Below are 72,089 nucleotides of genomic sequence, written 5' to 3'. Positions count from 1 at the left end.
AGGCCAAAATTTCAAATCAAATCATTTTTAGGACAAAAATCACTTGACCATTTGCTTAGACTAAGCTATAATTTCATAACAAACCATTCTGAGGTTACATATCATTGAATTTGTCAAACCTTTAGTCAAAATCAATTAAAATGTTATTACAAGACATTCTGAGGTTAGAAATATGTATTACAATTATAGTCGTTGGAAAGCTTGTTTCAAGCATAACATTTTGACATTTTTTATTTTATAGTAAGAGATCATTCTTCTGCAATTATAGGTATCAAAAGAGCAAAAAAAAAAAATGAAAAAAAGGTTAAAATGTTCTTAATTGTGGGCGTTTGTTGTGAACATGTTTCATATGTTCGGGTGAACACATGTTCATAGCAAACATGGTGGTTAAAATTTCTCTACTGCCACAAACTTAACTAGCCATGTTCGCTTGAACATGTGTTTTTTTATCATGTTCACCTGAACATGCAAAAAACCAAAAAAGCACATGTGATGCAGGAGCATCCAGAGGTATAAGGGCAATCCTATGTCACGATAAAAAATGTACTTAGACTTAGTTTCTGTTTCATGTGTTTTCATTTTTGGATACCCATTTGGGTCAAATAAATGTTCCAACTCTCACAGTTCCACTATCAGTGTTCAAGGATAGAGTATTTGAACACCTTGGGATACATGCCAAAAAAAATAGGAGTATGTAATTGAGCCATCATTTTGGTGAACTAGGAGGTGTAAATTGGCCAGTTGAATATAATTGTAATTTCGAGCATTCCAAAAAAAAAATCAGGTCAAAAGGCCAAACGATTTGAAAGCTATTGCAATTTTTTGAGTTTTGGAGACCTCTTAAGAATGCTTCAAAGTTAGGTTAGGCACATTAAATGTCCTTGAAAAGGGCCAAAAAATTGGGGATGAGTGAAGCTCGTCCATTGGGCTATAGAGCGTTTTGAGAGCTTTTCAGAAATGTAAACAGTTTGTCAAGCGGAGCTACGGTTCAAAAGTTATGCCTCTCGAAAGTTTGATTACCATTTTTGGATTCTTCTAGATTTGCACCAACTTCTAATGCAGCTTTTGGAGCCTTCTACTTGGTCGGTGGATGCCTACTAGCACTTTCTAGAATGTATTCCTAGTTCTTAACCCTCCAAGGTCTATTTAAGGACATTTCTGGCATTGTAAAAGGCAGTTCGGAGTGAAGTTTGAGAGGAGGTACTGAAAGGAGAAATTATCTCCATATTTATATTATTGTAAGTCCTTAGGGCATGTTTTGAAGTCTATTTTCTCTGTACTGAATGTACTAGCTTATTTTCACAATTAATACAATTTCCCTTTTTTTGTTGTGTCCATTCTATGCGTCAGTTGTGTCCCCACCAAGTGGTATCAGAGCAAGTTTTCCTAAGTGTGTAGACAAAGTACTGACTGTGAGTTTGCACCAGGACTGTGTGGTTATGGGTTTGAGTTAAAAAGATGCCTCCACGAACAGAGTGTGATGGAAGGGCCAGAGCTATTAATCTTGAGGAGGTTAGAGCCCTCCAAAGGCAGGTACAAACATTGCAGGAGGAGCTCCATAGAGGAACAAATGTTGTCGCAGGTAACGACAGTGAGGATGACAATGAAGAAGAAGAAATTGGATCAGAAGGGGAATTTGATGGAGAAGTTCTGAATCAGGCAAAGGAAATGCTTTTCAGGGCCATTACTAAAATTGGTAAAAGACCTACAATTGATGTGGGTGTATTTTCAGGAAATCTGAAACCAGATGAGTTGATCGACTGGATCAATGAACTGGAAGAATACTTTGAGTATGAGGATATCAGGGACCCAGATAGGGTTAAGTTTGCAAAGGCTAAACTAAAAGGCCATGCCAAAATTTGGTGGCAAGAGGTTCAATTGAAAAGAAATAGAAAAGGAAAGGAGAAGATCATAAGGTGGGATCACATGGTAGACAAATTGAAGAAGCAATTCATTCTTGTGGACTATGAGCTTGATTTGTTTAAGAAGATGCATGGGCTAAAGCAAGCAGGAAGATTAGTCCAAGAATATACAGAGGATTTTTATCAACTTTTGATTAGAGCAGGGCATGCAAAAGCAAATAAGGAGAAGGTTTCTCGTTATATCAGTGGGTTGCGACCTAGCATCTAGGAGGAATTAAGTCTGGTAAGAATGACCAGCGTTAAAGAGGCATACCAGTTTGCCCTACAAGTTGAAGAGAAGCTGAATAAGAGGTTTGAAGGGAGACAAAGAGGGTGTGGTCAAGGAGGAAGGGGAAGCGGTAGGTCATTTGGAGGTCGAAATGAAACCCAAAAGAAAAATGAAGATGTGGGTACTAGCAGGAACCAGAGGAATGAGGGTTTCAACCACTCTCGTGATCAAGACTTTGGAAATCAGAGAGGAAGAGGTAGAGGACATGGACAAGGAAGAGGAGGCTTCTGTGTTACCTATTTTCATTGCAATGAAGAAGGTCATCATGCCTTTGAATGCCCTCAACAACAAGGATAGATAGGAGAGCTGAAGGTCAAGCTAGGGTTGCTCATGTGGATGAGGATGCACAGTCATCACATTCAAAGGATGCAGAAAGAGGAGAGACCTTGGTAAATGAGATGGTCTTATTAAGTGGTGAGATTGAACTAGGACAAAGGAGGAGTTTGTTTCATACCAGGTGCAAATGTGAGGAAATATGTTGTGATGTGATCATTGGTGGTGGTAGCACTGACAACTTGGTGTTAGAGGAGATGGTCTCTAAGCTAAAGCTCAAGATGGAGAAACATCCCCAGCCCTATCGGATTGCTTGGGTAAAAGATGAAGTTCAATGAACCAGGTTCTTATTAAGTGGTGAGATTGAATCAGGACAAAGGAGGAGTTTGTTTCATACCAAGTGCAAATGTGAGGAAAAATGTTGTTATGTGATCATTGATGGTGGTAGCACTGACAACTTGGTGTCAGAGGAGATGGTCTCTAAGCTGGAGCTCAAGAGGGAGAAACATCCCCAGCCCTATCGGGTTGCTTGGGTAAAAGATTGATTGATCTTATAAGGTCCTGGTAAGTGAACAAAGTTTAGTGAAATTCAAAATTAGGAGTTACCATGATGAATTTCTTTGTGATGTTATTTCGATGGATGTTCGCCATCTATTGTTGGGTAGACCATGGGATTTTGATAGACATGCAGTACATGATGGTCATGCAAACACATACTCTCTAACAAAGGATGGAGTTCGTCACAAACTAAAGCCCATGAAAAAGGAAGGTGAAAAGGTATGTATCAATGCTAGGATTTTGTCTTATTGATGGAAGGAAGTTTTTAGATAGAATGAAACATCAGTGTATGTGCTATGCTTTGATTCTTAGAAAGATAAAGAAGGTAGTAGTGAAATACCACTGAAAGTTTTAGATTTACTAGGTGAATTTAGAGATATTATCTCTGATAATGTTCCAGAAGGATTGCCAGTAAGGCAAATCAGTCACCAAATAGATCTAATTCTAGGAGCAAGTTTTCCTAACAAGGTTGCTCACAGGATGACTCCTACTGAAATAGAGGAGCTAAACAGACAGGTTCAAGAGCTATTAAGTTGATTCAGGAGAGCCTAAGTCCATGTGCAGTACCGGCAGTACTCGCACCAAAGAAGGATGGAGAGTGGAGGATGTGTACAAATTCTCCAGCTATAAATAGGATAATCATCAAGTACCAATTTCATTTGCCAAGAATGGATGATCTTATGCACTGCTTGAGTGGAGCTCAGTACTTCATAAAGATAGATCTCAAGAGTGGTTATCACCAAATACGGATACGCGCAGGAGATGAGTGGAAAACAAACTTCAAGACCAAGGAGGGTCTTTATGAGTGGTTAGTCATGCCCTTTGGATTGACAAATGCCCCAAGCACCTTAATGGGGCTTATGAATGAGGTACTTAAGAAGTTCTTGGAAAAATTTGTTATTGTCTATTTGGATGATATTTTAACTTTCAGCAAGACTTTGGAAGAACATTTATTGCATATTCATAGCGTCCTTGAAAGGTTAAGGGAAGAGAAACTGTTAATTAATTTGAAGAAGTGTATCTTTGCAAAAAGGGAGTTAGTCTATTTGGGGTTTGTTATATCACCTGAAGGTCTCAAAATGGATCCAGAGAAGGTAAAAGCCATCTTGGAATGGCCTACTCCAAGGTCTGCTATTGAGGTAAGATCATTTCATGGTTTGGTTAGTTTTTACATAAAAATTATTAAGAATTTTAGTGGCATATGTGCACCCCTAACTGACACAATAAGAGGGGATAGAAAAGAGTTCAAATGGACTACAACAGCTGCGAGAAGTTTTGAATTGCTGAAAAAGAAGGTGACAAAACAACCTGTGTTAGCACTTCCAGATTTTAGAAAGGTGTTCCAGGTGGATTGTAATGCTAATGACAGTGCTATTGGCGCTATATTAAGTCAAGAAGGTAAGCCTATTATATATTTTAGTGAAAAATTGAATGATGCAAAGAAGAAGTATTCTGTTTATGATCAAGAGTTTTATGCAATAGTTCAGGGCTTAAAGAAATGGAGGCATTATTTGTTGCCAAAGGAATTTGTTTTGTATACTGATCATCAGGCATTATAGTACCTAAATAGGCAAGGTAAATTGAATCAGAGGCATATTAAGTGGGTAGAGTTCTTGCAGAGCTATACATTTGTGTTGAAGCATAGAAGTGGAAAATCTAATAGGGTTGCAAATGCACTAAGTAGGAGATAGTTGTTGCTTACAGTAATGCAGGTTGAAGTAGTCGGGTTGATGAACTCAAGAATTTGTACCCTAAGGATCGAAATTTTGCTAAAGCACGGAAAGCTTGTAAAGAGCCCATTGTTGTAGATAGAACCAAGTGGTTAGACTATTTGATTCAGGATGGCATGTTGTTCAAGGGTAGTCAATTGTGCATTCCAAGGAGTTCCATGAGAAAAAATCTGATTAAGGAGAAACACAGCGAAGGGATGGCAGGACATTTTGGTCGAGATAAGACCATTGCCATTCTTAGAGAACATTATTTTTGGCCTCAAATTTCATAGGATGTGAAGAAGTTTGTACAGAGTTGCCAGGTTTATCAAGTTGCCAAAGGATTTAGTCACAATACTGGACTATATCAGCCATTGCCTGTTCCATCAAGGCCATGGGAGGACATAAGTATAGATTTTTTTCTTGGATTGCCAAGGACACAACGTGGTAATGACTCAGTATTTGTGGTGGTTGATAGGTTCTCCAAAATGGCACATTTCATTCCATGCCACAAGACTCATGATGCTATCCATATTGCGGACTTGTTTTTCAGAGAGGTGGTAAGACTACATGGTCTTCCAAAGAGTATAGTTTCTGACAAAGATGCTAAATTTGTGGGGTATTTCTGGAGGACATTGTGGAAGAAGTTGAGAACAGACTTGAAATTCAGTTCCACGCATCACCCAAAGATTGACGGCCAAACAGAAGTGGTAAACAGAAGTCTGGGCAATTTGTTGAGGTATTTAGCTGGGGATAAGCCCAAGGGACAGGATTTGATTCTACCAGAAGTAGAGTTTGCTTACAATAACTCTATAAATAGGAGTACTAGAAAATCACCATTCCAAATTGTATATGGAAGTAGCCCAAGGACTGCGCCAGAATTGAGGAAGATAGAGCCAGGAGAAAGGACAAGTGCTGAAGCTGAAGAATTTGCTGAACATATCAAGCATCTACATGAGGAGGTTCAAGCACACATTACCAAGATGAATCAAGAGTATAAAGCTAGGGGTGATCAATGGAGAAGACATAAGGAATTCCAAGTAGGGGATCTAGTCATGGTGCACTTACGAAAGAAAGATTTCCAGCCGGTACTTACAACAAGCTGAAAATGAAGAAATTTGGCCCCTGCAAAATTTTGAAAAAATATGACTCAAGAAATGCATACGAGGTGGAGCTGCCAAATGGTGTTCACATTTCTCCTATTTTCAACATTGCAGACTTAACAAAGTATCATGATGATGGTGCAGATGAGGAGCTGGTGTTAGAGCAATGTCCAATTCTTGCTTCTAAGAAGGAGGAGAAGACATTCTAGATCATTGTGTGGGTAGAAGTACTAGAAACAGGTAGTATGAAGAGTACTTGGTCAAGTGGAAAGGATGGTCGATCGAAGACTCAACTTGGATTTTAGCAGCTGAGGTTTCCCATTTGGAATATCCTCTACCATTCATAAAGTGACAAAGTCACTTTTCAATCTACCGTGGGTGTCTGATGCAGGAGCATCCAGAGGTATAAGGGCAATCCTGTGTCACCCAAAAAAATGTACTTAGACTTAGTTTCTATTTCATGTGTTTTCATTTCTGGATACCTATTTCAGGTAGAGTATTTGAACACCTTGGGATATGTGTAAATGCCAAAAAATAGGAGTATGTAATTGAGCCATCATTTTGGTGAACTAGGAGGTGTAAATTGGCTAGATGAATGTAATTGTAATTTAGAGCATTCTAAGAAAAGAATCAGGTCAAAAGGCCCCACGGTTTGAAAGTTATCACAGTTTTTAATGTTTTAGAGACCTCCTAAGAATGCTTCAAAGTCAGGTTAGGGGCATTAAATGACTTCAAAAAAGGCCAAAAAATGGGAGACGATCAAAGCTCATCCTTAGGGCTATAGAGCACTTCGAGAGCTTTTTAGAAATGTAAATGGTTCATCAATCAGAGCTACAGTTTAAAAGTTATGCCTCCCGAAAGTTTGGTTACCGTGTTTGAATTCTTCTAGATTTGCACCAACTTCTAACGCGGCTTTTGGAGCCTTCTACTTGGTTGGTGGATGCCTACTAACACTTTCTATAATGTATTCCTAGTTCTTAACCCTTAGGGGTCTATTTAAGGACATTTTTGGCATTGTAAAAGGCAGTTCGGAGTGGGGTTTGAGAGGAGGTACTGAAAGGAGAAATTATCTCCAGAGTTATGTTATTGTAAGTCCTTAGGGCATGTTTTGAAGTCTATTTTCTCTGTACTGAATGTACTAGCTTATTTTAACAGTTAATACAATTTCCCTTTTCCTGTTGTGTCAATTATGTGCATCGGTTGTGTCCCCATCATCACGTCAGCTTCAGACCAACAGTTTAAAAATACTAACAGTGACAAACAAATCCATACAATGATTCTTTTATATGATAATTGTGTAAAATTTATTTTAAGGCAAGGGATAATTTTTTTTATTTTTTATTTTTTTATAATGGGAAGGCAAAAGAAATATGCAAGGAAGAGATTTGATGAAGCAGAAAAAAGAAATATTTGGAAGACTGTGGCATGTTATCATCAAATTAAACAAGGTGAAGGAAATGTTGAAGAAGGCTCAACAAAAGTAGAAGCAGTGCATATGGGAGAGAGGTCTAGAAAACTCCCTACGGAATCTAAGACAATGAATGTTGAAGAAGGTTGAAGATCACTGCCTACAAAGGTCCAAATAACAGAAGTCAGAGAAGGGTCAAAATCTTTTCCTACAGATTTTCAAACAATGGATGTTGGAGAAGGCTCAAGATCGATCTCTGTAGAAATTCTAGTACTAGAAGTCAGAGAAGGGCAGAGATCAGGTGCAAGAACTGGTATGGATGAACTCTTTTAAATATTGCCCAATCTATAAAAAATGGTATTTCTCATAAGAGAAAGATTATTTACTTAAAATGGATGTGGATAAATTGAGAAAACTTGCAGCTAATGCTCAACCTTGTCTAAGAAAAGGTCAATGAATAAGAAGATAAGAGAAATTATGACTCAATTTGACAACACTGAAACACTTGAACAAGCTCAGTTACTTTCACTTTTGCTTACACAAAAGAAATTGCAAGAGGCATTGAAATTGTTAGGTGTAGACACAACATCAAAGAAGAGAAGATTTTCTAGCATGCAAACTGATCTGATTGAAAATGTTAAACAAGGTTTGAGACACATAAGAAAACACTCTCGAACTAAAGATAAGTTTGCAACAAGAAAAGTGATGTTGATATCTTTTGTAAATAAGAATATGACCCAAAATAGACAAATATCTTCAATTTCGTCTGAAATGGGTTTTAGTAGGAAAACAATGAGAGAATATGTTAAGAGAAGATTAATTGTGGATGACAATACTATGGAGGGCAATTGGGTAATCATGTGTAGAGCACCTCATTCTGATAGGATTGAAGAGTTATTAAAATATTTAGTCATATCATTTTGGATTTATAACACTCATAATTAATCAAATAGTAGAGATGTTATCAAGCATAGGATTGCACCCGGTCAATATGAACATCATACAAAATATTGGTTGGATACAACACATCATGAGTTATATGTGTCATTTTGTAGTGAAAATCCTAATGTAAAAGTTGGGCAAACATTGTTTGAAAAATTGAAGCCACACTTTGTGAGGAAATGTGTTGTTGTCATCATCATATTGAGTTTGATATCCATGATCAGGTATTTCAAAATTTTGTAGAAGGACACCATATGGTTTTCATGCTGCTCCTCCTAGTAGAAAAAGTGAGTTTATATCATCCATTTTGTCTAACAACATAGATGATCCAGCTGGTCAAATAAATTGCATCAAAGGATTATGTATGTGGTGAATTGGCTCTATTTCTTTTGAAAATTGAAAATATTGATGTAACAAAAAAATTGAATTGCAAAAGTTACAAGTATGTCAAGAATGAAACAAAGTTGGGGAAAGAAACAAAAAGTTTGGAATATGTTGAAGAGGAGTTGCATATTCTAAAATTTATGGACAAATTTAAAAAATTGATTCAACCTTATGTTTGTCATGCATTTTTTGCAAAGTGGCAAGCACAATAGTTTCAAACTTTGAGAGATAATTTCCCACTTGAAACAATTGTATCAGTTGTTGATTTTGCAGAGAACTATCCTTTGTTCATCAGAAAGCAATTCAATCAGATTATTACTTTAATAAGCAGGTCACTATTATGGTACATGTTTGTTATAGACATGCACAATTAGATTTGGATGGTGTTTAGAGTACAGTTCAAGCATGAGTAAATATAAAGGAATATCATTTTTATATAAGTGATGATAAAGAACATGACATTCACTATGTAGAACATTGCTTCAATATGTTCTTTTCTTATTTGAAAGAAAGAAACATAAATGTTGATAAACATTATGTTTGGTCTGATGGATGTGTCACACAGTTTAAATCATCTAGACCATTTTATGCATTGTGTAGATATCATTGCAATGAGAATATAAAACACATATGGAATTTCTTCAAGAGTGGCCATGGAAAAGGTGAACATGACGGTGTTGGAGCTTGCATCAAACATGCTTTGCAAAAGTGTCAAATGAATTATCAGGGAGTTTGTGTAAATGATGCACATGATGTTGTTGAATGGTGTAAGACTCATTTTGCATTAGATGAGGTTGGGACATCATCAACAACAAGTTGATAGGTACCATATAGAGTCTTCTGGGAGATAAAAGGTATGGATGTGTACATCTGTTTAACTTTTATGCAATTAAGTTATAAAAATTTTATTGTTAAGTTTTATTTTTCAATTTGTTGAAGTTTAAATTTAATTTGTCTATATTTTCAATTTAATGAACTTTCAGGTGTTAATAGAAAAAACATGCATGGTTGCAAGAGGATAGAAAAGACACATTCCTTACATTCAGTCATGAGTACAGATAATTGCAATTGGACATTGAAGACAAGAGAATACTCATGTTTTTGTGACAGTTGCATTGATGAAGACTATGAAGAATGCATCAATCAAACATGTGGATATACAAGTGCATGGATTTTGGTACCACTTGGTGTTACCGATACATTTGATAAAGATGATGAAAATTTTGATGATATTCCATTGATTTCTGATGATTATAATCATATCTCTAGATTGGTAAAAGTGGGTGAGTATCATAAAAATTAATCTCAACTTGTTATTTAATTATCAATTTCAACTGTCTTAGATATATTGTACACATACATAAATGTATACTTGTTATGTAGGAGATGTCTTTGTAGTGATTATTGAGCCTGAAAATCATGAAGGTGTCAGTTATTATTTATTGCGATGTACTACAGAGAGGACAAAGTTATATGACCCTAAAGAAAGTGATGGAATGTTATTCCCCATAGGTAAATTATACATATACATGTATGCACATACATATTTGAATAAATATATATATCTAGGTAACTTTATATCTATCAAATTTTAAAATACTTAAATTTGTGGTGTAGGTTCTATTGTGATAGAGGGAACATATTTGAAGCAAGAAAAAATAGTCCAACATGGAATACACTTCGTTCATTATCTACTTGACAACAAGGTTTTACAATACAACCACTTGGTCATTGCTATTGGGCTTTGTCTACATCCAATCAAACTTAAGCATGTACGTCGCAAGTGGAGACTAGACAGTGAAGATCATGAAAAGATATTACATGTTATAAGTGTACATTATGGTTGATTAGACCTTTGAAATTTATTTTATAATAATCTGAATATCAACTTTGATGAAATGTGTTTTTAATTGTATGATCATAGTCTTAGTTATCATTAGTTTATTAAAAAACTATATCAATTAAAAATATTAATTGTATGGATGAATTTAATAATTTAACAACTTGATATGAATATGCTTTAAGTTAGTTCAAACTTACACAATCTCATTATCTATAGATATGTATCAAAAATAATTTAATATGTTACAATTCTTAAATATCAACTTCTTTTCAAACTATTGAATTTCATCTTGAATTAAATATGTTTTTAATTGTATGATCATATGTTCTTAGTTATCATTAGTTTATTAATAATAGTTAGGGTTAGGGTTTGGATAATTATTTTAGTTAAGGTTTATAGTTAGAGTTAGGATTATGGTTAGGGCTATGATTTAGGATTGAGACCACAATTAGGGTTAGGATCATGGTCGAAGGTTAGGAGTACAAATTATAGTCTATCAATTAGGGTTAGTATTAGGCTAATTTAGCATTTAAAGGAATTAGGGTTATAATTATGATTAGGGTTAAGGTATGGGTTTACATTTCTATTAGTATTATTTATAGGGATAGGATATATATATCCAAATCGACATTGCTATTAATATTATTTTTAGGGTTATGACTTGTATCGGGGTTTAAATTTATGGATAGGAAATTTATGATTAGGGCTTATAATGTAGGATAAGAGTTGGGGGTTATCATCTAGTATAAGGGTTTACCATTTATGATTAGTGTTGGACTTATGCTTTTTAACTTGTAACTTAAAATTAGTTAAATAGCTCTTTTAGAATTAGAATTTAGCATTTAAATCTAACATTTTAGGATCTTAGTGTACAAAGACTAGGGTTTAGTATTTAGGGTCATGGTTTAACATTTATGGTTTATGATTATGATTAGGGTTAGATCTAGGTTATGGGTTTACATCATTGTTAGAAGTATGGTTTAAAGAGGGTTAGGGTATGGGTTTACATCATTGTTAGTTCAGTATGGTTAGAGGGTTAGGATTTGTATTAGGGATAAGATTTTGGATTATGGTTTTAACACACAGTTTTAATATTTATAATTAACGTTAGGATCAAGTATTATGATTAAATACTATTTAATGTCGGGGTTTATCATTTAGGTCTACGGGTCAAATTGAGATTTAGGAGTTATGGTTGAGCATCTAAGATTAGGGGTTATAATTTATGATTAGGGTTTTGTAGTTAGGATTATGACCAGGTTTAGTATTTAGGACTATTGTTTAGCATTAAGGTTTAAGAGTTAAAATTTAAGTTATATATAAGATCTTATATATAATTTAGGATCTCCCCTTAAGATGTATGCCATTAAATATAATTAAAATTACACAGTTTAGATTAAGGTGCATAAAGATGAATAACATACACATAAAAAAACATGAATACTTGTACATGGAACTCATAACTTTTAAATCTAAACTTGGTTGTTAAATCTGACTGTCAATTTTAAGCATATTTTGAGCCCCAACAACATATCCAAAACATAAGAAAATCCAATGGTGGAATCAAAAGTTATGGTCTCTACTACATTGAGACCCATTTTTCTTTAACTCCATAATAGATCACTGAACTAATCAATCACTCAATCAAAGCCGACCAAAATTTCATAGCAAATCATTCTAAGGTGATCACTAAATCGATCAATCCTTTGCTCAAAATGAGCTACAATTTCATAACAAGCCATTTTGAGATTACATATCATTGCATTAGTGTTACCCTTCACGTAGAATCAACAAAAATGTTCTTGCTATTTTTAAGTTAGAAGTATTCAAATTGGTCAAACTTTGGCTATGAATCAATTACAATCTCATCACAAGTCAGACATTTTTAAGTTACTAATCACTGAACAGTCAAGCATTCAACTAGAATTAGGTATGATCTCATGACAAACTATTATGAGGTTACAAATTACTGAACAACTCAACCCTTCACTCATAAGTCATTCCAATCTCATAACAAGTCCTTCAACTCTACACACATAACCAACTAGAATCTCATAACAGGCCATTCTAAAGTTAGAAAAGAAATACGATCTTGAACTAAGCCATATTTTATAGACTTGTGACTCCATTATAGATTGCTAAACTGATCAACTATTCTCAATTAGAACTTGTTAAAATTTTATAACAAGTCATTCTAAGGTTATAGATCCTTGAATTATTCAATCCTTTACTCAAAATGAGCTACAATCTCGTAAAAAACCATTCTAAGGTTACATATCATCAAATCGGTCAACCCTTCAATCTGAATCAACTAAAATGTTATTACAAGCCATTCTAAGGTTAGAAGTATCCAAATCAATCAAAGTTTGACTATGAATCTGTTACAATCTCATTACAAGTCTTTTTTCAACTATAGTTCACTGAACCAGTCAAGCCTTCAATTAGAAAATGGGTACGGTTTCATAACAAACCATTCTTAAGTTACAAATCACAAAATAACTCAATCCTTCATTCATAATTTCACCCCAAACAACATTTCTGAAAATTAGAAAAATCCAATGGTAGAATTAAAAGTTATCATCAAATTCATCAACCCTTCACTCAGAATCAACTAAAATGTTATTACAAATGTTCAATCAAAATTAGGTACAATCTCATAAAAACCATTTTGAGGTTACTAATCACCGAACAACTCAACTCTTCACTCACAATTCACCCAAATCTCCATAACAAGTCATTCTCAGTTACAAATAACTGAATTAATCACCTTTAAAATCATGTTCATAGGCACTCATAACTTTTGAATTAGAACTTGGTTCTTAAATTCAATCATGAAATTTGGGCATATTTTGCCCCCAACAACATATCTGAAACTTAGGAAAACTAAATGGTTGAATCAAAAGTTATGGTCTCTACAAAAGGACTCATTTTTTTGAGACTACATTATAGATCATTGAACTGATCAACTGCTCAATTAGAGCTGACCAAAATTTTATAGCAAGTCATTCTGAGCTTACAGATCACTGAATTAGTCAATCCTTCATTTAGAATGAGCTACAATCTCATAACAAGCCAATCTAAAGTTACATATCATCAAATCTATGAACCCTCTACTCAAAGTCAACTAAAATATTATTACAAGCCATTATGAAGTTAGACGTATCAAAATCAATTAAGCTTTGACTATGAATTGGTTAAAATCTCATCGCAAGTCATTTTTGAGCTACAGATCATCAAACTAATCAAGTGTTCAATCTGAATTAGGTATGATCTCATAACAAAAACCATTTTGAGGTTATAGATCACTAAACAAGTCCTTCACTCACAATTTTCTCAAATCTCATAATAAGTCATTCTACAATTACGAACCACTACTACAATCATAACAAACTAGAATCCATAACTAGCTAATCAAAGATTAGAAGGAAATCACAATCGCAACCTATACAATTTTTGTACTTAGAGAATCATAACTTTTTAATCAAACTTAGGTTCTTAAATCTTACCATTGATTTTGGGCAAAGTTTGCACTCCAACAACATATCTGAATCTAAGGAAAATTAAATGGTGGAATCAATCACTCAAATCAAAGATGACCAAAGTTTGATAGCAAGTCATTCTAAGGTTACCAATCACCAAATCGGTCAACCTTTCACTCAAAATGAGCTACAATTTCATAACAAGCCATTTTGAGGTTACATATCATTGAATTGGTCAACCCTTCACTTGAAATCAATTAAAATGTTATTACAAGCCATTTTGAGGTTAGAAGTTTCTAAATTAGTCAAACATTGACTATGAATTGGCTACAATAACATCACAAGTCATTTTTAATCTCTAGATCACAGAACTCTATCTTTTTTGTATAGAATTCTACATGAACACTCATAATTTTTGAATTAGAGATTGGTTCTTATATTTGACCATTGATTTTGTGCACATTTTGCTCTCCAACGACATATCCAAAACTTAGAAAAATGCAATGTTGTAATCAAAAGTTACGGCCTCTACATCGAAACCCATTATTTTGTGACTCCATTATAGATCGTTGAAAGGATCAATTGACTATTCAATTAGAGCTAGCCAAAATTTCATATCAAGTATTTTTAAGGTTACAGATCGCTAAATTGGTTAACCCTTCCTTCAGAATGAGCTATAATTTCACAATAAGTCATTTTTAGGCTACATACATATCATTGAATCAATTAACTCTTTATTATGAATCAACTTATATGTTATTACAATCCATTTTAAGGTTAGAAGTATCCAAATCGATCAAACTTTCACTATGGATCGACTACAATATTATCACAAGTCATTTCAAAGCTACATATCACTAAATTAATCAAGTGTTCAATCAAAATTATGTACCATCTCATAAAAAGCCATTCTAAGGTTACATATCCCCAAACAACTCAACCCTTCACTCATAATTTTATCTAATCTCTTAACAGTGGAATCAATAGTTATGGTCTCTAAATTGAGACTCATTTTTTTGTAATCCATTATTGATCATTGAACTGATCAACTACTCAATCAAAGCCAACCAAAATTTCAAAGCAAGTAAATTTTGAGGTTACAATGATTACTCAACTCTTCACTAAGAATAAGCTATAATCTCATAACAACTCATTATAGATTTACAAATGACCAAATTAGTCAACTCTACACTCATAACCAACTAGAATCTCATAACAGGCCATTCTAAGGTTAGAAATGAAACACGATCTTACTCTCCAACAACATTATTTGAAACTTAAGATAATCCAATGATGGAATCAAAAGTTATGGTCTCTATACTAAACCAGTCAAACATTCAATTAGAATTAGTTATAATCTCATAACAAACCATTTTGAAGTTACTAATACCAAAAACTTAACCCTTTACATGAATTAAGTCAAATCTCATAACAAGTCATTCTAGAGTAACAAATCATCGAATAAGTCAACTCTACACTCTTAATCAACTAGAATCTCATATTAGGCCATTCTAAGGTTAGTAAGAAAACACAACCTTAATCATTTTTGTATAGTCTTAAACATAATCTTAGTATTACAGATAATCAAAATTGTCAAACCTTTATTCTTAATTAACTAGAATCTCATAACAAGCCATTCTGAGGATATATATCATCGAATTGGCCAACCCTTCTCTCAGAATCAACTAAAATGTTATTGCAAGCCATCCTAAGGTTAGAAGTATTCAAATTGGTCAAACTTTGACTTTGAAATAGCTAAAATCTCATCCAAGTCATTTTTAAGCTATAGATCACCGAACTGGTTAAGCATTTAATTAGAATTATGTACGATCACATAACAAACTATTTTTAATTTATAGATCACTAAACAACTTAACCCTTCACTCACAATTGGCTCAAATCACATAACAAATCATTCTAGAGCTATAAATCAATGAATTGTCAACTCTAGAGTCATAACCAACTAGATTCTCGAAACAAGTCATTCTAAGGTTAGAAAGAAAGCATAATCTCAAACTAAGCCATTTTTGTATAGACTTATGACTCCATTATAGATCACTAAATTGAAGCAGCCAAAATTTCATAGCAAGTCATTATGAGATTCCAGATCACCAAATCGGTCAACCATTCACAAGCTACAATCTAATAAAGAGCAATCAATGATGATGTTACCTATCATCAAATTAGTCAATCCTTCATTTGGAAAACACGATCTTAAAATTTACCATTTTTGTATAGACTTGTGCTCAAAGACTCATAACTTTTGAACCGCAACTTGGTTCTTAAATTTGGCCATTGATTTTGGGCACATTTTACCCCCTACATTCCAATCAATTACTCAATCAAAGCAAGCCAAAATGTAATAAAATATCATTTTGAGGTTACAAATCAATGAATCAGTCAAATCTTCACTCAAAATGACGTACAATCTCACAAAAAGCCATTCTAAGGTTACATATCATTATTAAATCAATCAACCCTACACTCAAAATCCACTAAAACATTATTAAAAATCAATTTAAGGTTAGAAATATGTAAATTGGTCAAAATTTGACTATGAATTAGCTATAATCTCATCACAAGTTATTTTTAAGTCATAGATCAATGAACTAGTCAAGAGCTCAATCTAAATTAGGTACAATCTCATAACAATTTATTTTGAGGTTACAACTCATTCAACCCTTCACTCATAGTTTGCTCGAATCTGATAACAAATCATTCTAGATTTCCAAATCATGGAATCAGTCAACTCTACATTATAACCAAAAGGAGTCTCATAACAGGCCATTCTAAGATTAGAAAGAAAATACAATCAAACTCAATCATTTTTGTATAGACTTGTACATGCAAACTCATAATTTTTAAATTTGAACTTGGTCATTAAATTTGACTATCAATTTTTATCAAATTTTGCCCTGAAACAACATATCTGAAACTTAGGAAAATCCAATGGTGGCATGAAAAATTATGGTCTCTACATCTAGACGCATTTTCTCTTTGACTCCATTATAGATCATTGAACTAATCAACTGCTTAATTAGAGCTATTCAAAATTTCATAAGAAGTCATTATGAGGTTATAGAGCACCAAATTGATTAACCCTTTGCTCAAAATGAGCTACATTCTTAGGTTACTGATTTAGCATTCTATAAAATTACTTGCTATGAAATTTTGCCTAGCTCTTATTGAGTGGTTTGATCATCAGTTTAACTATATATAATGGAGTCACAAAAAAATGGGTTTTATTATAGAAATCATAACTTTTGATTTCCCCATTAGATTTTCCTAAGTTTTAGATATGTTGTAGAGGCAAAATGTGCCCAAGATTGATGGTTAGATTTCAGGAAAAAGTTATGTCTTTGTGTACATGTCTACACAAAAATGACAGAGTTTAAGATCATGTTTTTTTTATAACCTTACAATGGCCTGTTATGAGATTCTAGTTGGTCATGAGTGTAGAGTTGAGTGATTCAATGATTTGTTTCTCTAGAATAAGTTGTTATGAGATTTGAGCTTTAAAAAGATTATGACCAAAGGGCTGAGTTGTTCAATGATTTATAGCTTTAAAAGGACTTCTGATGAGATTGTAGCCAATGCATAATCAAAGTTTGACTTATTTGTATACTCCTAACCTAAAAATGGCTTATAATAACATTTTAGTTGATGTCAAGTGAAGGGTTGACCAATTCAATGATATGTAACCTAAGAATGGCTTGTCATAAGATTGTAGCTTATTCTAAGAATAGGGTTGGGTAAATCAATGATATATAATCATTGAATTACTTGCTATAAAATTTTGGCCAGCTCTAATTAAACTATTGATCAATTCAATGATTTGTAATGGAGTTACAAAAAAATGGATCTCTGTGTACAGACTATAAGTTTTGATTCCACTATTAATGGGGGGTGAAATGTGCCCAAATGTAGAAGATTTATAGCTAGAGTTTGATTGATTTGGATATTTATAACCTTATAATGGTTTACAATAACATTTTGGTTGATTTTAAATGAAAGGTTGACTAATTCATATGTAACCTCCGAATGACTTGTTATAAAATTGTAGCTTTTTCTGAGTGAATTGTTAATTAATTTGATGATCTATAACCTCAAATTGAATTTCTATAAAAGTTTGGCTAGTTCTAATTGAGCAGTTGATTAGTTCAACGATCTATAATGGAGTCACAAAAAAATAGATATTGGTGTAGAGAATATAAATTTTGATTCCACCTTTAGATTTTCCTAAGTTTAAGATATGTTATTATTGGCAAAATATGCTTGAAATTGATGGTTTGGTTTAATAACCAAGTTCTAATTTAAAAGTTATGAGTCTCTGTGTACAAGTCTATACAAAAATGGTAGAGTTTTAGATCTTGTTTTCTTTCTAACTAAGGGCCTATAGGATTCTAGTTGATTATGAGTGTAGAGTTCATTGATTTGGTGATTGGTAACTCCAGAATGACTTATTATGAGATTTGAGTGAATTGTGAGTGAAGGGTTGAGTTGTTTGGTGATCTATAACATTAGATACTTCTAACCTCATCATAATTGCTTGTAATAACACATTTTAGTTGATTTTGAATGAAGGGTGTTTAACTAATTTGATTATATGTAACTTTAGAATGACTTGTTATGAGATTATAACTCATTCTAACTAAAGAGTTGATCAATTTTGTGATGAGTAAACTCATAATGACTTGCTATGAAACTTTGGTTGACTCTGATTGAATGGTAGATCAATTCAACAATCTATAATTGAGTCTTAGAAAAATGGGTCTCAAAGTAGAGACCATAACTTTTGATTCCATCATTGGATTTTTCTAAGCTTTAGATAATTGGGGGATGAAATGTGCCCAAACTTGACTGTCATATTTAAGAACTAATTTCTAATTCTACAGTTTTGAGTCTTCACGTTTTATACAAAAATGACAAAGTTTAACATCGTGTTTTTTTTCTAAGTTTAGAATGACTTTTTATAAAATTATAATTGGTTATTTGTAACTATAGAATGACTTGTTATGAGATTTTAGAAAATTTTGAGGGAAGGGTTGAATTGTTCAGTGATATGTAACTTTAAAATGGTGTTTTATGATATCATACCTAATTTAATTGAATGCTTGACTGGTTTAGTGATACGTATATTAAAAAAAACTTGTGATGAGATTGTAGAAGATTCATAGTCAAAGTTTGACCAATTTGGATACTTCTAACCTCATAATGGCTTGTAATAATTTTAGTTGATTACGAGTGAAGGGTTGACTGATTCGATGATATGTGACCTAAGAATGGCTTGTCAAGAGGTTGTAGCTCATTCTGAGTGAAGGGTTGACCTTAGAATGACTTGTTACAAAATTTTGACTGGCTCCAATCGAGCGGTTGATACTTTTAGAATCTATAATGAAGTCAAAGAAAAAAATTCTCAATAAAGAGACGATAATTTTTGATTCCTCAATTGGATTTTCCTAAGTTTTGGATACATTGTTGGGGGATAAAATATACCCAAAATCAAAGGCCACATTTAAGAAACAAATTCCTGTTCAAAAGTTATGATTCTCTGTCTATAAGTTTATACCAAAATGACAGAGTTTAAGATTTTGTTTTGTTTCTAACCTTAAAAAAGTGTGTTATGAGATTCTATTTGGTTATGTGTGTAGAGTTGATTGATTTGGTGATTTGTAACTATAGAATAATTTATTCTAAAATTTGCATGAATTTTGAGTGAAGGGTTGATTTGTTTGGTGATTTGTAATCTTAGAATGGTTTGTTATGAGATTGTACCTAATTCTGATTAAACACTGACCAGTTCAATGATCTGTACCTTAAAAATGACTTGTGATGAGATTGCAGCTGATTCATAGTGAATGTTTGACCAATTTTGATACTCATAACCTCATAATTAGTTACAATAACATTTTATTTGATTCTAAGTGAAAGGTTGACCAATTTGATGATTTGTAACCTAGGATACTTCTAACCTTAGGATTACTTGTAATAATATTTTAGTTTATTCTAAATGAAGGGTTAACTAATTCGATGATATGCAACCTCAGAATGGCTTGTTATGAGATTATAACTCATTTTGAGTGAAGGGTTTGACAATTTTGATGGGTAAACTTATAATGACTTGTTATGACTAAACTGATCAACCCCTCAATCAGAGTCAGCCAATATTTCAATGCAAGTTATTCTATTGTTATAGATCACCAAATTGGTCAACTCTTTGCTCAAAATGAGCTACAATCTCATAACAAGTCCTTCTAAGGTTAAATATCATCATAAAGGTCAACTCTATTCTTAGAATCAACTAAAATGTTATTACAAGCCAATTTGGAGTTAGAGGTATTCAAATTGGTCAAACTTTGACTATGAATTAGCTACAATCTCATCATAAGTAATTTTAAAACAGATCACTGAATGACTAAACCCTTCATTCATAATTCACTCATATCTCATAATAAAACATTCTAGAGTTATAAATCACTAAATCAATCAACTCTACACTCATAACCAATTAGAATATCATAATAGGCCATTCTAAGGTTAGCAAGAAAACACGATCTTAAATTCTACCTTTTCGTATAGAGCCTTACACAAAGACTCATAACTCTTGAATCAGAACTTGATTTTTAGATCTAACCATTTATTTTGGGCACACTTCACCCACCAAAAAAATATCTAATACTTAGGAAGATCCAACAGTGGAATCAAAAGTAATAGTTTCTAGAGTAAGACCCATTTTCTATGACTCAATTATAGATCACTAAACTAATCAACCACTTAATCAGAGCCTACCAAAATCTACACTCATAATCAACTAGAATCTCATAACAGGCTATTCTAAGGTTAGAAAAAAAATATTATTTAAACTTTATCTTTTTTGTATACACGAAGACTCTTAACTTTTGAATTAAAACTTCGTTCTTAAATTTGATCATCAATTTCTAGCACATTTCTCCCCCCAAACAACATATCTAAAACTTAGGAAAGTCTAAAAATGTTATCAAAAGTTATGGTCTATATACTAAGACCCATTTTTTTATGATTGCATTATAAATCACTAAACTGGTCAACCGCTCAATCAGAGCTAGCCAAAATTTCATAGCAAGTCATTCTTAGGTTATAGACCTACACTCTCATAACAAGTCATTCTGAACTTACATATCATTGAATCAGTCAACCCTTCACTCAAAATCAAATAAAATGTTATTACAAGACATTCCTAAGGTACAAACTTTAACTATGAATTAGGTAGAATCTCATCATAAGTTCAGTTCATTTTGAGTGAAGATTTGTCTAATTTGGTGATTTGTAATCTCAAAATGACTTGCTATGAAATTTTGGCCATCTCTGATTGAGCGATTGATCAGCTAAGAAATCTATAATTGAGTCATTAAAAAGTAGGTATCTATGTAGAGACCATAACATTACCAATATGACGTTCCATTTGAGTACCAAATATTGCAGATGGTTCCGTGTGAGCGATCATATCTCCTACCTCAGCATGATCATCTGTGATCAGTATTTCATCGCAGAAACCTTGAATTTGCTCTTTGAACCATTCCGCATCGTGTTTGCAATAAGTACTTGCACAATTGACACGAATCCCCATTTCTCGAACAAGTATCTTAGTGATTGAAGCAGCATGAGTTGTATCACCAAAAACAACTGTTTCTTTACCCGTCAAATTCTGACAATCAATAGATCTTGAAAACCAAGCAGCTTGGGAAACAAATCGAGTTTGTCCGTCGATATAAGGTTCATAATCCACTCTTTTATTCGATGAACTAAGAGTCAACGTATTCACATTTTTTTGAATCTGGCGGATCCACTCCGCCATATCTACAGCTCCCATGGGAGCTATAGATATGTAAGGCATCCCATATTCTTTATTTAAATATATGATTCCACTGTTAGATTTTTTTAAGTTTCAGATATGTTGTTGGGGGACAAAATTTGTTCAAAATGATGGTTAGATTTAAGAACTAATTTTTGATTCAAAAGTTACGAGTCTCTATACAAGTCTATACAAAAATGGTAGAGTTTAAGATCTTGTTTTATTTCTAACCATAGAATGGCTTATTATGAGATTCTAGTTGGCTATGAGTGTAGAATTTACTAATTTAGTGATTTGTAATTGTAGAATGTCTTGCTATGAGATTTGAGCGAATTGTAAGTGAAAGGTTGAGTTGTTCGATAATCTGTAAACTCATAATGGTTTGTTCTGAGATTATACCTAATTTTGATTGAACGGTTGACCAGTCTGGTGATCCATAGTTAAAAAATACTCATGATGTGATTGTAGCTCATTCATAGTCAAAATTTGATCGATTTGGATACTTCTAACCTGAGGATGGTTTGTACTAAAATTTTATTTGATTTTGAGTGAAGGGTTGGCCAATTTAGGTATCTATAACCTTAGAATGACTTGTTACGAAATTCTAGCTAGCAGTGATTGAGTTGTTGATCAGTTCAACAATCTATAATAAAGTCACAAAAAAATGAGTCTCAGTGTAGAGAACATAAAATTTGATTCCATAGTTGGATTTTCCTAAGTTTGAGGGACAAAATGTGCCTAAAATTAACCATCATATTTAAGAACCAAGTTCTAATTCAAAACTTACGAGTCTCCATGTACAATTCTATATAAGGATATTAGAGTTTAAGATATACTTTCCTTCTCACCTTAGAATGGCCTGTTATGAAATTCTAGTTGGTTATGAGTGTAGAGCTAACTGATTTGGTGATCTGTAACTCTAGAATGACTTGTTATGAGATTTCAGTGAATTCTTAGAAGGGTTAAATTGTTCAGTCAACTATAACCTTAGAATGGTTTGTTATGAGATTGTACCTAATTCTAATTGAACTCTTGTTGGTTTGGTGATCTATAGCTTAAAAATAACTTGTGATGACAATCTAGCCAATTCATAGTCAAAGTTTGATGGATTAGATTAATTCTAATATCAGGATGGAGTGTAATAATATTTTAGTTGATTTTGAGAGAAGGGTTGTTCGACTTGATGATATGTAACCTCAGAATGGCTTGTTAGAAAATTGTAGCACATTCTCAATGAGCTAATAATCGATTATGTGATCTTTAATCTAAGAATGACTTGCTATAAAATTTTGGTCAACTCTAATTGAGCAATTGATTAGCTCAACGATTTAGAATGGAGTCACAAAAAATGCATATCAGTGTAGAGACCATAAGTTTTGATTCCACCATTTGATTTTTTTAGGTTGTAGAGGTGTTGTTGGGAGGTAAAATGCACCCAAAATCAATGGTTAGATTTAAGAACCAAATTCTGATTCAAAAGTTATGACTCTTTGTGTACAAGTGTATACAAACTTGGCAGAGTTTAAGATTCTATTTTCTTTCTAACCTTAGAATGGCCTGTTATGAGTTTAGAGTTGATTGATTTGGTGATTTGTAACTCTAGAATGACTTGTTATGAGATTTTAGCAAATTGTGAGTGAAGGGTTGAGTTGTTTAGTGATCATAACCTCAAAATAATTTGTTATGAGATCATACCTTATTATAACTGAATATTTTACCAGTTCAATGATCTATAGCTTAAAAATGACTTTTGATGAGATTTTAGCCAATTCATAGTCAAAGTTTGATTAATTTGGATACTTCTAACCTCAAAATGGCTTGTAATAACATTTTACTTGATCTTGAGTGAAGAGTTGATCAATTTGATGATATGTAACCTTAGAATCACTTATTATGAGATTGTAGCTCATTTTGAGTGAAGGGTTGACCGATTCAATGATTTGTAACCTCAGAATAACTTGCTATAAAATTTTGGCCAGCTTTGGATGAGTTGTCAATTAGTTCAACAATCTATAATGAGTCATAGAAAAATAGATCTCATTGTACAGACCATAAATTTTGATTCCACCATTAGATTTTCCTAAGTACAAGTCTATAATTTAGTTTTTTATGAGTGTAGAGATGATTGATTTGGTGATTTATAACTCTAAAATAACTTGTAATGAAATTTTAGCAAATTTTGAGTGAAGGGTTGAGTTGTTCAGTGATCTGTAACCTCGAAATGACTTGTTATGAGATTATACCTAGAAGAATTATGATTGAACATTTGACCAATTTGATGATTGGACAACCCTTCACTCATAATCAACTAAAATTTTATTACAAACCATTATGAAGTTAGAAGTATTCAAATTGGTCCAACTTTGACTATGAATTGGCTACAATCTCATCAAAAGTCATTTTTAAGCTATTGATCACAAAGTTGCCCAAGCTTTCAGATCATTAAAGTAATCAACCGCTCAATTAGAGTTGGCCTGTATTTTATAGCAACTCATTCTATGGTTATAGATTATTGAAATTGGTCAACCCATCACTCTGAATGATCTACAATCTCACAAGAACCCATTTTGAGGTTACATATCATCCAATCAGCCAACCCTTCAAAGACTCAAGATGAACTATATATTATGACAACTTATCCTAAACTTAGGAAAATCCATCTGTGGAGTCAAAAGTTATGGTGTCTACACCGAGACCCATTATTTTGAGACTCCATTATAGATCACAACAATGGTCAACTGCTCAATTAAAGCAAGCCAAAATTTTATCACTAGTCATTTTGAGGTTATAGATAGCTACAATATCATAACAAGCTATTTCGATGTTACATATCATCGAATCAATCAACCCTTCACTTGAAATCAAGTAAATATTATTAGAAACCATTCTGAAGTTACACGTATCCAAATAAATCAAACTTTAACTATGAATTGGCTACAATCTCATCACAAGTTATTTTTGAGCTACATTTCATCGAACCAATCAAGTGTTCAATCAAAATTAGGTATGATCTCATAACAAACTATTCTAAGTTTATAGATCACTGAACAACTCATTCTTTTACTCACAATTTGCTCAAATCTTATAATAAGTCATTCTAGAGTTACAAATCACCGAATCAGTCAACTCTACAATCATAACCATTTAGAATCTCATAATAGGAAATTCTAAGTTTAGAAAGTAAACATGATCTCAAAACTTTGCCATTTTTGTATAGATTTATACATGGAGACTCATAACTTTTGAATAAGATGTTGGTTCTTAAATTCGACAATCATTTTTTTGGCACATTTCGGCCCCTCCAAAAATATATCCAAAACTTTGAAAAATCCAATGGTAGAATCAAAATTTAATGTCTCTACACCGAAATTCATTTATTTTTGACTCCATTATAGATCACTGAACTAATCAATCACTCTGTCAAAGTCGACCAAAAATTTATTGCGAGTCATTCTAAATTTTTAGATCATCATATTGGTCAACCCTTCACTTAGAATGAGGTACAATCTCATAATAAGCCATTCTAAGGTTAGAAGTATTGAAATAGGTCAAACTTGTACTATGAATAAGCTACAATTCAAGGCATTCTAAGGTAAAAGGTATCTAAATCAGTCAAATTTTGACTATGAATATGCTAATATCTCATCACAAATCAATTTTAAACTGCAGAAAATGGAACCCTCAACCCTTCACTCACAATTTGTTCAAATCTCATAACCGGTCATTATAGAGTTACAAATTGTTGAATGGTCGACTCTATATTCATAACCAACTAGAATCTCATAACAAGCCATTCTAAGGTTAGAAAGAAAATACGATCTTAAACTCTATCATTTTTATAGACTTCTACATGAAGACTCATAACTAATGAATAAGAACCTAGATCTTAAATTTGATAGTTAATTTTGGGCACATTTTACCCCCCAACAACATATCCAAAACTTAGGAAAATTCAATGGTGAAATCAAAAGAGATGGTCTCTACACCGAGACCCATTTTTTTATGACTCCATTATAGATCACTGAACTAATCAACTACTCAATCAAAGCTAGCAAAATTTCATAGCAAGTTATTCTAAAGTTTTATTTAGATTATTGAATTGGTCAACCCTTCATTCAAAATGAGCTACAATATCATAACATGTCATTCTAAGATTTATATATCATCAAATCGGTCAACCCTTCACTTAGAATCAACTCAAATGTTATTATAATAAGCCATTCTGAGATTAGGAGTATCCAAATTGGACAAACTTTGACTATAAATTGGCTCCAATCTCATGTTGAGTTACAATCACTGAAGCAATCAAGCATATAATCAGAATTATATACAATCTTATAAAAAATTATTTTGAGGCTACAAATTATCGAACAACTAAACACTTCACTCACAATTCTCTCAAATCTTATAACAAGTCATTACAGAGTTATAACTTGTGCAATTGATCAACACTATACTCATAAAAAACTAGAATCTCATAACAGGCCATTCTAAGTTTAGAAAGAAAACATGATCTTGAACTATGTCATTTTTGTATAGATATGTACATGGAGACTTGTAACTTTTGAACTAGAACTTGGTTCTTAAATCTGACCTTTAGCTTGTTGGCACATTTCGCCCCCCAACAACATATCCAAAAATTAGGAAAATTCAATCATGGAATCAAATGTTATGGTCTCTACAGCAAGACATATTTTTTTGTGACTACATTATAGATCATTGAACTAATCAATTGCCCAATCAAAGTAGGCCAAAATTTCATAGCAAATCATTTGTATGTTCCAAATCATTGAATAGGTCAACCATTTTCTTAGAATGAGCTACAATTTCATAACAAGTCATTCTGAGGTTACATATCATCGAATTGGTTAATCCTTTACTCGGAATCAAAATAATTTGTTACAGCTCAAAAGCATATCTAAAACATAAGAAAATCCAATGGTGGAATCAAAAGTTATGGTCTCTACACTGAGATCTATTTTTCTATGATTTCATTATATATCAATAAACTTATCAACCACTCAATCAAAGCCTGCCAAAGTTTTATAGCAAGTCATTCTGAGGGTTTAGATTAAAGAATTGGTCAACACTTATTCAAAATGAGCTACAATCTCATAACAAGTAATTTTGAGGTTAGATATCATTGAATCAGTCAACCCTTCACTCAAAATTAACTAAAATGTTATTAAAAGCCATTTTGGGGTTAGGAGTATCTAAATTAGTCAAACTTTGACTATGAATTGGCTACCATCTCATCATAATTTATTTTTGAGCTACAGATCACCAAACCGATCAAGCATTAAATCAAAATTAGGTAAGATCTTATAACAAAATATTATGGTGTTACAGATCACCAAATAACTCAATTGTTCACTCACAATTTAATCAAATCTCATAAGAAGTCATTCTAAACTTACAAATCATCGAATTAGTCAGCTAGAATCTTGTAACAAGCCATTCTAAGATTGATCACCAAACAACTCAACCCTTCATTAACAATTTGTTCAAATTTTATAACAAGTCATAATAGAGTTATAAATCACTGAATCACTCAACTCTACAATCATAACCAACAAGAATCTTGTAACAAGCCATTCTAAGGTTAGAAATAAAACATGATCTTAAACTTTGTCATTTTTGTATAGAATTCTACATGGAGAGTCATATCTTTTGAATTAGAATTAAGTTGTTAAATCTGACTGTCAATTTTGGGTACATTTCACCCCCCAATAATATATCTGAAACTTAGGACTCCATTATAAATTGTTGAACTGTTGAATCAAAGCCAACCAAAATTTCATATCAAGTCATTATGAGGTTGCAGATCATCGAATCAGTCAACCCTTGGCTCAAAATATGCTACAATCTTAAGACAAGCCATTCTTATGTCAAACTTATATCATCAAACCGATCAACCCTTCACTTAGAATCAACTAAAATATTATTATAAGACATTATAAAGTTAGAAGTATCCAAATTGGTCAAACTTTGATTATAAGTTTGTTGATTATTATATTCATAACTTTTGAATAAGAACTTGGTTCTTATATCTAACCATCAATTTTAAAAACACTTTTCCCCACAACAATATATCCAAAATTTAGAAAAATTTCCAAGTGGAATCAAAAGTTATGGTCTCCAAAATGAAATCCAATCTTTTGTAACTCCATTGGATTGTTGAACTAATCAATCAAAATTGGCCAAAATTTAATAGCAAGTTATTCTAAGGTTAATGATCACCAAATTAAGAAACCCTTCACTCAGAATGAGCTACAATCTCATAACAAACTAGTCAAAACTTAAATATTATCAAATCGATTAACCCTTAGCTCACAATCAATTTAAATGTGATTTTGTGTCATTCTAAAGTTAGAATTATCCAAATAGGTCAAAATTTGACTATGAATTGGCCACAATCTCATCCCAAGTCATTTTTGTGCTATAGATCATCAAAATGGTCAAGCATCCAATTGGAATCAGGTACAATGTCATGAGTCATGTTGAGGTTAAAGATCACCGTACAACTTCGACCCTTCACTCACAATTTGACCAAATTTCATAATAGGCAAACATGATCTTAAACTCTGCCATTTTTATATAGACTTCTATAGAAAAACTCATAACTTTTGAATTATAAATTTGTTCTTAAATCTGAAAATCAATTTTGAGCATATTTCAACCCCCAAAAATATATGCAAAATTTAAGAAAATCCAACAGTGGAATCAAAAGTTATGGTCTCTAAACTAAGATCCATTGATCACTGAACTGATCAATTGCTTAATCAAAGTGGACCAAAATTTTATAGCCAGTCATATGAGGTTACATATTATCAAATCAGTCAACCCTTCAATTGGAATCAACTAAAATGTTATTACATGTCATTCTGAGGTTAGAAGTATCTAAATCATTGAAAGTTTGATGATGAATTGGCTACAATCTCATCACAAGTCATTTTTAAGCTACATATCACCAAACTAGTCAAGCGTTCATCTAGAATTAGTTATAATCTCATAACAAACTGTAATGAGGTTATAGATCACCAAACAACTCACCCCTTACTCAAAATTTCATAAATCTCATAACAATTTATGCAAGAGTTACAAATCATCAAATCAGTCAACTCTACACTCATAACCAACTAGAATCTCATATAGGCCATTCTAAGGTTAGGAGAGAAACATGATCTTAAACTCTTTCATTTATGTATAGAATTATACATAGAGACTCATAACTTTTGATTGAAAACTTGGTTCTCAAATTTGACTATCATTTTTTGGCACATTTCACCCCCTAACAACATATCTAGAATTTAGGAAAATGTAACAATGGAATAAAAAGTTATGGTCTCTACACCAAGACCTATTTTTCTATGATTCAATTATAGATTGCTGAATTGATCAATAATTCAATCAGAGTCGACCAAAATTTTATAGCAAGTCATTATGAGGTTTCACGTCACAAAAGTTGTTAGCCCTTCACTTAGAATGAGTTATAACCTCATAACAAGACATTCTGATATTACATATTATTGAATCCATTAACCTTTCATTCAGAATCAACTAAAATGTTATTACAAGTAATTTTCAGGTTAGAATTATCTAAGGATACAGATCACCGAAATGATCAAGCATTCAATTAGAATTAGGTATGATCTCTTAACAAACCATTCTGAGGTTACAAAGCACCAAACAACTCATCCCTTCTAAGGTTTAAAATCACCAAATTAGTAAACTCTACACTCATAACCAACTAGAATCTTATAACAAGTCATTCTAAGGTTATAAATAAAACAAGATCTTAAACTCCGCCATATTTATCTAGACTTGTACATGGAGACTCATAACTTTGTTCTTAAATCAAACTATCTATTTTGGGAACATTTTACCCCCCAACAACATATCCAAAACTTAAAAAAATCTAATGATGGAATCAAAAGTTATAATCTCTATACTGAGATCAATTTTTTTGTGATTCCATTCTAGATCATTGAACTTATCAAAGCCAACCAAATTATTATACTAAGTCATTTTGAGGTTATAGATCACTGAATTGGTTAGTTTTTCTCAAAATGAGCTACAATCTTATAACAAGTTATTCAGAGGTTATAGGTGATTCCACAATAATGGGTTCCACTTTTTGACCAATTTTGACATTGAAATCAATATTTTTGCAACAAAGTGACTATATCTCCAAAATTATAAATAATTTCAAGATGACATAAAACTAGTAATTTTTAGTACTCTATTCCTACTTTGTAACTATATTTTTTAATCTAAAAAAAAAAATTATGTCAATTTTTTCATCACCTCCAAAAATTGGTACGTAATAAAATTCAATAATATTTTTAAAAAGTGACAATCTGTTTGACACACAACTTTTATTTGAGAAATGATAATGAAGTAATTCTTTCAATGTTCGATTTGTAACATCAATATCCAGAGGATACATTTGGCATGAGTCATTTTGGTTGAATTTGTTATAGTTTATGAAGTTTTGAAGTGACACCAATCATAATTTAGACATACATTCTTTTTGACATAGATAATTTTAAGTCAATTTATCATAAATATAATTTTTTTTGAATTAAAAGCTATCTCAATAAGCTATTTTCTACATATTTTGCAAAAAAAAATTAACCTAATTTACTAATTTTCTCGAGGTGTCAAAGTCAGTTGATGTTCAATCGGTAATGAATCTATAATGAGTTAAACTCATATTTGAAAGTCTTAATGACTAAAATATGTATTACAATTATAGTCATTGGAAAGCTTGTTTCGAGCATCACATTTTGACATCTTTTTATTTTATAGTAAGAGATCATTCTTCTGTAATTATAGGTATCAAAAGAGCAAAAAAAAAAATGAAAAAAAGGTTAAAATGTTCTTAATTATGGGCGTTTGCTGTGAACATGTTTCATATGTTCGGGTGAACACATGTTCACAGCAAACATGATGGTTAAAATTTTTTGACTGCCAGAAACTTAACTAGCCATGTTCGCTCGAACATGTGTTTTTTATCATGTTCACCTGAACATGCAAAAAACCAAAAAAGCTCACATGATGCAGGAGCATCTAGAGGTATAAGGGCAATCCTGTGTCACCCAAAAAAATGTACTTAGACTTAGTTTCTATTTCATGTGTTTTCATTTTTTGGATACCGATTTGGGTCAAATAAATGTTCCAACTCTCACAGTTCCACTATTAGTGTTCAAGGATAGAGTATTTGAACACCTTGGGGTACATGCTGAAAAAATAGGAGTATGTAATTGAGCCATCATTTTGGTGAACTATGAGGTGTAAATTGGCCAGATGAATATAATTGTAATTTAGAGCATTCCAGAAAAAGAATCAGGTCAAAAGGCTCCACGATTTGAAAGTTATCGCAATTTTTTGAGTTTTGGAGACCTCCTAAGAATGCTTCAAAGTCAGGTTAGGCACATTAAATGTCCTCAAAAAGGGCCAAAAAATGGAAGATGAGCGAAGCTCGTACATAGGGCTATAGCGCATTTCGAGAGCTTTTCAAAAATGTAAAAGGTTCGTCAAGCGGAGCTACGGTTCAAAAGTTATGCCTCTCGAAAGTTTGATTACCGTTTTTGGATTCTTCTAGATTTGCACCAACTTCTAACGCAGCTTTTGGAGCCTTCTACTTGGTCGGTGAATGACTACTAGCACTTTTTAGAATGTATTCCTAGTTCTTAACCCTCCAGGGTCCATTTAAGGACATTTCTAGCATTGTATTCAGAGTGAAGTTTGAGAGGAGGTACTGAAAAGAGAAATTATCTCCATATTTATGTTATTGTAAGTCCTTAGGGCATGTTTTGAAGTCTATTTTCTTTGTACTAAATGTACTAGCTTATTTTCACAGTTAATACAATTTCCTTTTTCCTGTTGTGTCCATTCTGTGCGTGGGTTGTGTCCCCATCAAGTGGTATCAGAGCAGGTTTTCCTGAGTGTGTAGACAGAGTACTAACTGTGAGGTAGTTTGCACCAAGACTGTGTGGTTATGGGTTTGAGTTCAGAAGATGCCTCCACGAACAGAGTGTGGTGGAAGGGCAAGAGCTATTAATCTTGAGGAGGTTAGAGCCCTCCAAAGGCAGGTACAAGCATTGCAGGAGGAGCTCCATAGAGGAACAAATGTTGCCGCAGGTAACGACAGTGAGGATGACAATCAAGAAGAAGAAATTGGATCAAAAGGGGAATTTGATGAAGAAGTTCTAAATCAGGCAAAGGAAAGGCTTTTTAGGGCCATTATTAAATTTGGAAAAAGACCTACAATTGATGTGGGTGTATTTTCAAGAAATCTGAAACCAGATGAGTTGATTGACTGGATCAATGAACTGGAAGAATACTTTGAGTATGAGGATATCAGGGACCCAGATAGGGTTAAATTTGCAAAGGCTAAACTAAAAGGCCATGCCAAAATCTGGTGGCAAGAGGTTCAATTGGAAAGAAATAGAAAAAGAAAGGAGAAGATCACAAGGTGGGATCGCGTGGTGGACAAATTGAAGAAGCAGTTCATTCCTATGGACTACAAGCTTGATTTGTTTAAGAAGATGCATGGGCTAAAGCAAGCAGGAAGATCAGTCTAAGAATATATAGAAGATTTTTATCAACTTTTGATTAGAGCAGGGCATGCAAAAGCAAATAAGGAGAAGGTTGCTCGTTATATCAGTGGGTTGCGACCTAGCATCTAGGAGGAATTAGGTCTGGTAAGAATGACCAGCATTGAAGAGGCATACCAGTTTGCCCTACAAGTTGAAGAGAAGTTGAATAAGAGGTTTGAAGGGAGACAAAGAGGGTGTGGTCAAGGAGGAAGGGGAAGCGGTAGGTCATCTAGAGGTCGAAATGAAACCCAAAAGAAAAATGAAGATGTGGGTACTAGTAGGAACTAGAGGAATGAGGGTTTCAATCGCTCCCGTGATCAAGATTTTGAAAATCAGAGAGGAAGAGGTAGAGGATGTGGACAAGGAAGAGGAGGCTTCTGTGGTACCTGTTTTCATTGCAATGAAGAAGGTCATCATGCCTTTGAATGCCCTCAACAACAAGGAAGGACAGATAGGAGAGCTGAGGGTCAAGCTAGGGTTGCTCATGTGCATGAGGATGCACAGTCATCACATTCAGAGGATGCAGAAAGAGGAGAGACCTTGGTAAATGAGAGGGTCTTATTAAGTGGTGAGATTGAACCAGGACAAAGGAGGAGTTTGTTTCATACCAGGTGCAAATGTGAGGAAAATGTTGTGATGTGATCATCGATGGTGATAGCACTGACAACTTGGTGTCAGAGGAGATGGTCTCTAAGCTGAAGAAGGAGAAACATCCCTAGCCCTATCGGATTGCTTGGGTAAAAGATGAAGTTCAATGAAGCAGGGTCTTATTAAGTGGTGAGATTGAACCAAGACAAAGGAGGAGTTTGTTTCATACCAAGTGCAAATGTGAGGAAAAATGTTGTGATGATCATTGATGGTGGTAGCACTGACAACTTGGTGTCAAAGGAGATGGTCTCTAAGCTGAAGCTCAAGAGGGAGAAACATCCCAAGCCCTATCTGGTTGCTTGGGTAAAAGATTGATTGATCATAAGGTCCTAGTAAGTGAACAATGTTTAGTGAAATTCAAAATTAGGAGTTACCATGATGAAGTTCTTTGTGATGTTATTCCAATGGATGTTTGCCATCTATTGTTGGGTAGACCATGGGAGTTTGATAGACATGCAGTACATGATGGTCATGCAAACACATACTCTCTAACAAAGGATGGAGTTCGTCACAAATTGAAGCCCATGAAAAAGGAAGGTGAAAAGGTATGTATCAGTGCTAGGATTTTGTCTTATTGATGGAAGGAAGTTTTTAGATAGAATGAAACATCAGTGTATGTGCTATGCTTTGATTCTTAGAAAGATAAAGAAGGTAGTAGTGAAATACCACTTGAAGTTTTAGATTTACTAGGTGAATTTAGAGATATTATCTCTGATAATGTTCCAAAAGGATTGCCACCAGTAAGGCAAATCAGTCACCAAATAGATCTAATTCCAGGAGCAAGTTTTCCTAACAAGGCTACTCACAAGATGACTCCTAATGAAATAGAGGAGCTAAACAGACAGGTTCAAAAGCTATTAAGGAAGGGCTTGATTCGGGAGAGCTTAAGTCCATGTGCAGTACCAGTAGTACTCGCACCAAAGAAGGGTGGAGAGTGGAGGATGTGTACAGATTCTCGAGCTATAAATAGGATAATCATCAAGTACCGGTTTCGTTTGCCAAGAATGGATGATCTTATGGACTGCTTTAGTGGAGCTCAGTACTTCATAAAGATAGATCTCAAGAGTGGTTATCACCAAATATGGATACGAGAAGGAGATGAGTGGAAAATAGCCTTCAAGACCAAGGAGGGTCTTTATGAGTGGTTAGTCATGCCCTTTGGATTGACAAACGCCCCAAGCACCTTCATGCGGCTTATGAATGAGGTACTTAAGAAGTTCTTGGAAAAATTTGTTATTGTCTATTTGGATGATATTTTAATTTTCAGGAAGACTTTGGAAGAAAATTTATTGCATATTTGTAGCGTCCTTGAAAGGTTAAGGGAAGAGAAACTGTTAATTAATTTGAAGAAGTGTATCTTTGCGAAAAGGGAGTTAGTCTATTTGGGGTTTGTTATATCAGCTGAAGGTCTCAAAATGGATCCAGAGAAGGTAAAAGCCATCTTGGAATGGCCTACTCCAAGGTCTGCTACTGAGGTAAGATCATTTCATGGTTTGGTTAGTTTTTACAAAAAATTTATTAAGAATTTTAGTGGCATATGTGCACCTCTAACTGACACAATAAGAGGGGATAGAAAAGAGTTCAAATGGACTACAACAGCTACGAGAAGTTTTGAATTGCTGAAAAAGAAGGTGACAGAACAACCTGTGTTAGCACTTCCAGATTTTAGAAAGGTGTTCTAGGTGGATTGTGATGCTAGTGGCAGTGCTATTGGCACTATATTAAGTCAAGAAGGTAAGCCTATTATATATTTTAGTGAAAAATTGAATGATGCAAAGAAGAAGTATTCTGTTTATGATCAAGAGTTTTATGCAATAGTTCAGGGCTTAAAGAAATGGAGGCATTATTTGTTGCCAAAGGAATTTGTTTTGTATACTGATCATCAGGCATTACAGTACCTAAATAGGCAAGGTAAATTGAATCAGAGGCATATGAAGTGGGTAGAGTTCTTGCAGAGCTATACATTTGTGTTGAAGCATAGAAGTGGAAAATCTAATGGGGTTGCAGATGCACTAAGTAGGAGATAGTTGTTGCTTACAGTAATGCAGGTTGAAGTAGTCGAGTTTGATAAACTCAAGAATTTGTACCCTAAGGATCCAAATTTTGCTGAAGCATGGAAAGCTTGTAAAGAGCCCATTGCTGTAGATAGAACCAAGTGGTTAGACTATTTGATTCAGGATGGCATGTTGTTCAAGGGTAGTCAATTGTGCATTCCAAGGAGTTCCATGAGGGAAAATTTGATTAAAGAGAAACACATCGAAGGGATGGCAGGACATTTTGGTCGAGATAAGACCATTGCCATTCTTAGAGAACATTATTTTTGGCCTCAAATTTTACAGGATGTGAAGAAGTTTGTACAGAGTTTCCAGGTTTGTCAAGTTGCCAAAGGATTTAGTCACAATACTGGACTATATCAGCCATTGCCTGTTCCATCAAGGCCATGGGAGGACATAAGTATGGATTTTGTTCCCTGATTGCCAAGGACACAACGCGGTAATGACTCAATATTTGTGGTGGTTGATAGGTTCACCAAAATGGCACATTTCATTCAATGCCACAAGACTCCTGATGCTATCCATATTGCAGACTTATTTTTCAGAGAGTTGGTAAGACTACATGGTCTTCCAAGGAGTATAGTTTCTGACAGAGATACTAAATTTGTGGGGTATTTCTGGAGGACATTGTGGTGGAATTTGAGAATAGACTTGACATTCAGTTCCACGCATCACCCACAGACTGACGGCCAAACAAAAGTGGTAAACAGAAGTCTAGGCAATTTGCTGAGATGTTTAGCTGGGGATAAGCCCAAGGGACGGGATTTGATTCTACCAAAAGTAGAGTTTGCTTACAATAACTCTATAAATAGGAGTACTGGAAAATCACCATTCCAAATTGTATATGGAAGTAGCCCAAGGACTGCGCCAGAATTGAGGAAGATAGAGCAAGGAGAAAGGACAAGTGCTGAAGCTGAAGAATTTGCTGAACATATCAAGCGTCTACATGAGGAGGTTCAAGCACACATTACCAAGATGAATCAAGAGTATAATAAAGCTAGGGCTGATCCAAGGAGAAGACATAAGGAATTCCAAGTAGGGGATCTAGTCATGGTGCACTTACGAAAGAAAGATTTCCAGCCGGTACTTACAACAAGCTGAAAATGAAAAAATTTGGCAGCTACAAAATTCTGAAAAAACATGACTCAGGAAATGCATACGAGGTGGAGCTACCAGATGGTGTTCACATTTCTCCTATTTTCAACATTGCAGACTTAACAAAGTATCATGATGATGGTGCAGATGAGGAGCTAGTGTTAGAGCAATGTCCAATTCCTACTTCTAAGAAGGAGGAGATAGAAAACATTCTAGATCATCATGTGGGTAGAAGTACTAGAAATAGGCAGTATGAAGAGTACTTGGTCAAGTGGAAAGGACGGTCGATCCAAGACTCAACTTGGATTTTAGCAGCTAATGTTTCCCATTTGGAATATCCTCTACCATTCATCAAGTGACAGGGTCACTTTTCAATCTACCTTGTGTGTCTGATGCAGGAGCATCCAGAGGTATAAGGGCAATCCTGTGTCACCCAAAAAAATGTACTTAGACTTAGTTTCTATTTCATGTGTTTTCATTTCTGGATACCCATTTGGGTCAAATAAAGGTTCTAACTCTCACAGTTCCACTATCAGTGTTCAAAGATAGAGTATTTGAACACCTTGGGATATGTGTAAATGCCCAAAAAATAGGAGTATGTAATTGAGCCATCATTTTGGTGAACTAGGAGGTGTAAATTGGCTAGATGAATGTAATTGTAATTTAGAGCATTCTAAAAAATGAATCAGGTCAAAAGGCCCCACGATTAGAAAGTTATCGCAGTTTTTTGAGTTTTGGAGACCTCCTAAGAATACTTCAAAATTAGGTTAGGGGCATTAAATGACCTCAAAAAGGGCCAAAAAATGGGGACTTTCTAGAATGTATTCCTAGTTCTTAACCCTTAGGGGTCTATTTAAGGACATTTTTGGCATTGTAAAAGGCTGTTCGAAGTGGAGTTTGAGAGGAGGTACTGAAAGGAGAAATTATCTCTAGATTTATGTTATTGTAAGTCCTTAGGGCATGTTTTGAAGTCTATTTTCTCTGTACTGAATGTACTAGCTTATTTTCACAATTTATTAATACAATTTCCCTTTTCCTGTTGTGTCCCTTCTGTGCATCGGTTATGTCCCCATCATCACGTCAGCTTCAGACCAACAGTTTAAAAATACTAACAGTGACAAACAAATCCGTACAATGATTCTTTTATATTATAATTGTGTAAAATTTATTTTAAGGCAAGGGATAATTTTTTTTATTTTTTATTTTTTTATAATGGGAAGGCAAAAGAAATATGCAAGGAAGAGATTTGATGACGCAGAACAAAGAAATATTTAGAAGACTGTGGCATGTTAACATCAAATTAAACAAGGTGAAGGAAATGTTGAAGAAGGCTCGACAAAAGTAGAAGCAGTGCATATGGGAGAGAGGTCTGGAAAGCTCCCTACGGAATCTAAGACAATGAATGTTGAAGAAGGCTAAAGATCACTGCCTACAAAAGTCCAAATAACAGAAGTCGGAGAAGGGTCAAAATCTTTTCCTGCAGAATCTCAAACAATGGATGTTGGAGAAGGCTCAAGATCGATCCCTGTAGAAATTCTAGTACTAGAAGTCAGAGAAGGGCAGGGATCAGGTGCAAGAACTGGTATGGATAAACTCTTTTAAATATTGCCCAATCTATAAAAAATGGTATTTCTTATAAGAGAAAGATTATTTACTTAAAATGGATGTGGATAAATTGAGAAAACTTGCAACTAGTGCTCAACCTTGTCTAAGAAAAGGTCAATGAATAAGAAGATAAGAGAAATTATGACTCAATTTGACAACACTAAAACACTTGAACAAGCTTAGTTACTTTCACTTTTGCTTACACAAAAGAAATTGCAAGAGGCATTGAAATTGTTAGGTGTAGACACAACATCAAAGAAGAGAAGATTTTCTAGCAAGCAAACTGATCTGATTGAAAATGTTAAACAAGGTTTGAGAAACATAGGAAAACACTCTCAAACTAAAGATAAGTTTGTAACAAGAAAAGTGATGTTGATATCTTTTATAAATTCTGAATATGACCCAAAATTGACAAATATCTTCAATTTCGTCTGAAATGGGTTTTAGTAGGAAAACAATGAGAGAATATGTTAAGAGAAGATTAATTGTGGATGACAATACTATGGAGGGCAATTGGGTAATCATGTGTAGAGCACCTCATTCTGATAGGATTGAAGAGTTATTAAAAAATTTAGTCATATCATTTTGGATTTATAACACTCATCCTTAATCAAATAGTAGAGATGTTATCAGGCATAGGATTGCACCTGGTCAATATGAACATCATACAAAATATTGGTTGGATACAACACATCATGAGTTATATGTGTCATTTTGTAGTGAACATCCTAATGTAAAAATTGGGCAAACATTGTTTGAAAAATTGAAGCCACACTTTGTGAGGAAATGTGTTATTGTCATCATCATATTGAGTTTGATCTCCACTATCAGGTATTTCAAAATTTTGTAGAAGGACACCATATTGTTTTCATGCTTCTCCTCCTAGTAGCAGAAGTGAGTTTATATCATCCATTTTGTCTAACAACATAGATGATCCAGCTGGTCAAATAAATTGCATCAAAGGATTATGTATGTGGTGAATTGGCTCTATTTCTTTTGAAAATTGAAAATATTGATGTAACAAAAAAATTGAATTCCAAAAGTTACAAGTATGTCAAGAATGAAACAAAGTTGGGGAAAGAAACAAAAAGGTTGGAATATGTTGAAACAACTCACTGAACCAATCAAGCATATAATCAGAATTATATACAATCTTATAAAAAACTATTTTGAGGTTACAAATTATCCAACAACTAAACACTTCACTCACAATTCTCTCAAATCTTATAACAAGTCATTACAGAGTTATAACTTGTGCAATTGATCAACACTATACTCATAAAAAACTAGAATATCATAACAGGCCATTCTAAGTTTAGAAAGAAAACATGATCTTGAACTATGTCATTTTTGTACAGATATGTACATGGAGACTTATAACTTTTGAACTAGAACTTGGTTCTTAAATCTGACCTTTAGCTTGTGGCACATTTCGCCCCCCAACAACGTATCCAAAAATTAGGAAAATTCAATCATGGAATCAAATGTTATGGTCGCTACAGCATGACATATTTTTTTGTGACTACATTATAGATCATTGAACTAATCAATTGCCAAATCAAAGTAGGCCAAAATTTCATAGCAAGTCATTTGTATGTTCTAAATCATTGAATAGGTCAACCATTTGCTTAGAATGAGCTACAATTTCATAACAAGTCATTCTAAGGTTACATATCATCGAATTGGTTAATCCTTTACTCAAAATCAAAACAATTTGTTACAGCTCAAAAGCATATCTAAAACATAGAAAAATCCAATGGTGGAATCAAAAGTTATGGTCTCTACACCGAGATCTATTTTTCTATGATTTCATTATATATCAATAATAAACTTATCAACCACTCAATAAAAGCCTACCAAAATTTTATAACAAGTCATTATGAGGGTTTAGATTAAAGAATTGGTCAACACTTATTCAGAATGAGCTACAATCTCATAACAAGCAATTTTGAGATTAGATATCATTGAATCAGTCAACCCTTCACTCAAAATTAACTAAAATGTTATTAAAAGCCATTTTGGGGTTAGGAGTATCTAAATTAGTCAAACTTTGACTATGAATTGGCTACCATCTCATCATAATTTATTTTTGAGCTACAGATCACCAAACCGATCGAGCATTAAATCAAAATTATGTAAGATCTTATAACAAAATATTATGGTGTTACAGATCACCGAATAACTCAATCATTCACTCACAATTTAATCAAATCTCATAAGAAGTCATTCTAAACTTACAAATCATCGAATTAGTCAGCTAGAATCTCGTAACAAGCCATTCTAAAATTGATCACCAAACAACTCAACCCTTCATTCACAATTTGTTCAAATTTTATAACAAGTCATAATAGAGTTATAAATCACTGAATCACTCAACTCTACAATCATAACCAACAAGAATCTCGTAACAAGCCATTCTAAGGTTAGAAATAAAACATGATCTTAAACTTTGTCATTTTTGTATAGACTTCTACATGAAGACTCATATGTTTTGAATTATAATTAAGTTGTTAAATCTGACTGTCAATTTTGGGTACATTTCACCCCCCAATAATATATTTGAAACTTAGGACTCCATTATAAATTGTTGAACTGCTGAATCAAAGCCAACCAAAATTTCATAGCAAGTCATTATGAGGTTGTAAATCACTTAATCAACCTTCACTCAAAATGTGCTACAATCTTAAGACAAGCCATTCTTATGTTATAATCAAACCGATCAACCCTTCACTTAGAATCAACTAAAATATTATTATAAGACATTATAAAGTTAGAAGTATCCAAATTGGTCAAACTTTGATTATAAGTTTGTTGATTATTATATTCATAAATTTTGAATAAGAACTTGGTTCTTATATCTAACCATCAATTTTCAGAACACTTTTCCCCACAACAATATATCCAAAATTTAGAAAAATCTCCAAGTGGAATCAAAAGTTATGGTCTCCAAAATGAAATCCAATCTTTTGTAACTCCATTGGATTGTTGAACTAATCAATCAAAATTGGCCAAAATTTCATAGCAAGTTATTCTAAGGTTAATGATCACCAAATTAGGAAACCCTTCACTCAAAATGAGCTACAATCTCATAACAAACTAGTCAAAACTTAAATATCATCAAATCGATGAACCCTTAACTCACAATCAATCGAAATGGTCAAGCATCCAATTGGAATCAGGTACAATGTCATGAGTCATGTTGAGGTTAAAGATCACCGTACAACTTCAACCCTTCACTCACAATTTGACCAAATTTCATAATAGGCAAACATGATCTTAAACTCTTCCATTTTTATATAAACTTCTATAGAAAAACTCATAACTTTTGAATTATAAATTTGTTCTTAAATCTGAACATCAATCTTGGGCATATTTCAACCCCAAAAAATATATGCAAAACTTAGGAAAATCCAACGGTGGAATCAAAAGTTATGGTCTCTAAATTAAGATCCATTGATCATTGAACTGATCAACTGCTTAATCAAAGTGGAACAAAATTTTATAGACAGTCATATGAGGTTACATATTATCAATTCAGTTGACCCTTCAATTAGAATCAACTAAAATGTTATTACATGTCATTCTGAGGTTAGAAGTATCTAAATCATTGAAATTTTGATGATGAATTGGCTACAATCTCATCACAAGTCATTTTTAAGCTACATGTCACCAAACTGGTCAAGCGTTCATCTAGAATTAGTTATAATCTCATAACAAACTGTTATGAAGTTATAGATCACCAAACAACTCACCCCTTACTCACAATTTCATAAATCTCATAACAATTTATGCAAGAGTTAAAAATCATTAAATCAGTCAGCTCTACACTCATAACCAACTAGAATCTCATATAGGCCATTCTAAGGTTAGGAGGGAAACATGATCTTAAACTCTTTCATTTATGTATAGAATTATACATAAGAGACTCATAACTTTTGATTGAAAACTTGGTTCTCAAATTTGACTATCTTTTTTTGGCACATTTCACCCCCTAACAACATATCTAAAACTTAGGAAAATGTAACAATGGAATAAAAAGTTATGGTCTCTACACCAAGACCTATTTTTCTATAATTCAATTATAGATTGCTGAATTGATCAATAATTCAATCAGAGTCGACCAAAATTTTATAGCAAGTCATTATGAGGTTTCACATCACAAAAGTTGTTAGCCCTTCACTTAGAATGAGTTATAACCTCATAACAAGACATTTTGATATTACATATCATTGAATCCATTAACCTTTCATTCAAAATCAACTAAAATGTTATCACAAGTAATTTTGAGGTTAGAAGTATCTAAGGATACAGATCACCAAAATGATCAAGCATTCAATTAGAATTAGGTATGATCTCTTAAAAAACCATTTTGAGGTTACAAAGCACCAAACAAATCATCCCTTCTAAGGTTTAAAATCACCAAATTAGTAAACTCTACACTCAACCAACTAGAATCTTATAACAAGTCATTCTAAGGTTATAAATAAAACAAGATCTTAAACTCCGCCATATTTATCTAGACTTGTAACTCATAACTTTGTTCTTAAATCAAACTATCTATTTTGGGCACATTTTACCCCCCAACAACATATCCAAAACTTAAAAAAATCTAATGGTGGAATCAAAAGTTATAATCTCTATACTGAGATCAATTTTTTTGTGATTCCATTCTAGATCATTGAACTTATCAAAGCCAACCAAATTTTTATACTAAGTCATTTTGAGGTTATAGATCACTGAATTGGTTAGTTTTTCTCAAAATGAGCTACAATCTTATAACAAGTTATTCAGAGGTTACAGGTGATCCCACAATAATGGGTTCCACTTTTTGACCAATTTTGACATTGAAATCAATATTTTTGCAACAAATGTCATGTTCAAGTGACTATATCTCCAAAACTATAAATAATTTCAAGATGACATAAACTAGTAATTTTTAGTACTCTATTCCTACTTTGTAACCATATTTTTTAATCTAAAAAAAAAAAATTATGTCAATTTTTTCATCACCTCCAAAAATTGGTACGTAATAAAATTCAATATTTTTAAAAAGTGACAATCTGTTTGACACACAACTTTTTTTCGAGAAATGATAATGAAATAATTCTTTCAGTGTTCGATTTGTAACATCAATATCCAGAGGATACATTTGGCATGAGTCATTTTGGTTGAATTTTTTATAGTTTATGAAGTTTTGAAGTGACACCAATCATAATTTAGACATACATTCTTTTTGACATAGATAATTTTGAGTCAATTTATCATAAACCTTTTTTTTTTTTGAATTAAAAGCTATCTCAATAAGCTATTTTCTACATATTTTTCAAAAAAAAATTAACCTAATTTACTAATTTTCTCGAGGTGTCGAAGTCAGTTGATGTTCAATCGGTAATAAATCTATAATGAGTTAAACTCATATTTGAAAGTCTTAATGACTAAAATATGTATTACAATTATAGTCGTTGCAAAGCTTGTTTCGAGCATAACATTTTGAGATTTTTTATTTTATAGTAGGAGATCATTCTTCTACAATTATAGGTATCAAAAGAGCAAAAAGAAAAAATGAAAAAAAGGTTAAAATGTTCTTAATTGTGGGTGTTTGCTGTGAACATGTTTCATATGTTCGGGTGAACACATGTTCACAGCAAACATGGTGGTTAAAATTTCTCGACTGTCACAAACTTAACTAGCCATGTTCGCTTGAACATGTGTTTTTTTATCATGTTCACCTGAACATGCAAAAAATCAAAAAAGCTCACGTGATGCAGGAGCATCCAGAGGTATAAGGGCAATCCTATGTCACCATAAAAAATGTACTTAGACTTACTTTCTGTTTCATGTGTTTTCATTTTTTGATACCCATTTGGGTCAAATAAATGTTCCAACTCTTATAGTTCCACTATCAGTGTTCAAGGATAGAGTATTTGAACACCTTGGGATACATGCCGAAAAAATAAGAGTATGTAATTGAGCCATCATTTTGGTGAACTAGGAGGTATAAATTGGCCAGATGAATATAATTGTAATTTAGAGCATTCCAAAAAAAAATTCAGGTCAAAAGGCCCCACGATTTGAAAGTTATTGCAATTTTTTGAGTTTTGGAGACCTCCTAAGAATGCTTCAAAGTCAGGTTAGGCACATTAAATGTCTTTGAAAAGGGCCAAAAAATTGAGGAGGAGCAAAGCTCGTCGATAGCTATAGAGCGTTTCGAGAGCTTTTCAAAAATGTAAACAGTTCGTCAAGCGGAGCTACGGTTCAAAAGTTATGCCTCCCGAAAGTTTGATTGCCATTTTTGGATTCTTCTAGATTTGCACTAACTTCTAACGCAGCTTTTAGAGCCTTCTACTTGGTCGGTGGATGCCTACTAGCACTTTCTAGAATGTATTCCTAGTTCTTAACCCTCCAAGGTCTATTTAAGGACATTTCTGGCATTGTAAAAGGCAGTTCGGAGTGAAGTTTGAGAGGAGGTACTGAAAGGAGAAATTATCTCCATATTTATGTTATTGTAAGTCCTTAGGGCATGTTTTGAAGTCTATTTTCTCTGTACTGAATGTACTAGCTTATTTTCACAGTTAATACAATTTCTCTTTTCCTGTTGTGTCCATTCTATGCGTCGGTTGTGTCCCCATCAAGTGGTATCAGAGCAAGTTTTCCTAAGTGTGTAGACAGAGTACTGACTGTGAGTTTGCACTAGGACTGTGTGGTTATGGGTTTGAGTTAAGAAGATGCCTCCACGAACAGAGTGTGGTGGAAGGGCCAGAGCTATTAATCTTGAGGAGGTTAGAGCCTTCCAAAGGCAGGTACAAGCATTGCAGGAGGAGCTCCATAGAGGAACAAATGTTATCGCAGGTAACGACAGTGAGGATGACAATGAAGAAGAAGAAATTGGATCAGAAGGGGAATTTGATAGAGAAATTCTGATTCAGGCAAAGGAAAGGCTTTTTAGAGCCATTACTAAATTTGGTAAAAGACCTACAATTGATGTGGGTGTATTTTCAGGAAATCTGAAACCAGATGAGTTGATCGACTGGATCAATGAACTGAAATAATACTTTGAGTATGAGGATATTAGGGACCCAGATAGGGTTATGTTTGCAAAGGCTAAACTGAAAGGCCATGCCAAAATCTGGTGGCAAGAGGTTCAATTGGAAAGAAATAGAAAAGGAAAGGAGAAGATCTCAAGGTGGGATCACATGGTGGATAAATTGAAGAAGCAATTCATTTTGGTGGACTATGAGCTTGATTTGTTTAAAAAGATGCATGGGCTAAAGCAAGCAGGAAGATTAGTCCAAGAATATACAGAGGATTTTTATTAACTTTTGATTAGAGCAGGGCATGAAAAAGCAAATAAGGAGAAGGTTACTCGTTATATCAGTGGGTTGCGACCTAGCATCTAGGAGGAATTAAGTTTGGTAAGAATGACCAGCGTTGAAGAGGCATACCAGTTTGCCCTACAAGTTGAAGAGAAGCTGAATAAGAGGTTTTAAGGGAGACAAAGAGGGTGTGGTCAAGGAGGAAGGGGAAGTGATAGGTCATCTGGAAGTCGAAATGAAACCTAAAAGAAAAATGAAGATGTGGGTACTAGCAGGAACCAGAGAAATGAGGGTTTCAACCGCTCTCATGATCAAGACTTTGGAAATAAGAGAGGAAGAGGTAGAGGACGTGGACAAGGAAGAGGAGGCTTCTGTGTTACCTATTTTCATTGCAATGAAGAAGGTCATCATGCATTTGAATGCCCTCAACAACAAGGAAGGACAGATAGGAGAGTTGAGGGTCAAGCTAGGGTTGCTCATGTGGATGAGGATGCACAATCATCACATTCAGAGGATGCAAAAAGAGGAGAGACCTTGGTAAATGAGATGGTCTTATTAAGTGGTGAGATTGAACCAGGACAAAGGAGGAGTTTGTTTCATACCAGGTGCAAATGTGAGGAAAAGTGTTGTGATGTGATCATTGGTGGTGGTAGCACTGACAACTTGGTGTTAGAGGAGATGGTCTCTAAGCTGATTCTCAAGAGGGAGAAACATCCCCAGCCCTATCGGATTGCTTGGGTAAAAGATGAAGTTCAATGAAGCAGGGTCTTATTAAGTGGTGAGATTGAACAAAGACAAAGGAGGAGTTTGTTTCATACCAAGTGCAAATGTGAGGAAAAATGTTGTGATGTGATCATTGATGGTGGTAGCACTGACAACTTGGTGTCAGAGGAGATGGTCTCTAAGCTGAATCTCAAGAGGGAGAAACATCCCCAGCCCTATCGGGGTTGCTTGGGTAAAAAATTGATTGATCATAAGGTCCTGGTAAGTGAACAATGTTTAGTGAAATTCAAAATTAGGAGTTACCATGATGAAGTTCTTTGTGATGTTATTCCGATGGATGTTTGCCATCTATTGTTGGATAGACCATGGGAGTTTGATAGACATGCAATACATGATGGTCATGCAAACACATACTCTCTAACAAAGGATGGAGTTCGTCACAAACTGAAAGCCCATGAAAAAGAAAGGTGAAAAGGTATGTATCAGTGCTAGGATTTTGTCTTATTGATGGAAGGAAGTTTTTAGATAGAATGAAACATCAGCGTATGTGCTATGCTTTGATTCTTAGAACGATAAAGAAGGTAGTAGTGAAATACCATTTGAAGTTTAGATTTACTAGGTGAATTTAGAGATATTATCTCTGATAATGTTCCAGAAGGATTGCCACTAGTAAGGCAAATCAGTCACCAAATAGATCTAATTCCAGGAGCAAGTTTTCCTAACAAGGTTGCTCACAGGATGACTCCTACTGAAACAGAGGAGCTAAACAGACAGGTTCAAGAGCTATTAAGGAAGGGCTTGATTCGGGAGAGCTTAAGTCCATGTGCAGTACCAGCAGTACTCGCACCAAAGAAGGATGGAGAGTGGAGGATGTGTATAGATTCTCAAGCTATAAATAGGATAATCATCAAGTACCAATTTCATTTGCCAAGAATGGATGATCTTATGGACTGCTTGAGTGGAGCTCAGTACTTCATAAAGATAGATCTCAAGAGTGGTTATCACCAAATACGGATACACGAAGGAGATGAGTGGAAAACAGCCTTCAAGACCAAGGAGGGTCTTTATGAGTGGTTAGTCATGCCCTTTGGATTGACAAATGCCCCAAGCACATTCATGCGGCTTATGAATGAGGTACTTAAGAAGTTCTTAGAAAAAAATTTTATTGTCTATTTGGATGATATTTTAACTTTCAACAAGACTTTGGAAGAACATTTATTGCATATTCGTAGTGTCCTTGAAAGGTTAAGGGAAGAGAAACTGTTAATTAATTTGAAGAAGTGTATCTTTGCGAAAAGGGAGTTAGTCTATTTGGGGTTTGTTATATCACCTGAAGGTCTCAAAATGGATCCAAAGAAGGTAAAAGCCATCTTGGAATGGCCTACTCCAAGGTCTGCTACTGAGGTAAGATCATTTCATGGTTTGGTTAGTTTTTACAGAAAATTTATTAAGAATTTTAGTGGCATACACCCCTAACTGACACAATAAGAGGGGATAGAAAAGAGTTCAAATGGACTACAACAGCTACGAGAAGTTTTGAATTACTGAAAAAGAAGGTGATAGAACAACTTGTGTTAGCACTTCCAGATTTTAGAAAGGTGTTCCAGGTGGATTGTGATGCTAGTGGCAGTGCTATTGGCACTATATTAAGTCAAGAAGGTAAGCCTATTATATATTTTAGTGAAAAATTGAATGATGCAAAGAAGAAGTATTCTGTTTATGATCAAGAGTTTTATGCAATAGTTCAGGGCTTAAAGAAATGGAGGCATTATTTGTTGCCAAAGGAATTTGTTTTGTATACTGATCATCAGGCATTACAGTACCTAAATAGGCAAGGTAAATTGAATCAGAGGCATATGAAGTGGGTAGAGTTCTTGCAGAGCTATACATTTGTGTTGAAGCATAGAAGTGGAAAATCTAATGGGGTTGCAGATGCACTAAGTAGGAGACAGTTGTTGCTTATAGTAATGCAGGTTGAAGTAGTCGGGTTTGATAAACTCAAGAATTTGTACCCTGAGGATCCGAATTTTGCTGAATCAGGGAAAGCTTGTAAAGAGCCCATTGTTGTAGATAGAACCAAGTGGTTAGACTATTTGATTCAGGATGGCATGTTGTTCAAGGGTAGTCAATTGTGCATTCCAAGGAGTTCCATGAGGGAAAATCTGATTAAAGAGAAACACATCGAAGGGATGGCAGGACATTTTGGTCGAGATAAGACCATTGCCATTCTTAGAGAACATTATTTTTGGCCTCAAATTTTACAGGATGTGAAGAAGTTTGTACAGAGTTTCCAGGTTTGTCAAGTTGCCAAAGGATTTAGTCACAATACTGGACTATATCAGCCGTTGCCTGTTCCATCAAGGCCATGGGAGGACATAAGTATGGATTTTGTTCCCTGATTGCCAAGGACACAACGCGGTAATGACTCAATATTTGTGGTGGTTGATAGGTTCTCCAAAATGGCACATTTCATTCCATGCCACAAGACTCGTGATGCTATCCATATTGCAGACTTATTTTTCAGAGAGGTGGTAAGACTACATGGTCTTCCAAGGAGTATAGTTTCTGACAGAGATACTAAATTTGTGGGATATTTTTGGAGGACATTGTGGTGGAAGTTGAGAATAGACTTGACATTCAGTTCCACGCATCACCCACAGACTGACGGCCAAACAGAAGTGGTAAACAAAAGTCTGGGCAATTTGCTGAGATGTTTAGTTGGGGATAAGCCCAAGGGACGGGATTTGGTTCTACCAAAAGTAGAGTTTGCTTACAATAACTCTATAAAGGAGTACTGGAAAATCACCATTCCAAATTGTATATGGAAGTAGCCCAAGGACTGCGCCAGAATTGAGGAAGATAGAGCAAGGAGAAAGGACAAGTGCTGAAGCTGAAGAATTTGCTGAACATATCAAGCGTCTACATGAGGAGGTTCAAGCACACATTACCAAGATGAATCAAGAGTATAATAAAGCTAGGGCTGATCAAAGGAGAAAGACATAAGGAATTCAAAGTAGGGGATCTAGTCATGGTGCACTTACAAAAGAAAGATTTCCAACCGGTACTTACAACAAGCTGAAAATGAAAAAATTTGGCAGCTGCAAAATTCTGAAAAAATATGACTTGGGAAATGCATACGAGGTGGAGCTGCCAGATGGTGTTCACATTTCTCCTATTTTCAACATTGCAGACTTAACAAAGTATCATGATGATGGTGCAGATGAGGAGCTGGTGTTAGAGCAATGTCCAATTCTTGCTTCTAAGAAGGAGGAGATAGAAGACATTCTAGATCATCATGTGGGTAGAAGTACTGGAAACAGGCAGTATGAAGAGTACTTGGTCAAGTGGAAAGGATGGTCGATCAAAGACTCAACTTGGATTTTAGCAGCCGAGGTTTCCCATTTGGAATATCCTCTACCATTCATAAAGTGACAAGGTCACTTTTCAATCTACCCTGGGTGTTTGATGCAGGAGCATCCAGAGGTATAAGGGCAATCCTGTGTCACTCAAAAAAATATACTTAGACTTAATTTGATGCAGGAGCATCCAGAGGTTAGGAGCATTAAATGACCTCAAAAAAGGCCAAAAAATGGGAGACGATCAAAGCTCATCCTTAGGGCTATAGAGCACTTCGAGAGCTTTCTAGAAATGTAAACAGTTCATCAATCAGAGCTATGGTTTAAAAGTTATGCCTCCTGAAAGTTCGGTTATCGTGTTTGAATTCTTTTAGATTTGCACCAACTTATAACGCGGCTTTTGGAGCCTTCTACTTGGTTGGTGGATGCCTACTAACACTTTCTAGAATGTATTCCTAGTTCCTAACCCTTAGGGGTCTATTTAAGGACATTTTTGGTATTGTAAAAGGCAGTTCGGAGTGGGGTTTGAGAGGAGGTACTGAAAGGAGAAATTATCTCCAAATTTATGTTATTATAAGTCCTTAGGGCATGTTTTGAAGTCTATTTTCTCTGTACTGAATGTACTAGCTTATTTTCACAGTTAATACAATTTCTCTTTTCCTGTTGTGTCCATTCTGTGCATCGGTTGTGTCCCCATCATCACGTCAGCTTCAGACCAACAGTTTAAAAATAATAACAGTGACAAACAAATCCATACAATGATTCTTTTATATGATAATTGTGTAAAATTTATTTTAAGGCAAGGGATAATTTTTTTTATTTTTTATTTTTTTTATAATGGGAAGGCAAAAGAAATATGCAAGGAAGAGATTTGATGAAGTAGAACAAAGAAATATTTAGAAGACTATGGCATGTTATCATCAAATTAAATAAGGTGAAGGAAATGTTGAAGAAGGCTCAACAAAAGTAGAAGCAAGGCTGAAGATCACTGCCTACAAAGGTCCAAATAACAGAAGTCGGAGAAGGGTCAAAATCTTTTCCTGCAGAATCTCAAACAATGGATGTTGGAGAAGGCTCAAGATCGATCCCTGTAGAAATTCTAGTACTAGAAGTCAGAGAAGGGCAGGGATCAGGTGCAAGAACTGGTATGGATGAACTCTTTTAAATATTGCCCAATCTATAAAAAATGGTATTTCTCATAAGAGAAAGATTATTTACTTAAAATGGATGTGGATAAATTGAGAAAACTTGCAGCTAATGCTCAACCTTGTCTAAGAAAAGGTCAATGAATAAGAAGATAAGAGAAATTATGACTCAATTTGACAACACTGAAACACTTGAACAAGCTCAGTTACTTTCACTTTTGCTTACACAAAAGAAATTGCAAGAGGCATTGAAATTGTTAGGTGTAGACACAACATCAAAGAAGAGAAGATTTTCTAGCATGCAAACTGATCTGATTGAAAATGTTAAACAAGGTTTGAGAAACATAGAAAAACACTCTCGAACTAAAGATAAGTTTGCAACAAGAAAAGTGATGTTGATATCTTTTTTAAATAAGAATATGACCCAAAATAGACAAATATCTTCAATTTCGTCTGAAATGGGTTTTAGTAAGAAAAAAATGAGAGAATATGTTAAGAGAAGATTAATTGTGGATGACAATACTATGGAGGGCAATTGGGTAATCATGTGTAGAGCACCTTATTCTGATAAGATTGAAGAGTTATTAAAATATTTAGTCATATCATTTTGGATTTATAACACTCATCCTTAATCAAATAGTAGAGATGTTATCAGGCATAGGATTGCACCCGGTCAATATGAACATCATACAAAATATTGGTTGGATACAACACATCATGAGTTATATGTGTCATTTTGTAGTGAACATCCTAATGTAAAAATTGGGCAAACATTGTTTGAAAAATTGAAGCCACACTTTGTGAGGAAATGTGTTGTTGTCATCATCATATTGAGTTTGATCTCCATTATCAGATATTTCAAAATTTTGTAGAAGGACACCATATGGTTTTCATGTTGCTCCTCCTAGTAGCAGAAGTGAGTTTATATCATCCATTTTGTCTAACAACATAGATGATCCAGCTGGTCAAATAAATTGCATCAAAGGATTATGTATGTGGTGAATTAGCTCTATTTTTTTTGAAAATTGAAAATATTGATGTAACAAAAAAATTGAATTGCAAAAGTTACAAGTATGTCAAGAATGAAACAAAGTTGGGGAAAGAAACGAAAAGGTTGGAATATGTTGAAGAGGAGTTGCATATTCTAAAATTTATGGACAAATTTAAAAAATTGATTAACCTTATATTTTTCATGCATTTTTTGCAAAGTGGCAAGCACAATAGTTTCAAACTTTGAGAGATAATTTCCCACTTGAAACAATTGTATCAGTTGTTGATTTTGCAGAGGACTATCCTTTGTTCATCAGAAAGCAATTCAATCAAATTATTACTTTAATAAGCAGGTCACTATTATGGTACATGTTTGTTATAGACATGCACAATTAGATTTGGATGGTGTTTAGAGTACAGGTTCAAGCATGAGTAAATATAAAGGAATATCATTTTTATATAAGTGATGATAAAGAACATGACATTCACTATGTAGAACATTGCTTCAATATGTTCTTTTCTTATTTGAAAGAAAGAAACATAAATGTTGATAAACATTATGTTTGGTCTGATGGATGTGTCGCACAGTTTAAATCATCTAGACCATTTTATGCATTGTGTAGATATCATTGCAATGAGAATATAAAACACATATGAAATTTTTTTGAGAGTGGCCATGGAAAAGGTGAACATGATGGTGTTGGAGCTTGCATCAAACATGCTTTGCAAAAGTGTCAAATGAATTATCAGGGAGTTTGTGTAAATGATGCACATGATGTTGTTGAATGGTGTAAGACTCATTTTGCATTAGATGAGGTTAGGACATCATCAACAACAAGTTGATAGGTACCATATAGAGTCTTCTGGGAGATAACAGGTATGGATGTGTACATCTATTTAAGTTATAAAATTTTTTTGTTAAGTTTTATTTTTCAATTCGTTGAAGTTTAAATTTAATTTGTCTATATTTTCAATTTAATGAACTTTTAGGTGTTAATAGAAAAAACATGCATGGTTGCAAGAGGATAGAGAAGACACATTCCATACATTCAGTCATGAGTACAGATAATTGCAATTGGACATTGAAGACAAGAGAATACTCATGTTTTTGTGACAGTTGCATTGATGAAGACTATGAAGAATGCATCAATCAAACATGTGGATATACAAGTGCATGGATTTTGGTACCACTTGGTGTTACCAATACATTTGATAAAGATGATGAAAATTTTGATGATATTCCATTGATTTCTGATGATTATAATCATATCTCTAGATTGGTAAAAGTGGGTGAATATCATAAAAATTAATCTCAACTGGTTATTTAATTATCAATTTCAACTGTCTTAGATATATTGTACACATACATACATGTATACTTGTTATGTAGGAGATGTCTTTGTAGTGATTATTGAGCCTGGAAATCATGAAGGTGTTAGTTATTATTTATTGCGATGTACTACAGAGAGGACAAAGTTATATGACCCTAAAGAAAGTGATGGAATGTTATTCCCCATAGGTAAATTATACATATACATGTATGTACATACATATTTGAATAAATATATATATCTAGGTAACTTTATATCTATCAAATTTTAAAATACTTAAATTTGTGGTGTAGGTTCTATTGTGATAGAGGGAACATATTTGAAGCAAGACAAAATAGTCCAACATGGAATACACTTCGTTGATTATCTACCTAACAACAAGGTTTTACAATACAACCACTTGGTCGTTGCTATTGGGCTTTGTCTACATCCAATCAAACTTAAGCATGTACGTCGCAAGTGGAGACTAGACAGTGAAGATCATGAAAAGATATTACATGTTATAAGTGTACATTATGGTTGATTAGACCTTTGAAATTTATTTTATAATAATCTGAATATCAACTTTGATGAAATGTATTTTTAATTGTATGATCATAGTCTTAGTTATCATTAGTTTATTAAAAAACTATATCAATTAAAAATATTAATTGTACTATGGATGAATTTAATAATTTAACAACTTGATATGAATATGCTTTAAGTTAGTTCAAACTTACACAATCTCATTATCTATAGATATGTATCAAAAATAATTTAATATGTTACAATTCTTAAATATCAACTTCTTTTCAAACTATTGAATTTCATCTTGAATTAAATATGTTTTTAATTGTACGATCATATGTTCTTAATTATCATTAGTTTATTAATAATAGTTAGGGTTAGGGTTTGGATAATTATTTTAGTTAAGGTTTATAGTTAGAGTTAGGATTATGGTTAGGGCTATGATTTAGGATTGAGACCACAATTAGGGTTAGGATCATGGTCGAAGGTTAGGAGTACAAATTATAGTCTATCAATTAGGGTTAGTATTAGGCTAATTTAGCATTTAAAGGAATTAGGGTTATAATTATGATTAGGGTTAAGGTATGGGTTTACATTTCTATTAGTATTATTTATAGGGTTAGGATATATATATCCAAGTCGACATTGCTATTAATATTTTTTTTAGGGTTATGACTTGTATCGGGGTTTAAATTTATGGATAGGAAATTTATGATTAGGGCTTATAATGTAGGATAAGAGTTGGGGCTTATCATCTAGTATAAGGGTTTACCATTTATGATTAGTGTTGGACTTATGCTTTTTAACTTGTAACTTAAAATTAGTTAAATAGCTCTTTTAGAATTAGAATTTAGCATTTAAATCTAACATTTTAGGATCTTAGTGTACAAAGACTAGGGTTTAGTATTTAGGGTCATGGTTTAACATTTATGGTTTATGATTATGATTAGGGTTAGATCTAGGTTATGGGTTTACATCATTGTTAGAAGTATGGTTTAAAGAGGGTTAGGGTATGGGTTTACATCATTGTTAGTTCAGTATGGTTAGAGGGTTAGGATTTGTATTAGGGATAAGATTTTGGATTATGGTTTTAACACACAGTTTTAATATTTATAATTAACGTTAGGATCAAGTATTATGATTAAATACTATTTAATGTTGGGGTTTATCATTTAGGTCTACGGGTCAAATTGAGATTTAGGAGTTATGGTTGAGCATCTAAGATTAGGGGTTATAATTTATGATTAGGGTTTTGTAGTTAGGATTATGACCAGGTTTAGTATTTAGGACTATTGTTTAGCATTAAGGTTTAAGAGTTAAAATTTAAGTTATATATAAGATCTTATGTATAATTTAGGATCTCCCCTTAAGATGTATGCCATTAAATATAGTTAAAATTACACAGTTTAGATTAAGGTGCATAAAGATGAATAACATACACATAAAAAAACATGAATAAGGCATTAAGATGAATAACATATATAGATACATGAATAAAAAATATATACGTAAACATAAAAGATTAAGATGTATTAAAAAATCAATAAGATATATACATTAACATTAACAAATTTATATGAATATTGAAAATATTTTCTAAATTTTATTTATTTTTATATTTTTTAATATTTTTCTAATGTTTTCTAATTTTCAAGACTAATGTTTTTAAAAATATTTTCTAATATTTTGTAATGTTTAAATCCTAATTTATTTTCTCGTACTTTTCTAATACAAAATTCTAAATTATTATTTTTAAAATATATTTTCAAATGTTTTTTAATATTTAAATGTAATGTTTTTTCTAATGTTTTTCTAAATTTGTTTTGCAATTACACATACTATTATAAAATTTCTAATGTTTTTCTAAATTTTATATTATTATAAATTTTCTAATGTTTTTCTATTTTTTTAAAAAAAATTTCTAAAATTTATATTATTAGAATTTTCTAATGTTTTTTCTAAATTTATTTTCTATAAAATTTATATTATTATAAAATTTCTAATGTTTTTTCTAAATTTGTTTTCTAAATTTTATATTATTATAAATTCTCTAATGTTTTTTTAATATTTTTTATATAATATTTATTTGTTTTCTAAATTAATATAATTAATTTTAATATAAATAAATAATAAAAATATTAAATTAACATTTAAATATGCTTTCAAAACATAAAAAACATAAAAAAAATTCAAATATGCTTTCAAAACGTTAAAAAATGCTTTGAAAACATTAAAATATACTTTGAAAACATTAAAAAATTCTTTAAAAATGTTACAAACATTAAAATAATAATATTTTTACATACTTGAAGATGAGAATCGGAATGAAAGGGACAGGATGATGCTAATAGAGGTGATAGAAAACACACATTCGCTCCAACCCTTAGAATGAATAGTTACACTGTAAAAAATGAGCCAAATGGGTTAAAACACCATTTTTAACTGCCAGAAATTGGCATAGGGGGTGTTTTGGCGAACATATTAATTACATATGTTTGAACATGCTGTAATTAGTATGTTCGCCCAAATATGTTAATTTTGTTCGTGCTAACATATGATGCATTGAATTTCGACTTTTACCAAGTTTCTTCAATTTTGTTCGTCCCACTAAAGTGTAACCCATTATTATGGGTTCACCCTTATATATCATCGAATTGGTCAACCTTTCACTTAGAATCGATAAAATTTTATTGCAAGCCATTTTGAGGTTAAAAGTATCCAAATTTGTCAAAATTTAACTGTGAATTGGATACAAACTCATCAAAAGTCATTTTTAAGGTACAGATCACCGAACCAGTCAAGAGTTTAATTATAATTAGGTATGATGTCATAAAAAACCATTCTAAGTTTATAGATCATCAAACAACTCAACTCTTCACTCACAATTCGCTCAAATCTCATAACAAGTCATTTTAGAGATACAAATCACTTAATAAGCTAACTCTACACTCATAACTAACTACACTCTCATAAGTTGCCCATTCTAAAGTTAGAAGAAAAACACAATCTTAAACTCTATCATTTTTGTATAGATTTGTATAAGAAGACTCATATCTTTTGAATCAGACTTTTGTTCTTAAATCTTACAACTAATTTTAGGTTCATTTTGCCCCCCGACAACATATTAGAAACTTAGGAAAATCCAACAGTAAAATCAAAAGTTATGGTTTCTATACCGAGACCCATTTTTTTGTGACTCCATTATAGAGTGCTAAACTAATCAATTGCTCAATCACAACCAACTAGAATTTCATAGCAAGTCATTATGAAGATAGACCACTAAATTAATCAAAACTTTCCTCTAAATAAGCTACAATCTCATAACTAGCCATTCATAGGTTAGATATTCAAATCGATCAACCTTTGACTAAGAGTCAACTAAAATGTTATTACAAGCCATTCTAAAGTTAGAGGTATCCAAATTGGTCAAATTTTGACTATGAGTTTAAAATTGAACTGGTCAAATTGGATGAATTGGTCAAGTCTATTTTAAGCTACAAATCACTGAACTAGTCAATCATTCAAAAAGATTAGGTACAATCTCATAACAAAATATTCTAAGGTTACAGATCACCAAACAAGTCAACACTTGACTCAAAATTCTTTTAAATCTCATAACAAGCCATTCTAGAGTTACAAATCATAAATCAATCAACTCTTTACTCATAACTCAATCAAAGCCATTTTCAAGTTACATATCATCAAATCAGTCGACCTTTCACTCAAAATCAACAAAATTTTTATTACAAACCATTTTGAGGTTAGAAGTATCCAAATTGATGAAAATTTGACTATGAATCAGCTATAATCTGATCACAAGTTTTTCTAAAGCTACAAATCATTGAACAAGTCAATTGTTCAATCAAATTAGGTATGATCTCATAACAAACCATTCTAAGAACAACTTAATCCTTCACTCAAAATTCACCCAAATCCAATAAAAAATCATTTTAGAGTTACAAATCACTAAATTAGTGAACTCTTTACTCATAACCACTCAATTAGAGCAATTTTGAGGTTACATATCATCAAATTGGTCAACGCTTCACTTGAGATCAACTAGAATGTTATTACAAGCTATTTTGAGGTTAGAAGTATCCAAATTTGTCAAAATTTGACAATGAATCAAATACAATCTCATCACAAGTCCATTTTTTAGTGACAGATCACCAAACTGGTCAAGCAATGAATCACAATTAATACAATCTCCTGACAAACCATTATGAGGTTCAAATCATCAAACAACTCAACCCTTTAATTGCATAACAACATATCCAAAACTTATGAAAATCCAAAGGTGAAATCAAAAGTTATGGTCTCATGCTTTATGCTCCTAGTATTTCTGACTATACTGTTGATAACAAATTATCAAGAATATAGTAGGCACTATACTTGGCATTCAATGTAGTTAGTTTAGTAACATGGTAGCCCAAGATGATCAGGCTGGCCCTAGTCTCAACTCTACACTGCGACCCATTTTTCTATGACTCCATTGAAGATCGCTGAATTGATCAACCACTCAATTAGATGGGGCCAAAATTTCATAGCAAGCAATTTTGAGGTTACAGATTGCTGAATCGGTTAATGCTTTGCTCAAAATTAGTGACAATCTCATAACAAGCCATTCTAAGGTTATATATCACTTGAAATCAACTAAAATGTTAGTACACATCATTCTGAGGTTAGAAGTATCCAAATTGATCAAACTTTGACTATGAATTGGCTACAAATCATTTTTAATCTATAGCTCATTGAACCAATCAAGAGACCAATTGGTATTAGTTATGATCTTATAAAAAACTATTCTAGAGGTAGATCACTAAACAACTCAACCTTTCACTCACAATTTGCCCAATTCTCATAACAAGTTAATCTAAAATTTCAAGTCATAATCAACTAAAATGTTATTACAAGCCATTCTAAGGTTAGAAGTATCCAAAATTGGTCAACCTTTGACTATGACTTGGCTACAATCTCATCATAAGTCATTTTTAAGCTATAGATAATTGAACTATAATCAGAATTAGTTCAAATCTCACAACAAACCATTCTTATATTATAGATTACTAAACAACTTAACTCTTCAGTCACAATTCACTCAAATCTCATAACAAGTCATTCTAAGGTTAAAAAGAAAAAATGATCTTAAACTCTGCCATTTTTGTATAGACTTGTAAATGGAGACTCATCACTTGTTTCTTAAATTTGACTATCAATTTTGGGCGAATTCCACACCCCCCTGCCAACAACATACCTGAAACTTAAAAAAATCTAACAATGGAATGAAAAGCTATGGTCTCTACACTGAAACCCATTCTTATGTTACTCCATTATAGATCATTGAACTGATCAACCACTCAATCAGAGCTAGCCAAAATTTCATTACAAGTCATCTTGAGGTTATAGATCATCGAATTGGTCAACCCTTTGGTTAGAATGAGCTACAATTTCACAACAAGTCATTCTAAGGTTACATATCATCAAATCAGTCAACCTTTCACTCAAAATCAACTATAAATATTATTACAAGCCATTATGATAGAAGTATGCAAATCGGTCAAACTTTGACTGACTTAGCTACAATCTTATCACAAGTCATTTCTAAGCTACTTATCATCAAACTAGTCAAGTGTTTAATCATAATTAGGTACAAGCTCATAACAAACCATTATGAGGTTATAGATCACCAAACAACTCAACCCTTCACTCACAATTCACTCAAATCTTATAGAAAAACATTCTAGAGTTACAAATCACCAAATTAGTCAACTCTACACTCATAACCAACTAGAATCTCCTAATAGGTTATTCTAAGGTTAAAGAAAACATGATCTTGAACTCTAACATTTTTGTATAGACTTGTACATGGAGACTAATAAATTTTGAATCAGAACTTGGTTCTTAAATCTAATAGTCAATTTTGGGGAAATTTTGTCTCCTGACAACATATCTAAAACTTAAGAAACTCCAACGGTGGAATCAAAAGTTATGGTGTCTACACCATGACCCATTTTTGTGTGGCTCTGATCATTGAATAGATCAATAGCTCAATCATAGCAAACCAAAATTTGATAGCAAGTCATTCTGAGGTTATAGATCATTGAATTAGTCAACCCTTTGCTTAGAATGAGCTACAATCTCATAACAAGCCATTCTAAGGTTACATATCATCAAATCAGTCAACCCTTCACTTAGAATCAAATAAAATGTTATTAAAAGCTATTTGAAGTATCAAAATTTGTCAAAATTTGACTATGAATTGGATACAATCTCATCACAAGTTATTTTTAAGCTACAGATCACCAAACAAGTCATGCATTCAATCAAAATTATGTATGATCTCATAACAAACTATTTTGAAGTTATAGATCACCAAACAACTCAACCATTTACAATTCAGTCAAATCTCATAACAAGTCATTCTAGAGTTATAAATCACTAAATTAGTGAAGACTTTCATAAACAACTAGAAACGCATATTAGACCATTCTAAGGTTAGGGAAAAACATGATCTTATTCTTTCATTTTTGTATAGACTTGTATACAAAGAATCATAACTTTTTAATCAAATCTTAGTTCTTAAATCTGATTGTCAATTTTGGGCAAATTTTGGCCCCCAACAACATATGTGAAACTTAGGAAAATCAAATGGTGGATCCAAAATTTATGGTCTCTACATCAAGACCCATTTTTCTGTGACTTCATTATAAATTATTGAACTAATCAACTGCTGTATCACTATGGCCCAAAATTTCATAGTAAGTTGTTACGAGGTTATAGATTACTCAATTGATCAACCCTTCACTCAAAATGAGCTACAATATCATAAAATGTGATTCTTAGGTTACATATCATTGAATCAATCAACCCTTCACTTAGAATCAACCAAAAATTTATTACAAGCCATTTTGAAGTTAAAAATATTAAAGTCAATCAAACTTTGACTACGAATTGACTACAATCACATCTCATGTCATTTTTAAGCTACAAATAATCAAACTAGTCATGTGTTCAATCAAAATTAGGTACGATCTAATAACAAACCATTCTAAGGTTACAAATTACATAACAACTCAACCCTCACTCACAATTCACAGAAATCTCATAGCAATACATTATAGAGTTTTGAATCGAAATTTGGTTCTTTAAATCTAACTACCAATTTTGAGCACATTTTCCCCCCCAACAACATATCCAAAAATTAAGAAAATCCAATGGTTGGAGAAAAAGTTATGGTCAAACCTTCACTCAGAATCAACTAAAATGTTATTACACGTCATTCTGAATTAGAAGTATCCAAATTGATCAAACTTTGACTATGAATCAGCTACAATCTCATCCAAACTAATTTTTAACCTATAAATCACTGAATTAGTCAAGAGATACAATCAGAATTAGTTTCAATCTCATAACAAACCATTCTAGAAGTTACAAATCACCAAATAACTCAACCCTTCCACTCATAATTTGCCCAAATCTCATAACGAGTTAATCTAGAGTTACAAGTTAGAATCAACTAAAATGTTATTACAATCCATTCTAAGGTTAGAAGTATCCAAATCGATCAAACTTTGACTATGAATCAACTAAAATCTCATCACAAATATTTTTTAGGCCACAGATCATCGAATCAATTAAGTGTTCAATCATAATTAGGTATGATCTCATAAAAAATGATTACGAGATTATCGATCACTAAATAACTCAACCCTTCACTCATAATTTGCTCAAATCTCATAACAAGTCATTCTAAAGTTACAAATCACCAAATCAGTCAACTCTATAGTCATAACCATGTAGAATCTCATAGCAGGCTATTCTAAGGTTAGAAAGGAAACACAATCTTGAACTCTACCATTTTTGTATAGACTTGTACATGGAGACTGATACTTTTGAATTAGAATTTGGTTCTTAAATTTGATAGTTGATTTTGGACAAGTTTCACCCCCAACAACATATCCAAAAATTAAGAAGATTCAATAGTGGAATCAAAAGTTATGGTCTCTACAATAATACTCATTTTTTTGCGGCTGTATTATAGATCATTGAATTGATCAACCGTTCAATTAAAGCTGACCAAAAATTTCATAGCAAGTCATTTTGAGGTTAAAGATCAAAGAATCAATCACCACTTTTCGTAGAATGAGCTACGATCTTATAACAAATCTGTCAACCCTTCACTCGAAATGAATTAAATTTTTTTTGCCATTCTCAGGTTAGAACTATTCAAATTTGTCAAACTTTGACTATGAATCTACTATAATATCATCACTAGTAAATTTTAAGCTTTCTAGAAATCCCTAAACTGGTCAAGCATTCAATCATAATTAGGAACAATCTCATAATCTACCCTTCTAACGTTATAGATCTTTAAACAACTCACCATTCACTCACAATTTACTCAAATCTCATAACAACTCATTCTAGAGTTACAAATCACTAAATCAATCAATTCTACATTCATAACCAACTAGAATCGCATAACAACTCATTCTAAGGTTAGAAAGAAAACACAATCTTAAACTTTTCCATCATTGAACTTGTACATGGTGACTCGTAACTTTTGAATAAAAACTTGGTTCATAAATCTAATCATCCATTTTAGGCACATTTTACCTCCCAACAACATATCTTAATCGTAAGAAAATCTAATGGTATAATCAAAAGTTATGGTCTCTACACTGAGACCCATTTTTTTCTGACTCCATTATAGATCATTGAACTGATCAACTGCTCAATCAAAGCCAGCTAAAATTTTATAGCAAGTTATTCTGAGGTTACATATCACCAAATCAATTAATCATTCACTCACAATTCACTCAAACCCCATAACAAGTCATTATAGAGCTGCAAATCATCTAATCAGTCAACATACACTCCTAACCAACAAGAATCTCATAACAGACCATTCTAATGTTAGAAAGAAAAAATGATCTTAAACTACCATTTTGGTATAAACTTATACACGAAGACATATAACTTTAGAATCAGAATTTGGTTCTTAAATTTGGCTGTCTATTTAGCACACATTTTTCCCCTAGCAACATATCTAAAACTTAAGAAAATTAAATGGTGGAATCAAAAGTTATGGTCTCTAAACTAAGCATCATTTTTCTATGACTCCATTATAGATCATTAAACTAATCAACTACTCAATTAGATCTAGCCAAAAATTTAGAGCTCATTCTAAGGTTACAGATCATCGAAACAATCAACCCTTCACACTGAATGAGCTATGATCTCATAACAAGTCATTCTAAGGTCACCATATCATCAAATTGGTCAATCCTCCACTCAGAATCAACTAAAATGTTATTATGAGCCATTCCAAGGGTAGAAGTATCCAAATCACTCAAACTTTGATGATGAATCGACTAAATCTCATCACAACTCATTTTTCTAGTATAGATCACTGAACTGGTCAAGCATCAAAATTAGGTATGATCTCATAACAAATCATTCTAACATTATAGATGACTAAACAACTTAACCTTGTACTCACAAATCACTCAAATCTCTTAACATGTCATTCTAGAGGTAATGACTGAACTGGTCAAGTCTACAAATTATCTAACCATCAATGTTGGGTACATTTTTCCCCCAACAACATATCCAAAATTTAAGAAAATCCAACATTGGAATAAAAGGTTATGGTTTCTACACTAAGACCAATTTTTTTGTGACTCCATTACAGATCATTGAAATGATCAACAACTCAATCCAAAATGACCAAAATTTCATTGCAGTTCATTATGAGGTTACAGATCACCAAATCAGTCACCCCTTTGTTTAGAATGAGCAAGAATCTCATAACAAGCCATTTTGAGATTACATATCATTGAATTGGTCCACCCTTCACTCATAATAAACTAAAATGTTATTACAAGCCATTCTAAGGTATAAGTATCTAAATTGGTCAAACTTTGACCATGAATCAGCTAATATCTTATCACAAGTCATTTTTCAGCTATAGATAACTGAACTAGTCAAGTGTTCAATCAAAATCAAGGACAATCTCATAAGATTAGCAATTATTGAACAACTCAACCCTTCACTCAAAATTCATCCAAATTGCATAACAAGTCATTGTAGAGTTAGAAATTGTCAAATCAGTTAATTTTACATTCATAACCAACTAGAATATCATAACAGGCCATTTTAAAGTTAAAAAGAAAACATGATTTTAAACTATGTCATTTTTATATAGACTTTCACATGGAGACTCATAAATTTTGACTAAGAACTTGGCTCTTAAATTTGACTGTCATCAATTTTGGGCACATTTTGTCCCCCAACAACATATCCAAAACTTAAGAAAATTACACTGTGGAATCAAAAGTTATGGTCTCTAAACTGAGACCCATTTTTTTGTGACTTCATTATAGATCATTGAACTAATCAACCACTCAATCATAATAGGCCAAAATTTCATAGCAAGTTACTTTTAGGTTAGAGATCACTAAATCGGTAGACCCATTTTGCTTAGAATGAGCTACAATCTGAGGTTACATGTCATCAATCAGTCAAACCTTCACCCAGAATCAATTAAAATATGATTACAAGATATTTTGAGTTTAGAATTATCCAAACTAGTCAAAATTTGACTATGAATCAATAATAATCTCATCATAAGTCATTTTTAAACTACAGATCACCGAACCAATCAAGCGTTCAACCAAAATTAGGTACGATCTCATAACAAATCATTATAAGGTTACTGATCAATGAACAACTCAACTCTTCACTAACATTTTGCTTAAATCTCATAACAAACTATTTTAGAGTTACAAATCATTGAATCAATCAACTCTACACTCAACCAAATATAATATCATAGCAGGCCATTCTAGGGTTAGAAAGAAACCACAATCTTAAACTCTCTCATTTTTGTATAGACCTATACACAAAAAATCATAACTTTTGAATCAAAACATGGTTCTTAAATCTCATAGTCAATATTGGGCACATTTTGTACCCCAACAAGATATCTAAAACTTAGAACAATCAATTGGTAGAATCAAAAGTTATGGTCTCTACACCGGAACTCATTTGTTTTTTACTCTATTATAGATCAACTGCACAATTAGTAATGGCCAAAATTTCATAGCAAGTCATTCTAAGGTTCCAGATCACTGAATCGGTAAACTCTTCACTCAAAATAAGTTACAATCTCATAACAAGCCATTATGAGGTTACATATTATTGAATCAGTTGACCCTTCACTTAGAATCAACTAATATTATTACGAACCCTTCATAGTTAAACTTTAACTATGAATCAACTATAGATTATAGAGACTATAAATCACTCAAACAACTCAATTTTTCAATCACAATTTGCTCAAATCTCATAACAAGTCATTTTCAACTTACCAATCACTGAATTAGTCTAATATACACTCATCACCAATTAGAATCTCGTACCATGCCATTCTAAGGTTAGAAAGAAAAAATGATCTTAAACTCTATCATTTTTGTATAGACTTGTACACGAAGACTCATACTTTTGAATCAGAACTTGGATCTTAAATCTAACCATTGATTTTGGAAAAGTTTTTCCCCCCAACAACATATTTGAAACTTAAGAAAATATAATGGTAGAATCAAAAGTTATGCTACATCGAGACCCATTTTTCTGTGACTCCATTATAAATCATTGAAGTGATCAACAACTCAATTAAACGTAACCAAAATTTCATAGCAATCCATTTTGAGGTTAAAGATCAAAGAATTGATCACCACTTCTCTTAGAATGAGCTAATCTTATAACAAGCCATTCTAATACATCAAGTCAGTCAACTCTTCACTTAGAATCAACTAAAATGTTATTACAAGCCATCTTGATGTGATAAGTAATGAAATTGGTCAAACTCTAATTATGAATCAGCTACAATCTCATCACAAGTCATTTTTAAGCTACAGATCATTGAATCAGTCAAGCGTTAAATCAGAATTAGGTACAATTGGAATTAGGTGAAGTGTTCATTCCAAGGTTACTGATCACCAAATAACTTATAAACCTTCACTCATAATTCACTCAAATCACATCACAATTTATTCTAGACTTACAATTCATTGAATTAGTCAACCTTACACTCATAGCCAATAACAAGCCATTCTAAGATTAGAAAGAAAACATGATCTTAAACTCTACAATTTTTGTATAGACTTAGTGTACATGGAGACTCATAATTTTTGAATCAAAATTTGGTTCTTAAATCTGATTCTCCATTTTGGGAACATTTCACTTCCCAAAAATATATCACAAACGTAGAAAAATCCAACAGTGGAGTCAAAAGTTGTGGTCTATACAACTAATTTATAGATCATTAAACTAATCAACCATTCAATTAGAGCGGCCAAAATTTCATAGATCATTAAACTAATCAACTCTTCGCTCGAAATCAACTAAAATTTAACAAGTCATTCTAAGGTTAGAAGTATCCAAATTGGTCAAACTTTGACTATGAATTGGTTACAATCTCATCATAAGTCATTTTTAAGCTATAGACCACCAAACCGGTCAAGCTCTTCAATCAAAATTAGGTATAATCTCATAACAACTATTCTAAGGTTACAAATCACCGAACAACTCAACCCTTTGGTCACAATTTGCTTAAATCTCATAACAACTCATTCTAGAGTTACAAATCACCGAATCACTCAACTCTACACTCATGACCAACTAGAATCTCACACCAAGCCATTGTAAAGTTATAAAGAAAATACAATCTTAAACTATGCCACTTTTGTATAGACTTTTTATACACAAAGACTTGTAACTTTTGATTTAGAACTTTTTTCTTAAATCAGACCATCAAATTTGAGCACATTTCGCCCCCACCAACATATTTGAAACTTAGTAAAATCCAACTATGGAATCAAAAGTTAATGTCTCTACACCAAAACCCATTTTCTTGTGACTTCATTATATATCAGTAAATTGATCAACCACTCAATCAGAGCTAGACAAAATTTCATAGCAAGTAATTATGAGGTTACAGTGAATCGATCAACTCTTCGCTCAGAATGAGCTATGATTTCATAACAAGTCATTTTGAACTTACATATCCTGAAATTGGTCAACCCTCACTCAAAATCAACTAAAATGTAACAAGCCATTCTTAGGTTATAAGTATACAAATTATCAAACTTTGACTATGAATCAGCTACAATATCATCACAAGTTATTTTTATGCTAGATCTTGATCACCCAATAGATTAGAATTAGGTAGGATCTCATAAAAAACCATTCTAAGGTTACAAATCATTGAACCAATCAACTTGACACTCATGATGAACTAACATCTTATAAGATGCCATTGTAAGGTTAGAAAGAAAACATAATCTTAAACTCTACCATTTTTGTATAGACTTGTAAAAATTTTGAATCAAAACTTATTTCTTAAATTTGACCATCAATTTTGGGCACAAAACAAGTCATTTTAGAGTTTCAAATTATCAAATCAGCCAACTCTACCCTCATAACCAACTAGAATCTAATATAAGGCTATTTTTAAGGTTAGAAAAAAAACATGATCTTAAACTCTTTCATTTTTGTATAGACTTGTACATGGAGACCTATGATAACTTTTTAATCAAAACTTGGTTCTTAAATTTGATAGCTGATTTTGGGCACATTTCACTTCCGAACAACATATTAACTTAGGGAAATCCAACGGTCCAATCAAAAGTTATGGACTCTACACTGAGATCCATTTTTCTTTGACTCCATTATAGATTGTTGAACTAATCAGTTGCTCAATCAAAGCCAACTAAAATTTTAGAGAAAATCATTCTAAAGTTATTGATCGCCAAATCAGTCAACTCTTCTCTTAGAATGAGCTACAATCTTATAACAAGCCATTCAAAGGTTACATCATTGAATTGGTTAACCCTTCACTCAAAATCAACTAAAATGTTATTACAAGCCATTCTAAGGTTTGAAGTATCCAAATCAATCAAACTTTGACTATGAATTGACTACACTTTTATCAGAAGTTATTTTTAAGCTATAGATCATTGAACTCGTCAAGCATTCAATTAGAATTAGGTACAATATCAAAAAAAAATTGAGGTTATAGATCACCAAACAACTCAGCCCTTCACTAATAATGCTTGACTAATGATTGTAGTTGGTTTATAGTCAAAGTTTAAGCATTTTGGATATATATGCTTAAAATGGCTTGTCACATTTTAGTTGATTCCATGTGAAAGGCTGACTGATTTGACAACATGTAACTTTAGAATGTCTCTTCTTATGAAATTATAGCTTATTCTGAGTGAAGCATTGACTAATTCGGTGCTTTGTAACCTCAAAATTATTTGCTATGTAATTTTGGCTAGCTCTGATTGAGATGTTGATTAGTTTTAGATATTATGTTGGGGGCAAAATGTGCTTAAAATTGATAGTTAGCTTTAAGAAAAAAATTATATATCAAAAGTTATGAGTCTTCATACACAAGTCTATACAAAAATGGTAGCTTAAGATCGTGTTTTATTTATAACTTTACGATGGCCTGTTATGAGATTCTAGTTGGTTATGATTGTAGAGTTAACTAATTCAGTGATTTGTAACTCTAGAATAAATTGTAATGAGATTTCAACAAATTGTGAGTAAAGCTTTAAGTTGTTTGGTGATCTATAACCTCAGAATGGTTTGTTATGAGATGGTACCTAATTTTGATCTGATTGAACACTTGGCTGTTTCAATGATCTATAACTTAAAAAATACTTGTGATGAGATTTTAGGCATTCATAATCAGAGTTTGATCGATTTAGATAGTCAATTCATAACATTTTAGTCAGTTTTGAGTGAAGGGTTGATCAAATCAATCATATGTAACCTCAAAATGGCATTTAATTAGATTGTAGCTCATTCTATGTAAAGGGTTGACCGATATAATGATATGTAATATCTTAATGACTTGCTATGAAAGTTTGGTAGGCTCTAATTGAACGATTGATCAATCTATTATGGAGTCGCAAAAAAATGGGTCTTGATGTAGAGACCATAACTTTTGATTTCACAGTTAGATTTTTTTAAGTTCTAGATATGTTGTCGGGAGGTGAAATATGCCCAAAATCAATGGTCAAATTTAAGAACCAAGTTATCAGATCCATGTACAGTACAAAAATGGTAGAGTTTAAGATCATGTTTTCTTTCTAACCTTATAATGGCTTATTATGAGATTCTATTTGGTTATGTGTATAGAGTTGACTGATTTGGTGATTTGTAACTCTAGAATGACTTGTCATGAGATCATACATAATTTTGATTAAACACTTGACCGGTTCATTGATTTGTATCTAAAATGACTTGTGATGAGATTGTAGCTGATTCATAGTCAAAATTTTATCAATTTTTATACTTCTAACCTCAAAATGGCTTGCAATAATATTTTAGTCATTGATTAAGTGAAGGGTTGACCGATTCAATGATATCTAACTTGAGATAACTTGTTATGAGATTTAGATGCTAAGCAAAGGGTTGAACGATTTAGTTATCTATAATCTCAGAATTGACTTGGTCTAAAATTTTGGCTCGTTCTGATTAAGCAGTTGATGAATTTAATGATCTAAAATGGAGTCACAAAAAAATGGGTCTCAATGTAGAGACCATAACTTTTGATTCCACTATTGAATTTTTCTAAGTTTTTGATATGTTGTTGGAGGGAGAAATGTGCACAAAATCAATGGTAGATATAAAAACCAAGTGCTAATTCAAAAGTTATGAGCCTCTATATACAATTCTATACAAAAATGGAAAAGTTTAAGATTGTGTTTTCTTTCTAACCTTAGAACAACCTGTTATGAGATTCTAGTTTGTTAGAATTGTAAAGTTGATTGATTGAGTGATTTGTAACTCTATAATGACTTGTTATGAGATTTGAGTGAATTGCAAGTGAAGGGTAGATTTCCTCCTTCCTCCATTTCCTCTAACCTCCTATTATTTCTATTAGTCTTTATCTATTTGATAACTCGTATAATTTACTAAAAGGATCAACCAATATAGTGAAGATGACCTCAAAATAAAGGTGATATTTGGTATAAATACATAATTCCAATTGAATGGTTTAGTGATCTGTAGCTACAAAATGATTTGTGATGAGATTGCAATTGATTCAAAGTCCAAGTTTAATGGATTTGGATACATATAACCTTAGAATAGCTTGGAATAACATTTTAGTTGATAATTATGAGTGAACTGTTGACTGATTTGATGATATAGAACCTCATAATGGCTTGCTATGAGATTGTAGCTCATTCTGAGAGAAGGGTTGACCAATTCAGTGATTTGTAACCTTAGAATGAGTTGTTATGAAATTTTGGTCAGCTCTTACTAAGTGGTAAAGTTTAAGATTGTGTTTTCTTTCTAACCTTAGAATGGCTATGAATGTAGAGTTGAGTAATTTGATGATTTGTAACTCTATAATGACTTGTTATAAAATTTGAACAAATTGTCAATAAAAGATTGCATTATTTGGTATTCTGTAACCTCATAATGGTTTGTTATAAAATCCTAACTAATTTTGATTAAACACTTGACCATTTCTATGATCCTGTAGCTTAGAAATGACTTGTGATGAGATTGTAGATGATTCATAGTCAAAGTTTGACTTTGACTATGAATACTTTTAACCTTAGAATGACTTGTAATAATATTTCTACTGATTCTAAGTGAAGGGTTGACATCATCAATGATATGTAACCTCATAAGGGCTTGTTATGAGATTGTAGCTCATTCTAAGCTAAGGGTTGACTGATTCAATAATCTGTAACATCATAATGACTTGCTATGAAATTTGGCTAGCTCTAATTGAGCATTTGATCAATTCATTGATCCATAATGCAATCACAAAAAATGGGCCTTGGTGTAGAGACCATACAATTTTTATTCTACCATTGAATATGTTATGGGTAGCAAAATGTCCAAAAATTCATGGTCAAATTTATAAATCAAGTTCTAATTAAAAAGCTATGAGTCTCTCTGTGTACAAGTCTATACTAAAATGATCTAGAGCTTAAGATCATGTTTTCTTTCTAACCTTATAATGGTCTTTTATGAGATTCTTGTTGGTTATAATTGTAGAGTTGATTGATTTGGTGATTTGTAACCCTAGAATGACTTTTTATTAGATTTGAGTGAATTGTTAGTAAAGGGTTGAGTTGTTCGATGATCTGTAACTTCAAAAAGGTTTTTTATGAGATCATCCCTAATTCTAATTGAACGCTTGACTGGTTTAGTGATCTATAACTTAAAAATTAATTGTAACCTCAAAATAGCTTGCAATAACATTTTAGTTTATTCCTGAGTGAAGGGTTGACTGATGCAATGATATGTAATCTCATAATGGTTTTTTATGAGTTGTAGCTCATTTTGAGTGAAGGGTTTACTGATTCAATGATTTGTAACTCTGATTAAATAGGTGATCAGTTCAGCAATCTTTAAGCACAAAATTCTAGAATTCAAAAGTTATGAGTCTCTATGTACAAGTCTATACAAAAGTGAAAAAGTTTATGTTTTCTATCTAAAGTTAGAATGAGTGTAGAGTTGACCAATTCAGTGATTCGTAACTCTAGAATGACTTGTTAAGAGATATGAGTGATTTATGAGTGAAGGGTTGAGTTGTTCAATGATATGTAAACTAAAAATGGTTTCTTATGAGATCAAACCTAATTCTTATTGAATGCTTGACTACTTAGTGATATGTAGCTCAAAAATGACTTGGGATGAAATTGTAGCTGATTCATAGTCAAAATTTGACCAATTTGGATTGTTCTAACCTCAAAATGGCTTGTAAATAATATTTAAATTGATTCTAAGTGAAGGGTTAACCGATTTGATGATATGTAACCTTTGAATGGCTTGTTATGAGATTGTAGCTCATTTTAAGTGAAGAGTTAACTGATTCGGTGATCAATAACTTTAGAATGACTTGCTATAAAATTTTGGCTAGCTCTAATAGAGTAGTTGATCAGTTCAATGATCTAATGGAGTTACAAAAAAATGGGTCTTGGTATAGAGACCATAACTTTTGATTCCACTATTTGATTTTCCTAAATTTTGTTAACAAAAAAATGTGCCGACAATCGATGGTCAGATTTAAGAAACAAGTTTTGATTGAAAATTTATGAGTCTCTATGTACAAGTCTATACAAAAATGGTAGAATTTAAGATCATGTTTTCTTTCTAACCTTACAATGAATTGCTATGAGATTCTAGTTAGCATGAGTGTAGAGTTGACTTATTTGGCGATTTGAAACACTTGACCAGTTTGGCGATCTCTAGCTTAAAAATGAGTTGTGATGAGATTATAGCTGATTCATAGTCAAAGTTTGACTTATTTGGATACTTATATAATCAAATAGTCTTATTATATTTGAGTTGATTTCGAGTGAACAGTTGACCAATTTGGTGATATGTAACTTTAGAATGGCTTGTTATAAAATTGCTATGTAACCTTAAAATTACTTGCTATAAAATTCTAGCCGGCTTTGATTGAGTAACTAATCAGTTTAGTGATTTATAGACCATAACTTTTGATTGACCATAACTTTTGATTCCACCATTGGATTTTCCTAAGTTTCAGATATGTTGTTGGGTGTGAAATGTGCCCAAAATTGAGATTCTAGTTGGTCATGAGTGTAGAGTTGACTGGTTCAATGATTTGTAACTCTAAAATGACTTGTTATGAGATTTGAGCAAATTGTGAGTGAACAATTGTATTGTTTGGTGACCGGTAACCTCAAAAGGGTTTGTTATGAGATTGTACCTAATTTTAATTGAATACTTGACTAGTTTGGTGACCTATATAATAAAAATAACTTGTGATGAGATTGTAGTCAATTCATAGTCAAAGTTTGATCAATTTGGATACTTCTAACCTCATAATGGTTTGTAATAACATTTTAAATTTTGAGTGAAGGGTTGACTGATTCAATGATATGTAACTCTAAAATGGTTTGTTATGATATTTTATCTCATACTGAGTGAAA

This window comes from Cupressus sempervirens, chromosome 3 (assembly GCF_028749045.1).
Source record: "Cupressus sempervirens isolate cs-2001-9-10 chromosome 3, ASM2874904v1, whole genome shotgun sequence".
NCBI classification, from domain to species: Eukaryota; Viridiplantae; Streptophyta; class Pinopsida; order Cupressales; family Cupressaceae; genus Cupressus; species Cupressus sempervirens.
The sequence above is the reverse complement of the archived record's forward strand: the minus strand, read 5'-3'. Positions refer to the sequence as shown.